This window comes from Aythya ferina (genome assembly GCF_964211825.1).
Source record: "Aythya ferina genome assembly, chromosome: 3".
Classification (NCBI taxonomy): Eukaryota; Metazoa; Chordata; class Aves; order Anseriformes; family Anatidae; genus Aythya; species Aythya ferina.
The window spans coordinates 42,159,069-42,231,157 of NC_140298.1; the positions used below are offsets into that span (position 1 = coordinate 42,159,069).

Below are 72,089 nucleotides of genomic sequence, written 5' to 3' on the forward strand. Positions count from 1 at the left end.
AGTGTGTATTTAGTACTTGTTTTTGCCAGGCAGTAGTTCTCCAAAGGCTTCCAAATCAGCTGGCTTGCACTATTTAACTCCTTACATTACCCAATTATCGTGGAGACCCCAAGATTGGGTCTCCATTAGAGGTAAGCAGCCTGGGTAGCTGCACTGAGAGGAGACCACCAGACCCTCAGAAAAGCCTGTCATTTTCCACCACTACACCCTCCACCTTTACTCTTTCTCCAGGCTCCATCATGGAACTGTGAGCTATTTAGGATGGAAGCAAAGGAAATGCTGGTTATAAATGGAACAGCATGTCTTTCTTCCTCTACATGTTCACAGTCCTAGAAACAAGCAAGATGTGAAGATGCAGTTATTGAAGCAGACGAGCAGACATCCTCATCTTTCAAGTTCTGCACATGAATATGGAGGAGGAATTAAATCATGGGCAGTGTGTAATATTTTAACCACAAACCATAAAGTGTCCAAAATATTTTCTTACAAGTTTGTGCTCAAGGAGGTTCCTAAACCACCATACATTAGAATATTTGGATTTCTTCTTCAAGAAATCCAGAATAACAGCTTGAACTTGGCAGGGCAACCTTCTTAATGTTTGCTCTCAGTCACGCTGTGGCCTGCTGCATAATGGGAATTTCATTTTAGTGGCAGGCTGTTCTGTTATCCATCACTAGGCATGATGGAGCTACACACCTCCTTAAAGGAATCCTGATCATTTTATAATCATCACTCGCAGTAATCAACTGTCTCCTTTTAGAAGTTTCTGTTATTGGTAGCAGCTTACTTTTATTTCCAATCAGCAAGATTTACAGGCATGAACAGCAAAATGAGGACAGAGCACTTACAGCTTTTGTTTCTAGCTTCATACCTGTCTGGAGGTTGAAAATGTGCCACAAAGAAAATACAGAGGCTACAGACTAATCAGACCAGGTCTTGAGATAGCACGATTGGGGTGGTAACATATACTCAGTATGACTTTCCGAGTTGACAAAAGCTGGACAGGGAAAAAAATAAAAATAAAAATAAAAATAAAAAAAAAAAAAAAAAAAAAAAAGGATACTTCATACTCCAGCACCCTAACTTTCAGATATAAATCAAAGGCAAATCCAAAACCAATTTTATTCATCACTGGTACTCCTGGAAACTAAAATGGGGATATGTTACCCATCAATTTCCAGGGAGTTTTGTCACTGGCTTCAGCAAAACCAGATTTTCTCCAAAGCTTTTTGAAAATCTACAATTTGGCAAAACAAGTGAGTCAATATGAATACCAAACTCAACCTCAGACATCTCTGATCACCTTGTTTGATGCAGAAATCTATATGCATCGCTGTTCTTGGCTGGCAAATATGTTCTCCAGTAAGTCTGCACCTAGCTGGGATTACTATTTATTATCACTATAGGATCTGGGGCATGCAGTTACAACCAAAGCCCCAACACGTGTGAGCTAATACTGCCACTGTGGGAGTGGAGGAGGGAGATGCCATGGCCAAGGTCTACCTGTTGAAGAGCTGGGGCTATGCTGCAGCACCCGTCTCCCCAGGGAGTATCCGCTGCCCACTGGGAGATGGCAGAGCCTGGACATTTTCTGAGAATAACTATAATTCAAGTTGATGGGATTTCTGAAAAAATGTTTTGCTACCTCATCCATCAAGGTCTGATTTGATTCCATTGACAAAGTAGCTGAGTTATCTTTTTTCTGTTTGTTCCTCCCCCGCCAACACAAATGCAAAATCTGTAAGTTGCAGGTGTCAGGAGATCTGAACATAATGTAGCAATAGGATGGAAAGGAAAATACATAGTTCCTCAGTTCCTGTGCATTTAATAATAATAAAAATAGCACAAGGCAGGGCAGATAATACTGCCTTACTGCAACCTCATCTGCATGTGTACATGAATATAAATATTTATACTTTTATTTGGACTTTATGATTTATTCATTGTATACATAAAGAGATAATGAACAACACATCTGCATACTATGCATCTAGGTTTCACTGAGGGGTTTCTATTGACAAAGTAAGCCCCCGAGGATGAATCTTCTGTTTTGTTTTTTTTTTTTTTGGTTTTGTTTTCTTTTTTCCTTTTTTTTTCTTTTTTCTTTCTTTTTTTTTTTTTTTTCTAAGGTAATGTATTTGGGACACCAGGAGTTTTTTAAGTTAGGCTTTTATTTCAAACAGATACACAGGTATTATGAGAGAAATAATACTATCATACAGATAAAATAATACTATCACACAGATAGACTATAGTCAAGCAAAGAATACTTTTTTTTTTTTTTAAAACATGAATTATGCACCTGCTTTATTTTTTCCTATTACTGAGAAATCCAGACAAAACAGGAATTCACTAATCACAAGTGACTGAAGCTATAGCTTTGCAGGCATGACAATGGCTCAGTACAGCTCAGTTAAATTCAGCACAACTGCTCTAAACTTTCTCACAGAATTCTGTGATGATATATAGCTGTTGGACAACACAATTTTCACATTACTTTTCAGTTTTAATTGTTTTTAATCTTTTTGTTGTTCAAGCTTGTTGGGATTTGAGGGAAAAACAGCAAACACACCTTCCCCATCCATCACCGTATGACTTTCTAAGACATGAAATTGTAAAAAAATTACCTTAATTTCTTTTCAGCAGGAATTTACAGTATCAAAACCAGGTGTAAAATCAGTTCTTCTGGAGAAATAACAACACAAAAATGCAAGCCACTGTCGTATAACCCAGGTTTGTGAAAAAAAAAAATCCATCCCATGAAAATTTTAAACTTTTCCAGAGATCTCAGCTCAGCTTTGAACTCTAGTGAATATAACATCTGGTTGTCCAATACCCTCAGCCACAAAGTTCCAGTAAGTTATTGGTTCTGATGCCTTCAGCAATGGATGTTATAATTTCCATGCACCATCTGAATATGTGTGCAGAAGCTGTAGCTCCCAAAATTATGCTTTCTCACCTTGTAACTTATACAAAATGCAGAAGAGGAAACGCTGCTACGGCTTCAACGAACGTCTTTGCCCTATCCCTTTTCTCTGTAATTTGAGAGGCAAAGAAGATACTTTCCCTATTAAATTTTGTAATTTAGCCACAGATTCTACATCAAAAAGTTGTAAATGTTCAGCATACTCTGCATGCTTATTTGGAAACATGAATATGGTGCCTAGAAACTTGTGGCCTTTGCATCTGAAGAAGCCTTTGACCCATCCTTTGTGGAAGGTTTCCATTAATTTATGCAAAAGAAGATCTCGGTATATTAAACATCATCCCATTGGTCATGTTCCAGTTTGCAGTAAAACAAGGCTGCTGCAGTCTGCTCGAGGGGCTCATGTAAAGTTGGTGGAGTAAGGAAAAAGTACCTCTGTTATCCTAACAGGTCTCTGTCAGCCCCTGTTCTTTTGTTGTGGCCCTGGATACTCAGAAAATAAAGTGTGAAAGGTGCATAGCTTAGGAGAAACATTAGAGAATTTAAAATATATTTTATATATGTTGAAATTCTTCATCAAATTTGCACAGGGCTAAAAAGTCCCCATTCATTAGAAAGAATGTATTAACCGTCTGCCTTGGCTGATGATATAAACTCAACAGCAGGTCAGGTTCAGCATTTCCCACATTACTGCAGGTGGCTGGGAAATTTTCTTCAGGATAGCCTTTGCTTGCACAGCCACAGAAGCACAGGACCCTAGAACTGCTCAGGATACCTACCCAAGTGATCACTGCTGCCTCCATTTTTTTCCCCCTAAACTCCTTCCTCCATTCCTGCTCCCAGGAGCTTCCACAGATTTGTCTGTCTGCACTGGCTCCTCTCATTATGTATATTATTTCTTCTACATAAGGCCTTTTAATCAACAGCAGACAGTTTCTGCTCTTGGAAGAACATATCGGCCCCAGAAAACATGCCCAGGAAGCCAAGGGAGAGCACAGGCCCTTGTAGGGTGTTTCTGTTCATTTCCTGGACCTTTACATCTCCTTCAGGGACAGCAATCCCACAGACTTTGGGAGGAAAAGAAAAAAAGCTCCAAGAGATTTCGCACCTCTCATCTGGCTTCTCTTCTTGCAATATTTCCCAGTTGTAATGCTAAGGTAATTTTCATGCAAGGGGGCTGGGGTGAAGGAACAGATGCTGCTCCTGCGTCCTCCCTGTTATCATCCCACTCCCAGTGATGCTCCCATAATCATTCCATTGTACCCTTGCATTTCCTATAAAGCTGAACAATGAATAATGGATGCAAAAACTAAGTGGCGTTTCAGGTTCATTAGTATGCATGTTGTTATAAATTCGTTTCAGTAGGTGCTGTGAAGCCACTCTCCTCTCTTTTGTATTTTGGTGTCGCTGCTTCAGGCTCTGCTAATGTTCATTTTGCATTCATTCATTTGTGTCTGTAGTTTTACCTGGATTGTAGGCTATTGTTCTTATTCGCAAAGCTTAGGTTTAATTTCCTGTAGGAAGCTTTTCTTTTGTCTCCAAGGCTCATTCTCCTATTATCATCTACCTGGAGAGTACTAACACACTGTCCTGCTGGTAAAATAGAATTTATTTTGTAGGGTTCTAATGAAAATTTTGCTACTTCTGTCCTCAAAAAAATAAAGATCAAGATTTTCCCAATTTCTTATTCTAGCTGTCAGTAGCCAGGGCTTCCTTTCCATTCATTTTTATTCCTGAACGCTGGATAGCCCATGAGCTCCTCAAACACAGTACTGCAAATTCTTGTTACACACGTTGTTGCACCTGTCCATCCACTGTCAGAGGCTTTTCTGGTAACATTAGATGTCTGAAAAGAATTTCTGCCAGCCGTGCAGAAAGCAAGTTGTGTAAAAGCATATTCTTACAAAGTTGAACAGACTCTACTTTCTATTCTGTTTCAAGCCCCCAGTCTCTATTACTACATCTTGCAGTTAATCTCTTTGTTTATATGACTATACATATTTTATTAATTCTCATTAGGCTGCTCAATAACAGCCCATTGCCTTTCAGCAGATTCATAGCAAATACAACTTTCACTTTATTTCCCCTATTTTTATTTCTGCTTTATGATATTCTCCCTCACACATTCAGATTTGTGCTTCCTAACAACAGCACATCATAAGGCCTTGCCTTTAGCTATTGTTAACAATGAACTGATAAAATGCAGTTAGATGCTACAAAAAGTAGAGCATATCCTAGTCTTTTTTTTCTCTCTGGCCTATCTGTATTAGACTGATGGTCGTACAGAGCTATCAGCTCAAGAAAGTACCAAATGAACTCCAGTGACAACGGAAGAAAGAGACAATAGTGAGCTATAGCTGTGCTCTCCCATGACACTTTGCACAAAAGAACAGTCACCCACAGCAGTCTCACTAAAATGGAATTTGCAGTGATAATATTCGATGTATGCACGGTGCATATAAAGTAATACCATAGTAGCTGATAGCAGTTTCTCTGTGCATGAAGAGTATCTCTTACCGAAACCATTTCATGTTTTTGAAGGTCTATCTAAAGCCTTCTTAACATTGCAAGCAGCACTGTGTATTAAGGATAAAATATTCAGACCAAGCTGCCAAAGATAGGTGTCGAAACCCAGTACAGAAATGAGCTGTCCTACATTTGGAACCAGGAACCAGTAGCCACGTTTTGAAAATGCTGGCGTCAGTGACTCTCTGAAGATGAAAAGGAGAGCCTGCAGCAGAGAAAAGGGTAAGTCCTCATTGCCTGGATCGTTATTACCTTTGTTCTCCTTTTTTCTTCCCACAGCAGTAAAAAAGTCCAGCTCTCTAGTTCTTTGGTCATATGAAACCAAAGATGAAAAGATCTACTAATGCTAGTAAAGGCCACAAGACCAGGTGAGGTCAGGGTGTACGAAGCCAGGCTTTCACCAGGAAGCTCACAATCTTGTCAACATCCAGGATGCCTGTTCTGTTCATGGTGACTGCAGATGTTTGTGCTCTGGAGTGCCCTTGATAAGAGAACTGAACAGCACATCCCTAAACAGAGTACAAGTGCCCATAGATAACTAGACAACATGGACAACTGGCAGATCTAAGAGGTACAAGAGCATGAAATTGAGACATGTCACATGAGGAGACAGAGATCTGTCATAAGCAGCTCATTTCCACTTTTTTATGGTAAGTTGCCAGCTAATGGTAAGTTGAACAGATGCTGGTCTCTGAAGTTTGAAATACAGAAAATTCAAATTTCACAAAATATCATCTGTGTGCAGTTCCACTACAGAGATTATCATGACCACAGGAACAGGCATCTTCATAAATATCATAGCCTCATGCATCATGTGTGTATGGTTATATATGGATATATACAAATACGCTTAAGAAAACCCGTACATATACACTGCAATATTACTCATATATAAATATATACTCACATATCTCTCTATATATAAACAGGCTGGTCTCTTTACATATAGATGTAGACAAGCACAAACACACATATGTGTGTAGATACCCCAACAGATACGAATATTTAATGTAGTTTTTTTTTTTTTTTTTTTTTTTAATTAGGTTTGCTCTTAGATATATAAATACCCTCTCTTGCATTTGTATTTAAGGCACTGTACTCAGACGCTTTTCTGTTTGCAAGGGACATTTCCAATGACACTTGCAGATAGCCTGCTTCCTTTCACTTTTCTAAATAAGGTTTTACTGTATATTCCATAGGGAACTTGACTCTGCACAGTAGAAGATAATCAGCTCTTGTATAAACTACATAACCTCTGTTGAACTGAGTGTTATGTGTGTTACTTAAAATCAGGGCTAGGTTTGTCCATTGGGCTGAAACTACGCCACCGTTTACCTCAGCAGAGGCAAAACTGAGTAACAGAACAGAATTTGTACCCAAAATGAACATGATCCTCTTTATAATCATAACCAAGGCCAAATAACAGACAGTGGAAACTCAGCTTTCAGGTGTCTAGCTTCAGATTGCAAAACTGGAAATGAGCATGGTAGCGCGTTCCCTTTTCTTTCTTTTCTCTCTTGGCAACTTGGTCTTTGTTCTTGCAGTCTACTTGAATCTAAGGATTTCTATTTTTTTTTTCCAGTGAAACATTTAATTTTTCTTTTTAATACAAGACCTGGCACTGAGCACCTGCTGCAATTAAAGCGCTGGTATTTGGCTCCTGTGAGGTCTATTCTATTATGAAGTCTTATCCATTGATTGTAGACTAATGAACCCATCAATTCATCACAGCACTTCTATTACCCTACTGCTGTTGTGGGATATTGTATTGCTGAGCATGGGTAAGAGGACTGACTCTCTTGCTACTGCCCCAACCATTGTTAAGGATGTAAAAAAGGTAAAGTAATCAGAATTTCAATGCAGTTCAACTTTGTGGCCCTTCTGTGGCATGTCAGTTTCTCCTATAGCAAGACTTTCTCATTTAAAGCAAATCAATTTCAGCAATACTTGCTGTTCAGAAACAGTGGGTCATGAGTGGTACTGAAGAGGGGAGGAGACTTGATATTTTCCTGGGAAACAGTGGGGGACAGACAAACTACCATTTTTTCACACATAGAAATTGTCTGGAATGGGACATCAGCAAAGTCTAGATAAAGGCAAGTTAAGTTAAATAGAAACAGCATGAAATGGCTTCAGCAACAATGTTTTTCTCCCTCTGCATCAGATGCTGTTTGTTGTTGCTGTTTTTGTTTTTCAAAGCCAAGTATCAGATCATATGTGCCAGATTTATTTATCATTCCATAGATTTATTTTTATTTTTATTTTCAGATTATCTGGCATTGTATTGATTCAGCACAAAAATGCAGAAATGCACAAAAGGAATTGGGAAGAAAATAAAAACCAGGACCAAAACAGGAACTGCCTGCAAGCTATCACTTTAAAGTTTGAGCTGTCAAGAATTAAATGTAATAATGTAAAATAAAAATAATTTCTGTCTGTCTTCACATCTTTTTTGAGAAGATAGTTTGGTGTTGAATTTGGAGGGTGAAGACTTATAAAGAAACATACTGAAAAATAAAAGAAACCAGATTGTTCTTTGTAATTGTGTCACAGAAATGACAATGCCTATATAAGAACTGTGTAAAGAAAGGGTCTGCAGATACAAACTAGAGGAATGGAGCTGGCTGAAAAAACAAGAATCCTACAGAGAAATCACTAACAGATAGCAAAGAATACAATCTTTTCAAATTGTATTCCTTGCTGAAAGCCATTTAAAATTGCCAATATTGGCAAGCAACTGAAGCCAAAAAAAAAAAAAAAAAAAAAAGTTTATAAATTCCACATATCTTTCCATCTAACACAACCCCCATTTGAATTTAACCACCAACTCATTCACTTCTTGTTTTTTCAGCCAGCTGTTACAACACATAGAGCATCCTGATTTTCCAAGCATCTCAGTTCTGGGACTAGCTTGTGTTTCTAAAGTGCATCATCTGGTTCCACAGTGCAGACATGAGATTTGGGAAACATGGGCATTTTAATGCCATATCCATCTGCTGCATGTGTCCTGACACAGGTTGTTCTGGATGTGGGAGACAGAGCATCTAGAGCAGTCAGAAAATAATGTTCTTTAAAAACAAGGCAAAGGATTAGCTCGTAAATAGTGGTGCTGCAAGTGTAATTAATTAATGTTTGCAAAATGTTCTGAGATTCCCCAGATAGAATGTGTTACAGAAGTGAAAAATATTACAAGTAATCTTCACTGATGTATTAACAATATAGAAGTTAGGAATGTGATCTTGTTATAAAAAGTCTCATAATGGATTTCTCTTGCAGCGGTTTGCTAACAGGAGCAATCAGCTGCAAAGCAAGTACAAAGCTCTGCTCCAAGCTCTGGTGCCTCAGCGCAGAACAGGGGAAGGGATGTGCATGACACAGGAGAACTCACTTCATGCTGCTAATAAGAAGCAGAGCATTGGTAACGGAAGAAGGGGCAGGATCTTCAAATGGAAACTCAGCCACAGGACCAGCAAGCGCACCAGTGTGGAATCACTGGGCTCTTTCTGCAGACCGCTTTCCTTGGAGTGACATGCTGTGAAGTGACAGCTTTGCACAGCAGAGTCCTGGGTGGCTGCAACACACCCTCTATGCTCACTGCACCTGTGAACAGGCTTTGTTGCAGACTGCATGTCATGTTTGATTACTTCATTATTGTGGTTGCCACTGGTATGAATGAATACCCACACCCAGTTTCTTCCTGAGATCTTCTGATAAGATACACTTATCAGAAGTTACTCCTTTAATGAAGGTTTGTGGGAAAGGCTGCAGGCATCCCTGAACAAAACTCGTTCACACTGAATGCAAGATGTGCAGGTTTTACACCTGAACTCTAACCTCTTTAACTGTGTCTACAGCAATTGGATATTTATTTTCCAGCAAGTCCCTTAAAGCCTTCAGAGAGATCAATAAGGCTAAGCAACTGCAGAAGCAGCACATAAGGTCAATGAACAAACTCCACTCTCCCCCAGCATGAGACAGGAAGGTATAAGTGATTTATAAACAGGAGTCAGAGGTGATTGCAGTCCTCAGGACTAATTACACAATTTCATTATCCTGTCACTTTTTCCACATTTGTCACAGATTTAACAAAATTAACTATGGATTCTCAAAAAAAAAAAAAAAAACACAAACAAACAAAAAAACAACAACAACCAAAAAAACATACCCTTACTCACTGCCATGGAGGAAAGGAATTAAAATCTTGGATTAAGATCTGCAAGCTGCAAAGTTATGGGCAATGACTGCTAAATGTGAACAGCAGGGAGCAAGTGAGAAATACTCTTCTTTGGTCCATCTCTGACATTTGTGGGAAAGCTTGTTTTGTGCTCAGCATAGCAGACCAGCCTTGCTCCTGAAGCCATCATCTAGCTCCATATCTTACTACCAGCTCAGATCATTACGTCTCTCCCTTTAGGAAATGAAACCATTGAGTGGCGTTGAATCTTGTCCAACCTCTTACCACTCTTCAACTTCAGTAGGGCTACCACTGGCTTAAAAAAGTGAAGTCACAATGGCCAGTCTGTTCCTGGGGACAAATATGTTTCCCCCTTCAGAAAACAGAATCATTTTGATTTCTTTTCTCCCTGCGCTTGTGCAAAAGGGCGTCCCTTCCATCCCTGCGAGACATTGCTCTTCCACTGTGTTCCTAGGAGCACTTAAATCCATCATCACCACCACAGCGAGACAGTCTGCTCCTGGACTGATCTCATCCGCTCCCACACAACATTTCCTCTCCACATTTTATGCAGAGAGCTTGGAAGCAGTGTGTGGCTTTAGGGCTTTGCAGCCAGTTTTTTGGGTGGAGCAGCTGATGACCTCATTGGGGCTGCACTGGCCCCGGTGGGGTATGGTGTTCCCGCTCAGAGGGAACAGCTGAGACACTTTAACCTTTATGCACATTTAGAGCCAGACGAGTGCTCAGCCGCTTTGGAAACCATGCGTAATTAAACTAATTGTTCTGTTCAAAAATAGCAAGTGCTGTAACATCTACAGAAGTAATTAGAATTGCCACACCATTACTATTAAGAAGCAATACCATATCCCTTATATAGTCATCAATCTGATAATTACCTACATTAAAAGAAATCAAATATGAGGGTATTTTTGATCCCAGATATGTAGAGTCCAGAATCAGGGCTACGAGCCCCAGAGGAGTCTTTTATAGTGGGGCTTTTGGAGGACACCAGTCTTTTGAAGGGGTGAGGTTCCCTTTCCATTCCCTGCACAAAATCTCCCTTGTTCCCTCCATATATAGATAGAAGATATACATATCCACATGTACCTATACATATGTCTCTCTGTGCGTATCTATATCCATATCTGTATCTATGTGTATATCTATGCATTACTGTGTAACCAGGGCTCTCGGGGAAGCCGCTAGGTTCCTAGGGGTAAAGAACTTGTGTTTCATTCCGTGCTCAACCTGAGCTGCTCCCCCATTATGTACAGTCAATGATAGGTCTACAGAGTCACCACTTCAACCTCCCAGTTAATTCCTCCAGGTCAGGTAATAAAAACTCTGGGCCTACAATTTTTGGAGGATTCTTAGTTCTCATTATAATTTTTGAAAAGTGACCAAGTTGTCTTACTCAAAGGACCAAAGAGCAACCCAATATTCTAAAACCTGGATGAACAGCACAAGAAAATGAGGATGGGAATAAATGTGCTCAAAATGGAGGTGGGTGGAGTGTTAATAACCAGTCAATGTTCTTCAGATGAAATCAGCAAATGCAGGTGTGCCTTAATTTTAAAATGTTATACCCAGGTGACTGATTATACTGGTCTTGGAAAGCTCTCAGGTGAGTGGGTTTACATAAAATGAAACTAATGACTGCTGTTCAAGAAAAGACTCAGAGATTAACTTGTGGCTCTGTTGTCTGAGGTGCATCATACTGGTGAATGGATGCAGAAGAGAGAGAATGCGTGGTAAGTGTTGACAAAAAAGATTTTCTTAGCATAACATTGCTGCCTACACCACATTCACATTTCCATACAAAAACAAAACAAAAAAACCTGACTTTAGGTATTGTGATTTTGGAGGCAGCAGTCTTTTTGACCAGTGAAAGGGAAATGAACTTTTTTTCTTCTTTAGAAGCAGAGATTTAACAACGTGTCAACAGATATCTTTTTGGAGCACGTACTCTGTGTTTAACAAAAAATAATTACCTATTCTTTGTCGTCATCTTGTATTATCACACATTGAAAGGTTAGCTCTGGCATGCTTTTGTGAAGCTGTTCACCTTCATGTAAACTTTATGTATCTATTGGAAATAACTGAGCTTCATTTTATGAGGACTGTGCTTTCTGATCTTTGTGTAGAAAGTTTTTCAGATGTACTTTTCCCTCAGAAAATACTGCTTCTATTGTTGTTTTTGTTGTTGTTTTTCTCTTTCTTCAGTCATCCCCTTACAGCTTTCTTGAATTGGGGTTTTCACAGTGCCTAAAAATGCAACTCCAAACTCTGCAATGCAGAAGAATAATCAAAAAATCCTCAGAATCTTCACTGCCTCTTCTGTTCTCTGCAGCCAAGACCTTGTACTGAGAACATACTTACCCATAAAGTGCAAACTTAGATTTGTATCTCCCCCCGTGCTTTTTGTTACAGTATTAATGAAGATTAACTCAGATCCTTTAAACTGAAAACAAATGTTTTCCACAGTTTGGTTATGACCATGTAAAGCTGAGTCCACCCCTTGTGGCCCCCTGTTGGATCCAGAAGTGGTGGGGAGGGTGAGGCTTGCGAAGGGACAGGCCTTGGGGAGTAGGTCATGTTGTTTTTCAGCATAGAGCTGGATGCAGCTGCAGCTTAAGAAAAACAGAACAGAAAAGCCCCAGTGGTTTGCACAAGACTTCCACCCAAGGTGCAGGAATTCTCACAAGACTGTCTGGGTTTTCTGTTGTTTGGTACTTTCTTTCTTTTTTTTTTTAACCATGGATTTCTGCCTCTTAAATTGCTCATTTTGATGTGACCTAAAATTCAGGCCGAAGATGTTTACAAAAGAAAAACAGCTTAATAATTCAAATCTAGCCAAAGCCATTAGCAACTGAAAACTGTTTCTCTGGAGTATCCTTGATACAGCCTATGTGAAATGAGTTCATCATCTTCATCCAGCCCTTAAATTCTGGCACAACTGAAATCAGTCTAATTTGGAAAACACTGAAGGCAAGAATATAGTATTGCCTACCCCAGAGAAAGGTCTTCACTGGAGAAAAGGACAGAAAAGAGTAATTCACATCATCCAGAGAAAAAGACAAAAGCTTCAAGAGCTTGCCTTGGTTAGCCTGGCAAAGTGAAAACTGAAAGGGAAAGACCAGCAAGTAAAGACCAAATAGCAAAGTAATAGGTCAGCATCTACTGCTGGTCATAAATTTAGGAGGGAAATAAGAGAGTTGCTGATGATCACCACAGCAGTAGAACAGCCATGTAGAAATGAAAGAGCTTAAGTAGTTTTAAGGCAGTGCTCGATCTATTCCTGGAGGAGAGTCTGTGATGCATCTCCAGAGCAAGCAACATTCCCAGTGCAGTAGGTATGATTAGTTGGAAGTCACTCTCATCCTTACTTTGGAAGTAGTCACAAATTAACACTTCTCATCTGCTATAAAATAGATAAAAGGCAGATCCCAGTGTTTTGCCTGCAGGATATCCTTACAGCTGGTGCTTTTTTCAACTCTGATCATGGGGCTGACTACTGGTGGAGCAGAGGGGAATGGACCACAGAAAGTGGCCAGTCTCACATAGTCTTCCAAAATAGTACCTCCTACTGCCACCATCTTAAACAGAGTGCCGGGTAAGAGGGACCTTTGCTTTCACCCTCTGCATCATTTCTTACTTTCTTTCATGTTCTCAATTGCTCTCTCACCCAATGAAGTGAATCCTGAAACTTAGTTTTGTGATCATGTCTGTAGAGCAGTATCAGGATGACTGAAGTCAGATTCTCTGGGTACCCTGCAGCTTTTCTATGCTGCTGGCCGTACTTCAGCAGAAGAACCTAGATGAGGAAATATCATGAGAACGAAGATGGTGAATCCCAAAAATGCAGTGGTACACAAAAAATGAAGACAGTGGGAAGCATGAGCCAAATCACAAGTAGACACACTTATGTGTGAGGTCAGAGGGATTATTGAGGATAATGAGGCCTCTGCAAAGGGTAAGAGATGCAAGCCTTTTTTCAACAGGGTTATTCAAGGAAGAAGGAATAGCCTAGGAATGTCTGAAGGCCCTTCCAGCTCTATTTTTTACAACTCAGTGATTTCTATGACTGTGGTTTGAAAGAGTAGCTGATGTCAGACAAGTCAGACTGCAGGGGAGCAAAGGATTTGGATACCAGTCATACTACTCCCAGGAATAGAAGGCGAAGCACAGTCATGCTCAGACACAGGGGTCTGTGGCTGCCGAGGTGTCTGTGCAGATGAGGGCAAACAGACTAAATTAGTTTTGACTGGAACAAAGAGAAGCAGTACAAGGGGTGGAAAGGGAAAAAAATGTCAAGGATAGAAATGCTGGCAGAAGACTATTAGGAACCACCATTGTCTCTGGACAAAGACATGGGGTGACTAGTCATGGCAAACCACAATGCATGGATTGGAGCACTTGAGTCCAGTGAGCACAGTAACTCACCCTGCTGTTCCCATGACCCATAAACACTGAGCTGATGAATGTGACAGACAGGAACAAGAGGGGGATGCTGCAGTCACTGCTGTGTCTCAGTTCAGGCAGAAACATGTTTACAAAGGGTGCAGCCCAGTCACGAACTCAGAAGCATGTTTGCACCCGCACTCATTTATTCATCATCATCAGCGTGTTGCAAACAATCATAGGAATGCCAGTTACTTGCCAAGGCACTGACATTTCTCACGTCTGTCACTTGAGCTGGGCACAGCAATAGCAGTACCAGATTCCAGCTGTGTGCTCCATATAGCTTAGTATTTATGAGCTTTGCGTTGTGGAAACATTTGTTGTGGCCCCATTCATCTGGGCACAGCAGCAGCATGCCAGGCCCTGGAACTGCTCACACTGGCTTGGCACTGGACTTAGTGGTGGCAAACAGAGCCTTGCTGCCTCCATCACAATGTGACACCTAAAGATGAGCACGGGCACTGAAAAGGGTTGATTGGCTTTTGTGCTAAAGGCACCCAAGAAGCGGTGGTACAATCCACGATGCAGAGTTGTCATCTAAATGCACTCATGCAGTTAATAGGAAACCCTACAACCAGCTCCTCCTGCTGTGCTTTTTGTTACTCATTTGTAGCACAGCAGCACTTTGCCAACTGCAGCAAAAGCCTAAGATTTCTCTGTGTTAGGTGACGTGCAAACACAGAGTGAAAAAGATGGCTCCTGTCCACAAATACTTAGCATCTAGCTGCCTGGTGAAGTGTCACCATCCATACATAGCCATTCACTGAGCAACCTGCCTGTCATCCCAACAGTCTGCTAGGCAACATGACCATCAGCTCTGCAGCACCCAAGTGCTTGCACAGTTAACGACAATATCCAGTCAAGCTCTTTGTCACGAGCACTGCTCTCTGCCAAGCCTGTGTGGTTCCAACTTAAAAAGTTTGCTGTATACTCATATTTCCATATAACATTGTGTATTAAAGTTGATGCTTGATTGAAGCAGCCACTACAGATATTTTGCAGAACAAGCCCTACAAGTGGTCTCTCTGTTTCCAGCTGCTAAAGACTCACTAAGAAACTTGTATTATTCAGCACCCCTCAGACAGGGTGGAAGTCTCCGTTTGGTTTGGAAGAGCTGAGTATTATGGTATCAAAACTGCTATAAGCCTTCTGATCATTCTGCATTTCTCTTTTTCTTCTCCCAAATCTCCACTTGATTCTCTGCTCTCCCTCATCATCCATATTTTCCATATTTCCTTCCTTTTCTCTGACTTCTGTCAGAAGTGCCTAAGGCAAAAAGGTAAATCCCAAGGCAGGAAGCAGGAGCCCAGGCGGTGTTTCAAGATCTCCCTGGAGGAGCCAGCCCCAATAAGAGGAGCCAGGAGCCACAGCTGGTTTCCTGCCTGCAGAGATAAACAGGCAGCCTGAGAAAAGGTGTTCCAGGGGATCTGCTAAAAGTCATGAGACGTTAATCTGGGGAAGGGGGAAGAGGAAGATGAAGCACTGAAAGGATCATGGTATGGCATCAAAGGCTTCATTAGCATAGATGCAGAGCTTAGCTCACTTTGTCACTCTGGCTATCCCCAGCATGACCTTGAGCTTCACTGGTGCAACAGCAATAGTTTAAGGAGAGAAGAAAGAGGGGCTGGGCAGGGAGGTGCCCTTCCAAGTAGGAAGTCAGGAACTGCAAGAAAAGCATGAGAGCAAGTTCCCACTGAAGGCACAAGCACACTGCAAAAGAAAAGATGCAGCAAAGCATGTATGAATATGTATTGTATGAAATAAAGAACAGGGAACAGGAAGGTACATCTAGCCAGGGCCACAGGAAAATCTACCAAGGGGTGCTTCCCCACCCATCTGCAGGCCAGGACAGCTTTGACAGTGCCTGCATTTTTTTCCTATCCTGGACAGATTCCTAATTGTGTACCAAACACACTGTACCAAAAGTAGCACTAGTAAATTAATTAGAATTAAATGCACTCAACACTGCAGTAGCAGAAAATATGGGTTCAGCAGGGGAAGGCAGCACTCTGGGGTTTGTATGGAGGACTTTGACCCTCCACCCATTCAATTCAGGGTGGCTCCTGTCACCCTTATTAACACTGAATAATGCTTTCCTGCAAGAGGTGTCCCATTGCAGCCAGCGGTGCTAAGACACAACACTTACCGCAAGCACTGCAAAAGCTGGCCAATAAGGATGATATTCTTTGTTAATGCAAACGCCAAAAAATCTCTTCTGAAGTGAGTGGTACTATACCCCTGTGGTTTTGTATAATGACGCCAGACTGCTTTTTAAAACCCTAACTTGCCCCAGAGGTGTTTTGGCCATTCATCCCTGGAATAGGGATCTGGACATTTCCTGGACAATGTAGCCCAGAGGCAGAGGCTGGCCCCCAAAGCTGCATTTGATGAAGCAGTGAAACAGCCAAATCGAACATATCCAAATCTGTGCAATAAAAATCTTCCATCTCATCTTTTTTCTCATGCTGAAAGCTATGCAATTATCCTTTTTAATAGTTCCCCATACTTTCAATAAAAATAACCATTAAAAAAATAAGCAAAGCAGAAGAAATGCTTTGGAAAACACCTTAACTGATATTCAGAAGTCAATTTTCATAGTTTAATAATAAACTTGGTATGAAGAAATTACCTCCTGTGGTCAGTCAGGGGGATTGGTATGTTTTCACATTATTTTTCCCTTTTCAAAAGACAGAATTTTGAGCTTGGATTCCATGTAGTTCTCCAGATAATTGTTGGACTGGGTAGCCATTCCAGCCAGTAAACATGCATAAAGTGTAATTGATATTTTATAATTAAAGTCCAACCTGAGAAGGAATAATAATAATTAGTGGGGAAAGCACATAATAAGATAAGGAACAACAATATAGCCAAGATATTTCCTTTAGGTAAAGGAAGCAAATCACCCTGGAGCTTTGTTAAAGCAAAATCAGTTTCTTGCTTTTTGGGAGTTTTTTTTGTTTTTTCATTTGAAGTACACTTCAGACTCCAATAGCCACTAAAGGGATGATGCATTTGTTTGAGGCAGAGTTAATAGTCTCATTTACATTGCTTTATTCCCAGATGTCCCAAATAGGAGCTGTTCATCCTCACTGCTAAGTGTTGGGCAAATACAAAACAGGAGAGAGCATCTGCTCCTATGGGCTTCCTAGACAATGTGATGTCTCCAAACACAGAGCAGCCTGCAAGTGCTAATAAGAATTTTTCAACTTCCTCCTCTATAGGTTTCACCTTTCATTCATTCACAATAACTTGCTGATATGCAGTGTGACAAAGGGAAAATATGACTGAAGAAGTCTCTCAAGAACACTTCTCAGAAATGTCCCCGCTACATTCTTCTCTTCTTTTGTTTTTAATCAAAGTCATGCAGAACGGTAACAAAGAAATTAAAAAATGGAGGAGAATGTAATATAAGAAAAAGATTTTATTAAAGGATTTTTGAAAATTTTTCTTAGTTTCGATTTTCTGGAGGCTGTTTTCTTGTACCTTGTAACTCTCTTTAGGAAACCCTACCTAACAGACTTCTTTCCATCACTTGAGGTTCAATGTCCAAATAGATTTTGTTCTTTTGATTGAGGAAATTCTATGCTTCTCCAATGCTCAGTTCCTTGGGCTAACCAACAGTCCAATGCAAATCCAATCCACTTCAGCAATTACTTCCTTTAATTTATCAAAGCTTGCCTTTTAGAAATATCAGTAATTCATTTAGAAAAGTACTTAGACATTTTTGTAACCTATCTAGTTACAGAGACTGGTTAAACATAATGAAATCATGAGCAACATTACAGTAATAATAACATTAGTATTATCTGGGAACAACGTAGGATTATGAGTCACATGCAATCTAAGGCCAGACTGAAGAAGCTGTAGTCATCCCATTGCACTGTACTATATTACTAAAATGTCTGACAGTATTTCTAATAATACAGAAATTGCTGTTCATTTCTATGTGTTTCCATTCGCCAGAGACCTGTATCATGATTCTACTAAAAACTCTTCAGCTGTCCTTCTCTGAACTGAGTATGACTTAAACATTTTTTCCATATTTTCTCTTCAAAATTTTAAGTCGTATTTCTTGCATTATCATAGTGCTTCCTCATGACATTTTTCTTCATTTCTACTGTTCCTCAGCAATGTATACTTTTCAAGGTCTGTGTTACAATTTGTATGACAAGTAGGACATGTTTCTATCATCTTCACACTGCCTGGTTTCATAACCTACAGTTTTAGGCCTTTCTATTAGTTTCTGGAGCAGTTTCTTGGTGTTCTGCCCACCAACACTGTTTTCTACATTAACTTAGGCTACAGGCCCGCTATCTCTTTTGACAAAGTCCTCAGTCACATGTACCTGCTTCTTCAAGGCGCTGCATTTTGCAGGTTCATTCTACTCTGCTTCTTCTGATTTCTGCCCACAGGTCACACTGATTTTTAATTAGTTTATAATTTAGCTAGGCACATGAGCAGTTAGAGTTTTCCTATTCAGTGTCCATACAGGCACGTATAGACAATGAGGGTGGGATTTCACAACTGCATTCACAATCAGTTGCCTGTATATGACCTAGTCTTGCAAGCTTCTCTCACATCCAGTGGCAATTAAGTCACACTCTGCACCAGGGAATGGTTCAGTTCATCCTAAACTAGCCATCTAAATATTTATTCAGTTCATTTGGTATAGACATCCAGCACCATTTTAGATACTCTGTGGTACATAGTGTGACACCCAGTGTCTCAGAAGGGTGCATGTCTCCCATGGGTCCTGTGCCACATCAACCCAACATCTTGTGTGCCAGTGGGCTGGATGTGTTTCATCAGCTGAAAGTGTCTGACACATCCTTAGTGTCTGGTCAGCTGATTCACCTTCCAGCATCACTGTCTGTAAGGGGATTTGAGACCATCAAAGGCGGGAGAGTTGTCTGTGGGAAGCCAAGACTTATTCCATAAGTTTTAATTTATTTCTCTACTTGTTTTCTTAGTACTGGAATCAGTGAACTAAGGTTTATGTTAGTTGGTAATAAATTAAAGTGATTGAAATTGTCTCATTGAAAACTATTTTTTCCCCACAACAGCTGGGTTCCTCTAAAACTTTGAGAGTTTAAACTAATTGAAGTAATTTTGATAGCTCAGAAGTTTTTTCTTACTCTTCACCTCCTTCTTTCTTATATTTTTATTTATTCTTTTTAGGAATACTAAAAAAGGCTCTTATCATACCTCACATCATTAAATACACAGAAAAATCCCAACAGCATGAAAGCGACTATTTCTAAAGGAAGTCAGCCTCCTGTAGCAGAGCCAAAGGGGCACCTTGCACACAAATGTGGTTACACAAGGGCAACAGCCAACTTCTCCAACGTTTAAAGAAGGGCCACAAACAGCTTTTGCCAAACACATGGCACCAGTCAGCAAACAATAAACCATCCAGAGGAAGCAAAGGCTTTGTGTGACCTATCTGTATTTTAGGAGTGGACATGTATTTCTGTGTGACTTTCCACGTGTTTGAGGCAGAGAGAAAGCAGAACACTTCTTGTAATATCAGGTGGAAGCAGTCTGGGTGACCTCCACCATCACAATCACAATGGTTGGCACTCTGACACCACTCACCAGGGAGGTCTATCCCCTGTTCCCCCGTATCAGCTGAGGTATCTGCTGCACCCCCATCACTTTGGTCCCCTGGGCAGTCACTGCAGACCCCTTGGCAGCCACAGTCAGTCACCTCCATCAACTGTGAAGAAACAAATAAACTATGCAAAATAGACAGACCATGCACTAACATCTCTGTGTGCAGAGAAACATTTCAGATGCTTCAAATATTCTGCACAAAACTAAAATGATGATTTACTATGAAAGTGGTTCTTAAGAATGTCTTTTTTGCCCAAGTTGAACTTTATCAAGAAAGTTTTGCAGATGTGTGCTAATTTGTATGCAACCCCATCTGCCTTCATTTAATTCTTGTTTAAAAAAAAAAAAAAAAAAATCATCTAATTAGAGAGAAGAAATAATGCTACGTGACCACTGTGCAATGAAAATAATAAGCAATTTATGGTCTAATGAAAGAATTCTAAAAATACCACTGACTGAAATAAACAAATCTAAACTGCTAAGAATATTTGGAAATAATGAAAGTTGTTTTAGATGTAAGTTCTGCACTGAAGTATTGATGAGAAAGCTGACCTTACCTGATAGTTCATTTGCAGTGAATAATTTCACTGCCTCTACTAATTGAACACTTCTACACAGTCAACAAGTTTCATTAGATAGAAAAAAAGGGAAAGTGATGGGCAAGTATGTTAATCCAAATATCAGCTAAAGAAAAATGTTAAGATCCTAAGCTGTGCTTGAAAAAATGAAAGGCATATTCAAAGTAACATGCTAGTATATGTCTAATATCAGAAAGGAGGGGAAAATGACTATGTGAATTGATGGGGACTTCAAAATTGAAGAAGCTCAGCCAAAAGTCAACATATATTTCTGATGCTAGCTGAGGGGCAAGACCTATTTTGTAAACACTGACATCAGCACACCAAAATTGCATGAAGAGAAACTGGGCTTTTACTGAGATAGTGAGGTCTATACCTTCAAAATACCTAGGCACCCAATTACCACTGAATACCACTGAGGTCACTGTAAGAAGTAACTGGCAAAAGTATAAACTCCCTAGAGCCAAATTTTAATCTGATTACAATTGAATTTTGAGAGACTGGATAATAAACTCCCTAGAGCCAAATTTTAATCTGATTACAATTGAATTTTGAGAGACTGGGTACCTAATTCCCTATAAAAATGGCCCTAAAGCTTTAATCCTACTCTCAACTACAACATTTTAAACTGACTTCAGAGTAGCTATTTTGGATTTAAATTAGTGCAAGTGCGATTAACATCAGAGCCAGAGGCAGTTCACATTCTGTGCAGGTCTCAACAGCAGAAAGACAGGGGCTGCGGCACAATGTAGCTATAAGGGAATGTAGGAAGCTTGGATTTTTCATGGATTTTCATCCTACATGTCTTAAACTACAAGGTATTTTGAATGTATGCTCCGTAACACTTGCTCACCAACATAAATAAAATATTAGTAACCACCCAGAGCATGACTTAATTTTGTACTCTGCTCTCTCTCTCTCTCTTTTTTTTTTTTTTAATGTAATAGCGACTTTAATTACTTGATAGTATGATCTAATCAATGTTTCTTTAAGTTATCTATAGAAATTACAGGCTGGCGCTTTAAAAAAAGAGGAAAGCCACTGAAAGAAGTAAACAAAGGTGAATGTGACCGTGTTTGCGTAGAAGCTATAGGACAAAGAAGTTGTAGGCGTGTAAAGAATGCCATGGTATATCGAAGGCTCACAAGGGAATTAATCAAGCAACAGAAAGTCTATAAGATGCTATTGAATCTATCTTCCCAGTTCACGGTGGGATCAATTATTTCTCTGTGCTCTCTGCTAGGTGTTCCTCTCATCTACTCTTCAAAACATCCTCCATGGCAAGCATTCCAGAGGTGCTTTCTTTTCCACAGTATATTTCCACTTGCCTATGGCATTTGTCACACAATTCCTCGGAGATTTTCTAACTGCATAATAAGGTTCACTTAAATGTTTAGTTAGCAATATACTTGATACCTTATATGCTGACTGAATCACGCATCTCTACAGAGCTAGAAAATCACAATAAACCATCCCCCGTTTTCCATTTAGATTCATCTGAAATAAGTGGCTTAATTTAGAGCTGGAAAACCACATAGATTAATGAGATTGTCTTTACTGGATTATCCGCCTCGAAAATTGTCCTTTAAGTTGTTTTCTGTTATTTTACAAGTGAGGTTCTCTCCTAAAGATAGAGGACTGCAGTCTCTCATATACATGTACCACAGCTACCTGAAGTAGGGCTCCAAACTACTCACGTGAAAGCAATGGGAACCTCCTGAGGTGATGCAGCCTGTCTGAAATTTGAAGCATCAGGGTGACTGCCATCTGTGGGCTACGAAGGAGGGCTGGCATCCCGGCAGAGCTCAGGCAGGGGGGTGCCACCAAACACACACACCCCCTGCCACTGGAAATGACTCAGGCACCCTGCCAGGCCTCTGGCACTGCCAAGGAGGATGCAGGTCTCCCAGGGGTTCTTCAGTATCATGTCTGTCTGGTCAGGGAGAGTGTCTCAGGTACCACATAATATTTCAGAAGACACCAGAAATCTATGCCAAGGTCAGCTGCTGGTAGCAAAATGCAGTGAATCATGCAGGGCATCTTTTGGCCATGTGCTGTGTTGGCTATTTTTCTTTCTTTCTAAAACTGTGACTGTCCCTTTCATTTGATGCTGACCACAGATTTAAAATGGCAATTTTCTTAGATGAAAATAACCCATCACCCTCCTGCATTGATTGGCAGCATTTTTCTCCAGAGCTTTTGCTTGGTACACGACAGAGGGTGGAGAGCTGAGGCTCAGCAGAAGAATTGAGACCCTCTGTGCTCCCTGACTCACCAATTCCAGCAGGGTTTGGGTCAGGCACTAATTTTGCTTCTCCTCCTTAATCTTCATGCCCATTACCAGGCAGGGTGACTTGATTGTTGTGTGCCTATTTAATAAATGGTTGCTGCATTTAATACGTGGCTCCCTGCTTTGCTTTTATTGTAACATGTGCTTGCAGAAGCCACGCATGTTCTGGGAAGAATCATGTACCAAATGACTACTTCCTTGAGGCAGAAAAACAATCTGAAAAGACTTTAAATTAACTGAGAAAAAGCCACTAACAAAAAAAATATTGATTGCATCTGTTTTTCTCACTTGACTCACCAACATCTATCTCTGGGTTTTATGTTTGTAGAAGTCATTGAGTTTGACAGATGTACTCCAATGTGAAATGAGAGCAAAACAGTGAGGAATCAGGCCCTTGATTTATCAGTTACTCTGTCTAAATCTCACTGTTTGGGATTTCCCCATCTTCTGCATGTCTCATTAAATGGGAATTTTGCTATCACATTGATGTTGTAGAGTAGTCTTTGCTTTCCCCCATTAATTGGTTAAGTTAGTATATTGACAATTTTCCCAGAGGCACTGGTAAAATATGCTGTATAGTGTACATCAAAAAGTTTGTATTGTATAGATAAAGAGGTCATTACTATTTTCTCTGTTACTTTTCCCATATGTTTTGTATTTTATTTCTCAATATTGTGTTCTTCCTTGTTTTCTGTAGAGATATTTTTGCTAGTAGTAATATAAGGGCAATTTGGGAAGCTATTGGAAGAATTTGGGAACATTTAGCTGAAACAGGAAAGTGTTGTCCCCAAACAACTATAGAAACAGACAAAATGTCATTTGTACACACGTTTTCTATTATATAAAATTGCACACATCATATCCTTACAATTGAAGAAAACACAGTTTGAAAAATGAGTCTGTGATGGATAACAGAGGTTTTTATCTGTGCCTCTGACTAAGTGCACTTAGCAACCCTATTGTATGATCCCAAAGCAGCTGAAAGTCTTCTGAAGTTCTTGGACATGGAAACAATGTCATTCTGATATCATTCTGTCATGCAATTATACCACTATAAGCACACTTGCTAATAACAAAACAAAAGAGAACAGATAAGCTAAGCAACAATGAAATATAATGGATATTTAGGTTTGAAAAAACAGTACTGGAAAAATGCTGCAGTTTCAGTGATAAAACTACTTCAGATTGAATCTTTCTTTCTGCTCAGTGACCTTCAGCTTCCTCTTTACTGCACCTCCTAAGGTAAGGAGCATGTCAAAGAAACATGGCGATAATTCCTATTTTCCCAATAACTTAGTTTGTCCATAATTGAGATTTATTTATTTAAGCTCATAGGTTATTTTCGGGAAAGACTTCTCAGCTAATTCTGCATAGCATTTAGCCTGCCAAGCCTGAAAGCCAGTGGTTCATGAAGGCAACCTCTGTCCAGCCCACCAGCTCTTGGAAATCTTCTGGGACACACGTCAGTCCCCACAGATGGTTTAGAGCCTATGTCTGCTACAGATTCACACCAGGTAGCTATCGCCTCTGAAACTGCTCTCTCTTACCTCCATACACCATAAAGGAAATGACCTTTTCTGCACAAGCAGAAAACTTTCTGCCTGGTTTCTTGCTTAAAACAGAAATGTTTCTTTCATTTACCTAGGAAAAAAAAAAAAAAAAAAAAAGGTGCACGTTGTGTTCATTGCATATGTGCAATAAGCCTTCTTAAGTGTATATAGTTCATCTAGCATCTCTTCAGACATCAGTCCCTTTCATCCTGCTGAGGAATGGAGGTTACAAAGTCATCTTTAAGAAGGGCATAATAATGTGAACCTGAATAATCTACTGCCTTACAACTCCAAAATCCACAATCAGGGTACTTGATATTCACTCAGAAAAGAAGCAGCCTTACGATCCCAGCTTGTTTAACTGACACCATCTGCATTTTTTAGCCTCATTCTCTTGCTGACACCAACAGGTTTTCACCTTCTGGTTCGTGAACATGTTGCCAGAATAATCTCCATCCCTGGCTGGAAATCAGCTGCCTTGTTCCTCATTTTGCCATGCCTCAGGCAAAGCTTTCCCAGGAGCTGGACTGGAAGACAGGACTCCCTTCCCCATCTCGGAGTGGGTGTGAACATCCCTGGCACTGCTGTGTCACACACCCTTTGTGTCTGGGGATCAGAGCAGAGGGTTGGCTGAAGCAGGGAGATGGATCTTCAGACTGCTCGTAAGCTCCTACCTACAACCCTGCAACTGGTTGGGCACCTTCCAGACTGAAGATCCTCACTCAGGAGAGAATTGGGAAACTTGGATCTTTATAAAATAGGGCTTTTAAAAGTCTGAGGAGAGGGAACAGTGTCAATCCCGAAACTTAAGCCTTGCACCAGCATTTTTTAGTGCTCCCATCGCAAAGGTTTACATTCCACGCACAAGAGGCAAAATATTATTTTTTCATCCAATTTGGGCACATCTGTGAACATCATATTTCACTAATAAGAACCAGGCAAAAGGAAAACTGATTATTTCACACAGTGCTGCCTCGGTGTACCATCTCTCCCTGTACCAGTTATCTGAACCTGTCTTCAGTTGTCTCACGAGCTGTTGCTGATTACATCTAATACGTTATCTTTTAAACCCAGCATGAAACTAATTACTGCCACCCATATCTCCAGGCACCTTGGCTGCAGCTCTGATTATTCCTAGCTTTATATCAAGAAACCCCACCGACCCCTTATTGTATGAGTTCTTCGTCTATAGATTTTCTCTGTGCTGTGCCTGTACTTGGGGCACCTTTTACACATGGAAATGCAGTCAAGGACAGCTGTTTGCCCTGAGCACAAGCCTCCATTTCCTGCTTTCCCAAAATGCTTTTTAATGCCAGTGACCTCAGCAGATTACCAGAAGATGAATCTCATGTCAGTAAGGAAAGGGCATTTTTTGCCTCTTTTTGGAGACTCATTTTTTCCACCACAGAGATGGCTTTGACGTCCCATTTTGGGGTACCATACCTTATTATTTGGTCAACATCCATGCATGAAACTCCCTGAGTGCAAAGTGTGCCTGTCTTTGCATTGTAACAGCAGGCTGGCCATAATTGAGGGTGCATTATCCCACCCTAACAGTCCCATGAAGGAGGGTCCTCCCACACTGTGACACCTCCCTGGCAGCATTAGGGGCTAGGGATGCGCCAGAGTTCTCTGCTTAGGTTTATAAAGTTTAGCAGGGGTTATTCTCAAAGGCTTCCTTGAAAGAGTGAAAAGATAAAATACTCGTCAAGACAGAAAGCTTCTTTTCTTTGTTGTTGTTGTTGTTGTTGTTGTTGTTGATGTTGTTGCTTTGTTTTGGTGGTTGTGTTTTTTTAAAAACTAGATTTGTGGTGGTCTTTAATACTATGAACCTCTAAGAATCATATTTCCACATTTTGGGGGTCCACCTTCAACCTACACCTTTTAAGTTCCTGTCTAATTAAATTTGCTGTTAACCACTCCTTTTTTTTTTTTTTTTTTTTTTTTTTTATATATATATATAGAAATAGAAGAGTCCAAAATAGAAGAGTCTCTAAGACATTTAAAGTCTCCTCTACGCAGCACTGTAGGGCTAACCTGTAATACAGAGTCCCGTTTGTGGCTTAGCAAGTCAGGGGGGAGATGAGCTTGTAGTGACAGACCAGAAGCCATGAGCTCCAAAGCCATGAGCTATGGGGGATAACTGAAGAACTGAGTTCAGCTAGCATAAGCAGCAGTGTTAGAGAAAGCATGCTAAGCGTCATTGACTCTGTAGAAGACTACTGCAAGTTGGGATGAAATAATGAATCTGGAAATGCAGCAGAATTAGAACAAGAAACAATGTGTTTGAGGTGGAGGCAGCCTAGAAAGAACTGCAGGAGTGGGCATAGTGACACTGTGGAAGAACTTCTTCTGCAAGAGAAGTTTTACCAACAAACAAACAAACAAACTTTATGTGGGCTTATTGTTCCTCCTTCTTTTCTCTTCTCTCCTTCATTTTATTTTCCTTTTCTTTCCCTCTCCTCCCTCCCACCTTGCAGAGGATGGCAGCTTACGGTCTGTTCCAGCCTAGTGACAGTATACAAGCCCAGTGGTGATGAAGATAAATATTACTTTAAAGAGTGGGAGGAAGTGAGAGATATTTGAGTGCAAGTTATGGATACATCTGACAGGTATTGTCACCCTGAGGGAACTAGCAAAAGACATTTAATTTTCACTTATCAACAACAGCCTTACCCTACAGGCAAACACACAAACCCATCTCAAAACCCACCATTTAATTGCTTCAAGCTACCCATGTAGTGCTGCCTTTCACCTCCAAAGTCTCTGAGGGTGCCCATGCCTTGCACATGTTTTCAGGCTCCCAAATTTTACATACAGAGGTGAAATACAATGCCAAAATGACTTAAAAAGACCTCCCTTCTGATGTCCCAATGAAGACAGGGCCCCTGGGACTTCTCTATGGAAGTAGCAGGAGGGAGATGAATTCCCCCCAAAATTTGGCATTGGGTATGATTTAAGTTACAGGTTGGTATCAACACTGTAACTTGACAACAAGCAAAGGTCCCAAATATACTGCCCTTAGGAAATTCATGTGGAAGGAGTCTGAACAATTTTCTTCTAACAAATCCCTTCTAGCTACAAAGCACATTTCTTTAAAGGGTTGTATGGTCTTCCCACCCCCTTCCCCCTTCCTTCTTTTTCATTTTATTTTCCTCCTTCCCTCTTTGCTTCCTCCCAGCTGCATCAACCTCCACTGACCTTGACTGTGGAAAGGTAACACCCAGACAGACACATTCCCCAGCCCTTGGGAAGTCTCCATCTGGAGGTCCTCAGAGCTGCCATCCCTCTGTGTGTCACAGGGACCCTGGGGTCCCCCACCCACCTCCATCCACTGCAGCCTGGGAGCATAGGACCACAGGACATGCACCACACTTCTCCTCTCACACGAAGAACAAGGGGAGGTTTGGCCAATCAGAAAGTGTTTTCTTTTTGCAAATGTTCTACTTCGTCGATGGTGATTGCCAGCTCCTTTGGGATTGTCACCAATCCCACAGCAGAAGAGGTAACAACTTGCTTCCAGCCATTCCTTGGTGTGGTTCATTTCCAGAGGATCCTGGGAAGCTTCAGGATCACCCTGACAATAGCTGCTATGACTCCTGAACCATAGGATTTGGTTATATTTATTTTGATTAAATATTTTGTAGTCTCATCCTCCTGAGTCTCAGCACAGGAAGGCTGACTTGGGGGTCTTAAAGGATTGTCAGAAACAGATTTGTTTCTTACTCTTCAGAGAAGACTTAAGCCACCTAGCTGAACTGCATTTTACACCACAATGGAAAAAAAAAAAATCAATGCGAAACTCATAAAAACATATTTAAATCTGGCTTTGATTTTTCTCTCCATTATTTCCAAGGGATGAAATCACATTTTTAGTGCTCCAGGTGGAGATGGTTCTGAGGTATATGAGCCCCAGGGATGCTCAGGAAAGAAATTTTGCTTCCTGAAGTGCAGAGTGCAAGGACACTCTAGAGTAAATGGCCAGGGCACAAGTTCAATTTGCTGATCTACTATAGGTCAAAGAGAAGCTAACTGGGTGACACCGTGCAGGATGTATCATCACCATTACTCATGTTTATTGTGCTAGTGTCTTAAGACCAACCATGGATGGATCTTTGTAGCACAAGATTAGCTGGCAGTTTCTGACCCATGGAAGTTACAGTTCAGTAGCCAGAAAGTTGGGAAAAGCATACAACACACACACATGGAAAGACTCATGCATCATATTGATCTCAAAGTGCTTAATTTTCTTTCTGTCTGTGTGTGTAGGTTAAATAAGCATGGATAAGATAAATGGAATTGCGAATGCAGGAGAGATGAGAAAGAGCAGATGAGACAAAAGGGACAAAATACACATTTTTAAAAACTGAATTTCTCTTTGACCCAGAAACTCTGCATTTCTGCGAGGTGTAGGATGCAACCCACATGTTTGCACACACATTCTGCACCCACAGCCCCATCCACCTGGGGAGGGACTGAGGAATTTGTTGCGTGAGAGATGCAGGTTGTCTGTCAGCCATGCAGGTTTAGAAGTTGTTATGCCTGTTTATGTCTTTCATCCAGCCACAGGAACACAGCTCTAGTTTGATCTCTGTTACTGGCAAGTATCCATCCGTCAGTCCCATCTGTTATGCTTAGCCTGCCTGACACATGCAGCAGATTGAGTCCTGAGGGCAGACTGACAAGGGGCTGGTGCACACTTGCATTTCCTACCAGTGACTGAAATGTATATACCGGCATTTTCTGCAGATGGAAAACGGGAGAGCACCCAAATGTCAGGGAGAGGTTTGACGTCAATACTTCTAATACTTCTAAATACTTCACAGACAAGATGGCAGCCCCATTTAGACCTTTTTATATTTCTGCTCCCAGTTCTATCTCCAAATCAGGTCTTGTACCATCATGCCTAGGAGCTGCTAGGGTATTTCCAAATTCTCTCCCGTGTCATCTAGGGATGTTCAACAAGTTTCCTCCCCTCTACTTTCTGGGTGCAAAGGATGTGATGTCAATCCACACAGGTGTTCAGCAGCTTTTGGTTTCACTGCATTTCAGATTCCCTCTGTTTGGACAAGGCAGTTTTTCATGGGCCTTCCTTCCACATCAGCTACCAGTATCATCTACAGGGTGATTTGTTTGTATAGATTTATTTCTGACCTTTAAATTGCTTAGGTAGAGGTAGTGCCTGCTCTTCCCATACTGTCTTTAAGTACTGCATAAGCAACTGTGTCTTGAAGTGCTGCAAATGACCTGAATTCACCCTGGGAGGTGAAAGCACTGCTACGACTAAGAAAGGTAACATCTAACTGCTGCAGTTGTATAAGGGAGAAATAGGGAGTAATAGAGAGCCTGAAAACACAACTGATAATAGACCAAACAAGTAGAAAGCTCACGTCTGTCATCAGTTGAGTTCTGCACAAGATACACAAAGCATTGTGTGGAGGAAATTGTGTGTGTGAATGAGGCACTATCCAAAAGTAATATCCAGTGATCTGACTCTGAATAAAGGTATGGCTAGTGACTGGAACTCCCATACACACTAAATGTATGGATATTTTTAGCCAATTAAAACAACTTAAAGTAGGTTTATGGTAGGAGATGGCAACCAAGAACACATGAGGCAATGTAGGGAAGAAAGATAAGTATATACATAAGTGAAAGACATCCTCACTTTGAGCATAGGTTTTTGGACAGTCAGACCCCACCCTATGTTACCTGGTCTCATAAATAAATGCGCAAACTATATGTGTAGCTGCTTCTCACTGATATGGAAACCTGCCTGATGAACCTGATGTGCAGCTGAATGGTGCAGTTTATGAGTCCTAGTCCTGGGCTGACACCGGGGACAACATTTGCAATAGCTGGCAGTGGCAAGGATGGAGCAGCCCCAGCACAGAGTGCCGTGCAAAGGTATTGCTGCACTGCCCTCATGTCGCTGACCCTCACACTATGGAAAAGGCTACCCAGAGCCCAGAGGCTATCAGAACCTCCAGCCAAAACCTTTCCAGAACCAGCTTCAGAGATCCATCTGCTGCCTTCCCTGTCCTCACAAGCAGACCATGACGTTCTGTTATTAAACCAGCTGCAAACTGATTTCCACACTGGAGTGTAACATACCTGCATGCAGCTTCTAGAAGGGCTGCAGCTAAATGAAACTCTCAATCCATGTGGACATTTTTCCTTCCAAAAATCAGTGTAATGCAGTTTCCTTAAAGGAGTGGGCTACATTAAGGTATCAGTCTGGTTATAAAGTAACAGGTATAAAATTGTATAAAAAACAAGCAGTTTTCCTAGTAAGAATTGGAATCAAATACCAGCTCTAAACAGCAATTACCCTCTGTGGCAGACAAGCAGGGCAATATCCCTGGGTTCCACATCAAAATTTCCACAGCTTATTGTATTCATCACTTTTCTGCAGGTCATAGCTCTTTCCACACCTTTTCACTAGTCACACAGGGAAACATATGGCTCTTACTCATAATTGCTTTGTATTTCCAAATTCATGTATGGATCCCATTGCCACACCACTTGCAAGCTGTTGTTTATTAGAGCTGTGAGACCCAGGTGTTTCTTCCCCTGTTGTGCCAGAGGAATAACCAAAGGAGAACAAGCTATGATCCATTAGAATACCAAGAAGAAGCACCCACTTTGCTTTGTCACATCTCTTTTTTACGGATCACTGGGTTTAGTAGGTTTTCAAGACCACAGATATTCTTGTTTTTGCACCAGGGGAAATATCCTCTTTGCTGAGGGAAATATGTGACAGTGCTTGTTCAGGATGATATCCATGGGGTTTAATGAGCTTTACCATGAAAGTCTGCAGTGCTCCATCAAAAATGCCAATTAAGCAGTGTAGAGAGAAAGAAGAGGGAATGGACTTGGGAAAAAGGCTGTTGAGAAAAATGCAAGATGAACTGGGTTACATCTCTACTTGCTTTTAGTAGTTCCAACATGAGTGTCACATTTTGTCCATTCTGGTCTGGATGTACTGCAGAGAAGGAAACCCAGCTCTAATGGCTGATACATATTTTCTACAGTTTCACAAGGTATTTTGCCTCAGTTGGTCTGTTTTTTGTACAATAGCTTGTCTAATGGAGTCATTCTGTTGTCCTTTCCAACAATTCTGAAGTACAGCATGTGTTGATTATCTCAGTTGAATGAATCTGAGTTCATTTATAAGTTGCTTTGTTTTGACATATTTTTTTCTTTGTTCCTCCCTTCTCTGTCTAAAGCACACAAAATTGTTTGTAGAGAGAAAAACATATAAACACTGTGATTCAATACAATAAAGAACAGCTTGTTAAAAATGTGCTTTTAGTATATGTGGAACCCAAGCTTTTCCTCTTTTTGTCATGCCTTGGTACAGAAAGTTTTTTGCTGAGGTTGTTCTGGGACTTCCATTAGAAAACATTTTCTTCTGCTTATAAAAGCCTGAAAATGTCTCCTTCTCAGTTGAAATGGTCTGTGTTTTCCTTTAAGCCAAAGGCAATATTTTAAAAAGTCTGAATCAAGCTCACACACCTATTTTTTAGTTTTATGAAAGTAATGAAACTTATCAGAAAATAATCTTTTTGCAATGATTAGTAATGGTAGGAAAAATCTCTTTATTCCTTTCTTTTCTTTTTATCCAGTTCGAAGGAAGCTGAAAGCTGTGCTGTCTTTCCACTGAAACGGAATCAGATTCCACTCCTTCAGCTGAAAATGTGCCAGTGCCAAATGTGGGCTGCCGTTAAAGCTGACTTTAACTAGTGAAGAGTTGAAGTGACTGAACACCTACTTAGTGCACGCACAGTCGTATGCATTCACTTAACATCAGCCTACATGTCTGGGGCTACTCACTGACATAAATGCATCTAATGAATGTTAATTATGTGGTAGTGTTTCATTCTGGAGATCTATTGCTGCATAAGCTTCCTTGAAAGAGTAAAACTGTCTCACTATTGAGGCTGATGTGTTTGGGCCTGCTTCTAAGGTTTTGCTTGCCCAGGCAAACAAGAGAAGCAAGAATGCTCTGAAAAAAAAATGCAAAGCCCACATGCTTTGAATAACAAATAAATAATGGCATACAGGTAGGGATGCAGTTGTAATGAGTAGCAGGATGAAGAGAAAGGTATTTGCCTTGAGCCACAGGGACAGAATGTGGGGAACAAGGGTGCTCTCCTCATGGATGGAGGTGGATGGACAGAGGTGGAAGGAATGACCAAGGGCTCAGAGACAGGGTTACATTTGCTGCAGAGGGGGCATCACTGATCTTCTCCAGGGCTAAAGATATGTTAAATTGTCAGGTCTTGGTGCAGAGGCTAGAGACTGGGATGCAGAGCACGAGGACAGGACAGGGTGGGCAGCAGATGTGGGGGGAGGGATGAATGAATACAGAAAAGAAAGGGGAATATGAGCTAAAAATATTATGAACCACTGGTACAGAGGAAGTATTTCAGGGCCTTCTGTTCTTTCTTTTTATAGCAAAAGGGAAAAGGGGACAGACTCTGGAAATAACAGGCCACATATTCCTGATGAGGGAATCCATTTCCAGCTGCAGCCTCACAAAACTGAAAGTGCTGCTGCAGGAGCTCCTGCAGGCCAGGGTTCAGAGAGGGGCTAGACTTTTGTGCAGCAGTCAAGGTGGTTCATGGGGAACTTCTGGCCCATTCAGGAGCAGGTGTTTTGGAAACTTTCATAGGAGAGCTTGATATCATGAGATTTTCATCTTAATTTGCAAACACGAGAGGCTGAGGCACTTTATAGATACGTTTTTGAAGAATGATTAAGGAGGTATTGGGGAGGCATTGGGGAGGCAAGGACAATCCCCAGACATGGACTGTATATCTCGAAACAAGACACTGGAACTCATGATAAGGAAGCGGCAGACGGACAGAGAAACAAACGTGAGGACTATAAATCTCAAAACTGGACATTGGAATTCATTATAAAGATACAACAAACGGAAGAATTAGCAACAACCAGCTCTTGCAATTAAGAAACCTGCCAATTCAGCAGATTCCTGACCAAAGGTGAAAAGTACACTGTGAGGAAGACTCGGGGTCTTCCTCCCAAAGACCCCTGCCCACGTCCCAAAGACCCCTGCCCACAATTCTTGGGAGGCTCTACGCAGGCGCAAGGTGCCAAAAGGCTAATTAGCATAAGAAGCGAAGGAAGGCGGGGATAGGTAATGCATATGTATAGGTGCTTGTAGAATATTGATAGATTGATTGTATAAATTCAAGACTGCTTTCCGCTTTAGGTATGCACGATAGGTGGAGAGATCCCCCGTGCATCCAGCGCTGCAATAAAGAATATACCACTTAAAGGAATTTCAGCTTCGATCTTTGAATCAATCTGGCACCCCAGATGGGACGACCTCTCTGCCGGACCGCAGGACTCGCTGGGGACAGGACTCCCTAGGGTACCCCCGGGATTTCCTGGAGGGACTCCTCGACTCACCGGATCACTGCGGAGGCAGACAAGGACCCCATCATTGTAAGTGAGTATATTCTTTATTCTGGTTTGGTTTTCTGGTAGACCGGTCATCTGGGACTGTCCAGTAAGTCGGAAGGTGACTTCTGCAGGACAGTATTTGGTATATACTTTGTGGTTAGTACCACAAGTATATCTGGGGACCTTGGGGTCCATCTGTATCTGGAACTGTCTGTAAGTCAGAAGGTGATCTTCTGCGAGGCAGTGTTTGGTATATACTTTGTGGTAAGCACCATAAGTATATTTGGGGACCTTAAGGAAAGAGCTCGCTTTAAGGTCCATCTGGAATTGTGTTGTCTATTTCGGTTTTCTGACTCATGGAGTATGGTATTTAACTTTGGTTATTGTTACTGTGATTTTGGCTATATTTCTGGTGGTAATAGTAGGTTCGTGGCATTGTTATAAGAGAGATATCGTTACGGTGTTACACAGTTCGGTTTTCTGACTTATCGCATGTGGAATTTGACTCTGACTATTGTTATTGTGATTTTAGCAATATTGCTGGTAATAGTAGTTTTGTGACATCTCTACTGAAAGATATTGCGTGCCCGTATTTTTGTGAGTGATACGTTTTGTGATACGCTTTTGTAAGTAACATGTGTATTCTGAAAGTGTAAACTGGAAAATGGGGGGGCAAACAAGCAGTGAAATTTTAAAGAAAAGTGTGTTAGGATGTGTTTTAAGTCACTGGAAGGATATTGGAGGATCTGCCGGTGGAAGTGTGAACAGGAAAACATTGATAAAATATCGTAATCAGTGGTGGCCGCTTTATAAGCTGGAATGTGGAGAAAAGTGGCCCCTAAATGGAACTTTAAACTATAATATTTTGCTACAGTTAATGTTGTTTTTTGAGAAGCAGAACAGGATGAAATGTTGTATACTGATGTTTTAGCATCTTGGTGGGAAAAGGTACGGAATTAAGTTGGCCCCTGACTGAGCCTTTGATGTTGGCATTAGAGAAGTACAGGCTGGAGAAAGATAAAGGAAGTGTTAAAAGGGTTGTTGAAAGTGTTAAAGGTGTTTGAAGTTGAATGAGCAGGGAAAGAGGATGTAGGAATGTTAATAGTTCTGCCTCTGCCCGAGGCAGAGATCTTAAAATCACGGGTGTTAGCCCTTTAAGGCAAAGGGACCATGATGGGTCCGAGAGAGTTGTCACAGAAACAGAAAAGCAGTTAACTCTTAAAACAACCTGAGTTCATGTGCGAGCTCAGATTGCCGATGGGACCGCTCAGGGAACTGTGGACAATTGCATTCCCCTGACCGACCCCCGCTAAGACCCAAATCATCCTGAAAATTATGAACGGTTAAATAAATACTAAAACCTGGATGAATTGGGAATTGAGAATATGCTTCCAACAAGGTCTAAAAGAAACCCCTATGGAATTTTTAGACCAACTCTGAAATGTAATGAAAATAAATAAATAAATAAATAAAACAAAATGGTTTGGACCTGGCTTCGGAGGACAAATTGACTAGCCTTTTCCTAGGGTAATTGACCCCTGATTTCAACAGGAATAATGGGGACCTGGGGAATCTACCCTAGCGGATCCTCCACTGGTTATAATGAAGCTAGGGGAGGAATGGAAGTGAAATTTCTTATTGATATGGGGCAACGTATTCAGTTATAAATCAAGCATTAATGCCTTCACAGAATTATTATGTTAGGGTAAAAGGTGTGTTGTGGTTTAACCCGGCCGGCAGCTAAACACCACGCAGCTCTTCGCTCACCCTCCCCCTCCCTCTCTGGGACGGGGGAGAGAAATGGAAAGTGAAGCCCGTGAGTTGAGATAAAGACGGTTTAATAAGACAAAATAATAATAATAATAATAATAATAATAATACAATGATGATAATAGTACCACTACTAATAATGTGTACAAACAAGTGATGCACAATGCAATTGCTCACCACCCGCTGACCGATGCCCAGCCTAACCCCGAGCAGTCCGGCCCCCTCCCCCCGGCTAGCCACCCCTATATATTGTTTAGCCTGACGTCAGATGCTATGGAATACCCCTCTGGCTGGTTTGAGTCACCTGTCCTGGGTCTGTCCCCTCCCAGCTCTTACTGCACCCCCAGCCTGCCTGTTGGCAGGACAGGGCAAAAGGCTGAGATGTCCTTGGCTTGGTATAAGCACTGCTCTGCAACAATTAAAACATCGGGGTGTTATCAGCACTCTTCTCATCCTAAGCCAAAACACAGCGTTGTACCAGCTACTAGGAAGAAAATTAACTCTGTTCTAACTGAAACCAGGACAAGGTGTAACCGAAAAGGCTTGTTTTTGTGAACCTTTGAAGTACAAGTTAGGGAAACAATGGGGCATACACAGAGTTTTATATATGCCTAGCTCCTCATGGGCACTCTTAGGTAGAGATTTATTAGAGCAAGTAGGAGCAGAAATTGTCTTTGAAAAAGGGAAAATGGAATTAAGTATAGGAGAAGAACAACTAACAAATGTGTTAAGCTTGGCACTAATACAAACTGACCCTAAAAGTGAAATACCTTTAGAGATCACAGATCAAGTATGTCCAGGAGTTTGGGCTACTGAAACCCCTGAAAGAGGTAAAACTGTGACCTTAATAATTATTAAATTAAAGCCAGGAGAGAAACCCATTAAGGTTAAGTAATATCCTTTGAGGATAGAAGATAGGAAAGGAATTAAAGAGATAATTAATAAATTTTTACAGTATGGATTATTGATTGAATGCGAATCAGAATACAATACACCCATATTGCCAATTAAAAAGGCAGATGAAAAAGCTATAGGCTAGTTCAGGATTTGAGGGCCATAAATAAAATCACTGAGGATATACATCCAGTAGTGGCAAACCCTTATACTTTGCTGACTAAATTAAAGAATAGTCAAGTCTGGTTTACCGTACTGGATTTAAAAGACGCCTTCTTCTGCCTAGGCTTAGCCACAGAAAGCCAAAACCTATTCGCCTTTGAATGGGAAAATCCCGATTCAGGCAGAAAGACGCAGCTTACGTAGACATTACTACCTCAAGGATTCAAGAATAGCCCCACTATTTTTGGAAACCAATTAGCAAGGAAACTCGAAACATGGATGCCTCCGGACACTGAAGGTGCTTTGTTACAATATGTACATGATCTCTTAATATCTACTGAGACTAAAGGGAGTTGTATTCAATGGACTATAAGTCGTCTTAATTTTCTGGGTTTAAACAGATATCAAGTCTCTTGACAGAAAGTCTAGCTGGCTCAATAAAGTGTGACCTGTCTGGGATTTGAAATTTCGGAAGGACAACGAGAACTAGGAACTGAACATAAGGAAGTCATTTGCCAGACTCCAGAACCTCAAATGGTAAAGGAGCTACAAACCTTTTTAGGAATGACAGGTTGGTGTCGCCTTTGGATTTATAATTATGGACTGTTGGTAAAGCCTCTATGTGAATTGATAAAGATTAACCAGTCAAACTGGTTTTAGTCTGGACTGGAGAAGCACAAAAAGTGTTTAAACAACTTAAACAAGAATTGATGATTTTGAAATATCAAGCAATATTGGTAGAACAGGACGACGTGGAAATTGTGATAACTAATATTGTGAATCTAGCCTCTTTTCTTAGTGATGCTCCGGCACAACCTGTGATTCACGATTGTTTAGAAACTATAGAGACTGTGTATTCCAGCCGACCAGACCTTAAGGAGGAGCCCATGGAAGATGCGGAAGAAACTTGGTTCACGGATGGGAGCAGTTTTGTTATGCAAAGACAACGTAAAGCTGGATATGCTATAACAACTACTCAGCAGGTAATCGAGTCTAAGCCTTTACCCCCTGAAACATCAGCTCAAAAGGCGGAGATAGTTGCTCTCACGAGAGCATTGGAACTGGCAGCAGGAAAAAGGGTAAATATTTGGACAGATTCTAAATATACATTCGGCGTGGTACATGCTCATGGAGCAATTTGGAAAGAACATGGATTGCTGACCGCTCAGTGAAAACACAAAGTATGCTGAAGAAATTTTAAAATTGTTAGAGGCTGTAAAACAACCAGAAAAGGTAGCTATCATGCATTGTCAGGGACACCAAAAGGGGAACACCGATTTTGAAATTGGAAATCGATTGGCAGAGGCTAAGCAGGCAGCTGAAATAACTGAGGTGAAGGCATTGTCTTTGATACCAGACGGTAAAATCCAAACTATATCCAAATTATACAAAAGAAGACTTAAAATTAATTGAAGATTTGAAAGGTAAAATGAAATCAGATGGATGAGTATATTTAAAAGATAACCACATAGTAATACCCTCTAGTTTTACATGGCCCATAGTTCTTACAGAACACAATAAAACGCATTGGGGAGCTGGCACACTGCATAAGAGCCTGAGTCAGACATTAGTGGGACGATATGATAAAACAAGTAACTCAACAATGTAGCATTTGCTTACACAATAACCCCAATACCAAGAATAGAATAAAATTTGGAATAATCGGTAAAGGAAATTATTCGGGGCAACAGTGGCAAATTGATTTTTCAGAACTCCCTAGAAAAGGGGGATATCATTATTACTGGTTCTGACTGACACGTTTTCAGGAAGGCTTGAAGCCTTTCCCTGTCGAACAAACAAAGCAAGAGAAGTGGTTAAAGTCTTGTTAAATGAAATAATACCATGCTTTGGGATTCTAGTAGCAATGTCTTCTGATAGAGTTTCACATTTTTGTGCACAAGTGGTAGAACAGATAAGTAAGATTCTAAAGATAGATTGGCAACTGCATACTCCTTATAGACCACAGGCAAGTGGACAGGTAGAAAAAATGAACCATTTAATTAAACAATAAATAGCTAAAATTGGATAAGAAGCTAATTTGTCATGGCCTCAATCCCTCCCTTTAGCATTACTTGGAATTAGAGTTAAACCTAGAATAAAAGGGAATTTGAGTCCCTTCAAAATCTTATATGGAAGGCCATAGCAATTTCTATTTAGTGGAGAGGACCTAATGCAGTTAGGATCAGAATATTTATATGCTTATATAACTGAACTTCAGAAACAATTAAATAAAGTACATAAATTTGTTTTAGGGACCAGGGCTAGAGGGTTGGATCAACCAATCCACCCCTTTAAGCTCGGGGATTATATATATATAAAGACTTTTTCAGGACAACCCCTACAGGAAAAATGGAAGGAAAGTGGATGGAACCATACCAAGTATTACTGACAACACACACCGCCATTAAGATTAAGAAGCAAGCAGCTTGGATCCACAATTCAAGGGTGAAGAAGGTCCCAGCGAGGATATAGACCACCACTCCAATTGGACCAACAAAATTACGGTTTTCCAGATCCTAATGATTGCAGGGGTGCGGTTCTCAGATTCGGGGTGGGCAACTTGGGATGAGAACTTACACCTGACCTTAATACAAACAATTTCTCAAGTAACTAATAAGACGAACTGTTGGGTATGCACCCATCTGCCACAGCATGGGAATAAGGGTGTATCGTTAATCGGGATTCCGTTGCCTGCAAACTTATCTTGGACTAATTTGTGGGAAAACACATCTTGGGGTTGAAAATATTAAGAAGTTTTGGAACTAGAAGTGAATAGCTTTGTGCTGTTGGAATCTTACTATGTATGTGTACAAAGGTGTAACCCACCTAGGGGTATGGGGAAATAGGATTGTATAAATACGGATACTACTTATGTGGGAAATCAGACATCTTGTAATCGAACAATTGATATTGGTACGACTAGCGGCTGGGCAAATTCAACCAGCTGGATGGTTCCAGAAGGAAAAGGGTGGTATTGGCTATGCAATGATACAGCCTGTAAGGTCTTGCCTGAGAATTGGAAGGGAACTTGCACTCTTGGAGCGGTAGTCCCCAATATGACAGTACATGATGTAGTGCCTCGAGGTTACTTGAGAAATCATATCTGGAGAATCAGATGAAAAATTAACAATACAATGGTAGAGAGACACACCCCTTTTCATAGTTTTGTGTGATGGTTTATCACATGGTTAGGAGTGAGTGAATTGGAAAAGGCAATAGTTAATATTTCTGCAATTATAGAGAAGTTAGAAAACAAAATTCTGGATGCTATAAAGGCTCAACAAGAAGAGATATCTAGTTTATCACAGGTAGTATTACAAAAGCGGATGACCCTAGACTTATTACTGGCCACTCAAGGGGGAGTCCGTACAGTAATAAACACAAGTTGTTGTATGTATGTAGATCAGAGTGGAAGGATCTCTACCGACCTGGAAGAAATATGGAAGCAGACAAGGATCCTACATGATATCAGTAAAGATGATCTTTCGTGGAGTTTTAGTGAAATATGGAATAAGTTAACCTCCTGGTTGCCCAATTTTCAATGGTTGAAACAAGTGTTCATTGCTCTAATCGCATTAGTAGTATTAGGAATATTTGTGTGCATGTTGTTTAGATGCCTGCTTTGTTGTGTTACTGTAAATAATGAAAGTATCTGATGCAAAAGAATTTGCATGGGAAAAGAAAAGGGGGGATTGATTAAGGAGGTATTGGGGAGGCATTGGGGAGGCAAGGACAATCCCCAGACATGGACTGTATATCTCGAAACAAGACACTGGAACTCATGATAAGGAAGCGGCAGACGGACAGAGAAACAAACGTAAGGACTATAAATCTCAAAACTGGACATTGGAATTCATTATAAAGATACAACAAATGGAAGAATTAGCAACAACCAGCTCTTGCAATTAAGAAACCTGCCAATTCAGCAGATTCCTGACCAAAGGTGAAAAGTACACTGTGAGGAAGACTCGGGGTCTTCCTCCCAAAGACCCCTGCCCACGTCCCAAAGACCCCTGCCCACAATTCTTGGGAGGCTCTACGCAGGTGCAAGGTGCCAAAAGGCTAATTAGCATAAGAAGCGAGGGAAGGCGGGGATAGGTAATGCATATGTATAGGTGCTTGTAGAATATTGATAGATTGATTGTATAAATTCAAGACTGCTTTCCGCTTTAGGTATGCACGATAGGTGGAGAGATCCCCCGTGCATCCAGCGCTGCAATAAAGAATATACCACTTAAAGGAATTTCGGCTTCGATCTTTGAATCAAGAACAAATTTTTGGATGCTTATGTGTATATAGAACCCTCCAGCCAGGGCTTTTCTGGTCTCTGGCAGAGCCATTAGGAAGAAGAAAAGTTTTTACCACTGTAGATACTCAAAGAAAGCAAACACGATCAGGTTCATCAAGCTGCTCCCTCAGCACGGCATGAACTTTAGCTTCAGAGTTTCTGAGAAGAGAATTGATCAAATAGCCTCTTGAAGACAGAAACCCTTAGGTAATTAGGAAGATGTCATTATTCAGGAACCTTTGCTTTTTAGTACCCTTTCCTGAACAGTTGGGTTTGGGTAATTATAGTCCCTTGGGGATAGGTTTCTGTGAGTGACAGCTCCCAGCCAGACATAGGCCCCATGCTCCCAGCTGCACAGAGAAGTGAAACTGCACACAGAAGCAGGTTTTGTTTGAATTCACAGCAGCAGGACTTGTGTGTGTGTGTGTGTGGTTTATTTTTTAGTTTTATTTATTTATTTATTTATTTCAGGTTTATCAATCCCAGCTATAAGAGAGAGGTTGTATGCACATTTCCCTTGCATCAGCACCAACACCACTCTGGAAGCCTATAAGCAATTAATGTATTGAGATGTTTTTAACTCCTTGCTTGCTCCTCACCAAGCCAAGTGCAAAATCCATTCACCTCTATGTACCATGAGTACAGAACATGAACAAAAGGATAGTATTTTACTGACCTGTTTAAATAAAATAATAAAATAAAATAAAATAAAATAAAATAAAATAAAATAAAATAAAATAAAATAAAATAAAATAAAATAAAATAAAATAAAGCATTTGCCATTATCAGTGGATGTATGCAATTACGTAAGACTCCTATATATGAGAAAACTTAAAACCTTTTAGCAGTTACATCTTTCTTTGCACAGCATGTACATTTAGAAAACAAAAGTACTAGTGGATGCCACTGCTCTCCAGTTTGCTACAAAGAATTTTTCTTTGGAGCAGAATGAGCTACATTCCTTGTTCTGAATAGCCCAAGGTATTTCAGTATTTTTAGAATTTTGCACATCCTTTTTCAGTAACAGAGCTAGGAATTTCAACATATTTTCTGTTCAGTTATTAGGTGTTCTTCTTTTTCTTATTAATTCAATCTGAATTCTGCATTGTCTAGATTCCAAATATCTTTCTGATGTAAGATATTACCCGTTGGGTTACTGGTGAATACACCTAACCTCAACACCAGATTAGGTAAGGAGTTTGATTGGATTAGCAGCTGTTCATTAGACTTGCTTTTCTCATTTTTAATTAACATCTGTGCTTTCTTATTTAAGATTTTATAATACCAAACAAAGCACAGGGTAATTTCTTACCATAAAAAAAAAAAAAAAAAAAAAAAAAAAAAAAAAAAAAGTTTTAGATGCATAGATTACAATTAATTGTGAGCTACCTCTGGAGCTATTTTGAGAGTTTAGGTTTTAGGATAAACTATGTGATTAAACAGTCATCAAAGTGGGAACCAAGGACTCAGATTTATGAAAACAAAGGCCAGAAATGCCTCAGAAATGAAGTCTCTGGAGATGTAGAAATTTACTCATGGAGGTGCCTTGCAGGCTCTCATTATGTATGGACATGGACCAGGATGCATAAGGCAGAGGTAACTGATCAAATGAGCTTAAACCCTGGGAAAAAAATGAGCCATGTGAGTAATCTGTATTAGCTCTGGCAAAGAAACTGTCTGCAAAGACAGTCTCATGTTGTATAAATGCACCCTGAAGATATGCCCTGTGACAGCATGGGAATAGGAAAGGTGAGGCTGAACATTTGAACGGAGTGAGGAATTTGATCCAGAGACAAGCATTTAGGGTGAAATACTCTTTCAGTAATAAGAGTGAAAGTCTGCAGTCCAACCACAGGGCCATGTGCAAGTTGCTATCTCTCTGATCTCCCTCCTTCGCTCATGCAGCCTTCCTGTCCCTGCATTGCAGAACAAAAACTCTTACCACCCAAGGCAATTTTGTCAGATTAGCAGCAACCAGTACAGAGCTGTCCGTCTGAGCTCACCCTCACTGTTACATACATTGTACTGCCTAGTCAAACACTTTGGTGCTCCCTGCAGCACCTCCTGACCATGTAACATAGAAATGGCTTTCTCATCACAGAAGGCTGCCAGTGGGCCTGGGGGCTTCCATATGGTCACAGCTTAGCTTCCTACCATTCTATTTTCTGTGCACCCTTTTATCCCTTAATTTGTGTGACACCACATGAAAGCCCAGAAGTTCCCATACTTTCTCTCCTTCCTGAAGATGTTCCCACTATATTTAAGTTCTTGCAAGCACAACACAGGGATGCATGTTTACATTTGCTCCACTTGAATGGTAAAAGCATGTACAAGGGATGCTGGTTTGAGTCCAGGACAACAAAGGAGCAGAAATGGATGCTGCAGCAAACGATCACTAGCCCGCAGGCTCACAAACATGTGGCAGTTATTTGAACCTGATGGTTTCCTACTTTTCAAGTCCATCAAAGACTGGGATCATATTGTGATGCAGGGCTGGCCACAGTAATTTTGTATGCATACAGTGATGTGTATGATGATGGTTACTGTGGTGCTCAGAGGGCATAATTGTGGCCATCAGAAGCACCAGAATTGGAAAAAAAGATGAGGAAAGCAGCAAGCAAAGCAAGCAGAAAGCACTGTGTGGGTGGAGGGTAGGTTACACATATAGCCCTCATGGGCAGTAGTCCTTGAAACAGAGCAGTAAGTACCTGTGCAGATGCTACATTCTCCATCTGTTTACAACATCTGTATCTTCTTTAAGAGCTTTATGATATCCTCTGATGCCATAACTTCAGTAAGATTATGAGACTGCATTGCCTTTACTTACCTGTTTTCCTCTCCATCTCTTTTTACTCTTTTATTATTATTTTCCTCTAAAAAAACAACCTTTCTGGTGAGAAAACATAAAAGACCTGCAAGGTTTGGAGAAGTAGCACACAAAGGGAACTGTGAACACTCTAGCGGTGGTGCTCTGCTGCAATAATCAAAGCTGTGCTGAGGCCAGGGTTTGTAGGAAAGACTGCTGCAGGAGGCTGTTCCCACTGCTGTAGGGCAGCTGAATGAGGCAAGACTGCCAAAAACTGGGTAATGGGTAGCCAGAAGAAGGACTTGCATAACAGGAATGCTGGTATGTGCCTGCCACAGGCCGTCAAGGTCCTGAGGTACATGTGGAGACGTGAGATTCCTAGATCACTGTATGGCTTGGCTATTAACAGGAACAGGACCCACAGAAGTGGCCACAGGCCAGTGCAGAATGATATCCTCCTGTGGTGGAGGAACTGTTGGCTACATAGAAATGAGAAGAGGGAACCTACCAGAGCACTTCTTGGAGACTGGCCCAGAAAATTAAAGGGAACTAGATTATCCTTAAAGGTCACTGGCTGCGCATTCACCATAGCTGCCAAATAATGATTTAGATCCCAGGGCTGGCCTGCAAACAGCCGATTTTGCTCACAGAACAATTGAAGGCTCTGAGCCTGGCTTTCTCATGGCTGTGTAAGACTTAGATATCTGCCTGTTGTCTGTTCTAGACAACAAATGAGGCTCACACATGGCTTCTATGCAATGGCCTCAACATCAGTCCAAGAAAACTTCATACTTTGCTCTGTGCAAGAAAGACCCTGAGGCCTGCCATGCAGAGAAGAAAGATTTTCTTTCCTTTTTTCTTTCTGTGACAAGTGGCTAATGATAAGATCCCTGCTTGCAAAGATGTGAAGCTCCTATTTTCTGGTCACATTGCCAGGCATCTCTTGACATTTCTTTTGGAGGGTGGCTCTTCACTAGAGCTGGTGTTGGCTTGGCTCAGAAATACTTCTCAGTCTGCTCATGCTCCTTTCCGTTCTTCCTCTTTGAGTATGATGGGTTTGCACCACTCTTTCCCCAGAGGCTGGGGACTACCAGCACCTCCCTTCCAGCCAAGTAGAATCACGAGGTTTCCAAACATGCTGCTCTTGATGGGATGCCACAGCCTGGCTGTTCACAAGCTTGAACAAGCAGAGAGAAACATATTTCCAAAATGAAGAGTGACTTGAAGCAGCATTCTGGGTTTCAGTCAGCTCAACCTTGCCCACTGACACTCACAGCCACAACTGGAACAGACTCTGAAGCACATCATGGAATAAGAGCAAAGATGTGCTCTTTTTGGCTTTGTGTCACCAGTTAGATGGTGTGGGGAAGCTTGTACCATTGAGGAAGGCAGCAGTGTTTAGCCAAACAAGCCTTGAGTGTTAGTGGCCCACAGCCACTTTATGTGTAAAATGAGGTTTCTTTTGGCAAGACTTCTTAGTGCAGGGGAGGCTGCAGAGGAAGCAAACAGTGAGGTAAGAGGGATGGGAGAGAAAAAGAAAAAGAGGGCAGGAGAGAAACAAATAAACCAAAACCTTAGGTAATCATCCAGGCTACACACGGAGGGGGCTGGAGAGAGAGGTGGTCCCAGAAGTAGTCTCACCAGGTCTGACTGGTGTCTTAGCTGCAATCTGAACCCACAGCTTGATTATATCTTCCCTAAGAGAAAAAGATGAGCTCCACCTCCATACCTGCATTTTTCTCTAGGCAAGGAGAAAAGAAGGATTCATTATTTGGCTGTAAGGCTGAGTTTCTCAGCTTCTCTGATTGCCAAGTGGGAGGCAATGGAGACAAGTGCTCAAGACTGCTCCTGTTCCAGGGAATGCTGAGATGACCCATACCTATATGATGCATAAGTTTTGAGGAAGCCCAGTGGATCTCCCTAATGAGTAATTTTGTTCATTTGTTTGTACAGATACTAACTAGCAAACACCTTAAAACCTCAGTGTGGGATCTCTGGTTGCTGCTCTGTGTCATTAAAGAGGATTGCACATAGATCTGGTTGTTTGCTTCTGGTTTTCTTTAACCTTCCCTTTAGCTGGTTACACACCTGCAACAAACAACCAGCACCAGACCAGTGAAAGTGGAGTTCCTAAAAATGTTGTACGCTTTTTGGGAAATGCATTGTCCCACAGGAGTTTGAGGTCCCACTCCAGAACCCAAACAAATGCTGAAATGCAGGAATCCCCTTCTGAACAATTATTCCAATCATACCTGATTACTATGGGCTGTGTGTCTGCAGTGTAGACCACCTAAAAATACATGTTATCCATCCCACTACGCTGACAGACAGCACAAGAGGTACACTCAGAGCACTCACATATACTGAGCAATAGAGCACGTGCAGCCTCCTGGCTTGGTCCCTGGTCTCTCTCTGTAGCAGAGGTCATTCAGGTTGCTCTTAACAAGTTCACTGAGCTCATTTCTCTGCAGGACCACATTTTAATCTGGGTCATTCAGAAGGATGAGCGCACCACATGAAGAACAGAAGTCTTTAACACTTAGAGGCATGAAGAACAATGGGCAGGACCAATACCTCTCCATCCAAAGTAGGCAAGCTTGTTTCACCTGTAAGAAGATAGACCAGAAATTTATCCCATAACACTGATTCTTCCCTAAGCTATTGAATTTTTGTGTCTACATACTCTAGTGAATGGTGGGTTAACAATCTTATAAAATCAATAAATACAGTGATTTAAACTGACATGAAGACATGGGTTGTGTTGAAGGGATTTTGAAGGAAAAATATCTACATACTGAAAAAATATTGGGTAAGAAAAACAAAGATTTTAGTGTTACTGACTGGACTCTGACTGTTGTTGCTGTATTTTCAACAGATGATGGGAACTGTGAAATTAATTTAAAAGAGAGTATTTTCCCTGTTTGGATTAAAGCCACACTATCTCTGTCAACTTCCTTCATCAGCCTTTTGAGAAGCAAGGAGTTTCTTGTTAATCAGACCCTAGAGGAGTGAGTTTCCAAGAACCACATATGCAATTATCTTGAGCATGCTACACTGCATATCCTAGCCCCCAGCCAACTCATTGGCATATATAAATGCCATTTTATGCCCCCTTCCTCCCCCTCACCTAAAAACAGGCCTGGACAGGCAGAAACAGGAGAGGAAGGGTGCTGCTACAATGATCTCTTGCAGCCCATCCATATGGTGTGGGTGCTGGTGGTAGAGGAGGTGAACACACATCACTGGGGCTGGCCTGCAAGCTACAGGGCTCACAGAGGGAACTTGTTTTTGCAGATGGTGGGCTGTGGCACAGCACCAGCAACTCCTGGCAGCACTCCAAGGAGCAGTGAGGTGGCTGGCAAAAGCCCCTGGGGGGTTCCCGTGGGGCCTGGTGCTCTTCCAGGGCAGCAGTGCTGCTGTAAGCCACAAGGCACAGGGATCCCGTGACAGAGGAGTGGCCAGCCATGTACTGGAGGCAATTTCCAGTAGCTGTGAGCAATATACAGGCACGCCTGTGCCTGCTAATATGCCAGCAGTGCTTGCTGGTGGCTCCTCCATTGCCAGCCCTACTTTCACCTCCTTGAATCATTTTCCCATCTCCTACCATTGCCAGCTGATGGGAAATCCGCTGGAGCCAAACCCCAATTCTATGGAGGGTCCTGGTGTCCCGTGATGACTGTGGGAGCAGCTGCACCTCCTGCCTCATAAATGTTGCCCTTTTCCTCTTCAAGAATAGATGTTTTCCCCAAAAGCCTCATCTTACTCTCTTTGCTACTAGTTATTCCCTGTTTGGAGGAAGAGATGGCACAGGAATACAAGTGCACCTGAAAGTCTAGAGTGTTATGGACTAGGGTCAAAGCATACAAGAAATGTCCTCATTGCTTTCCATCATGTCCTGAAATCTCCACTAATATTTTTAGGAAGCATTTAGTACTTCTCATTTGAGTATTTTAACGTAGTATAAAGACCTTAATTACATTTTAATTAGAAAAAAAAAAATAAAATGAATTAAGCTCTATGGGAACCATCTTTCTCTGCCTTGTTTTTCCTATCTCCTTGAGTTTCTACAACATAAAATAGCCTCCCTTGCTAACCTTCAGATTCCACAGACCAGTTTCCCTCCACCCTTCAGATATTAGGTAGGATTCTGAATTATAAGTTTAAAACCTAAAATACTCTCTTGAGCACAAAGTTGTCATTCTGGTTTTTGCTATATGAAATTGTAATTAAATGTGGTTATGCATAAACAGTTCCTGTGTTGCTGTTAGGCAGCACTTCAGCATAAAAGTTTTACTCTTCTTTTTTTTTTTTTTCAATTTTCAACTCTACACTAACACCTAAATTGATGAAAAGCCTGATTTGATTCAGATAAGATAGACTTGAGTTGAGATCAATATTATTAACACTATTGTGTATCTTCAAGACTTAAAGAAGGTTTCATTTATCTTAGGATCAGTCTGAAGAATAATTTCATTATCATTGTTTCTTTTGATCTTGCTGCTTCTCTGCCTGGGTCCTATTATAACTCCTCTGGTCTAGGCTACAGGAAAGTACAAAATCCCTTCACCTTTTGCAATACTGTCAGTCACTCACCATTACTACTTCTCTGTGCAGACTCCCACAGTTCTGGTCTTTAATATAAGGGTGCCTTATTAGATACTGTGCACATAGGGCTCTGTACACATTGTCAGGAATAGGGATATATCTGACCACTGACTTGATAAAACCCCAGAAGAGAACAGTGCATAATGTTTAAATAAAACTGTGCTGCAGCGGAGCGGTTCCAGCAAGGCATGGCTGTCTTCTGGCCTTGCATCTGTATGTGCTTGTATACATTGCCAGCTCCAGCTACCGAAGTGAGTAGTGATAAGATTTATTCTGAGACAGTACATTACCTTGAATAGCATCACAGTCCTGGGTACCAGTGACAAATGAATAATGGAAGTATTTCTTCTGCCAATAGCTTGTATATTTGTCTATTGCAGCTTCTGCCAACAAGTTTCTGAACTAGTTAGTGTTTGTGTATCTAGGGCATGAATTTACATAGAGTGTGAATAGATATTATTTACTGTGGGTTGTTTTGCAGATGCAATGCATTTTTATACTTTTATATCTTAAACTGTATTTCTCAGAAACTAGCAAGTAAGCAAGCAGTTTTTATATGTTTTTTAAACTAATGAATGCAAAGTGGAAAAGCATAAGATCAGTCCTATATCTCCACAGTAAGCCTTCTTTTCAGTTTAGAACTTAATATCCTTATGCAAGTAAGTGGTCTGCCCCTTTTGTATGCAAACTGGCTACATTGTACACAAGAAGGAAGTAACTGCTGTTTCAGGGTGAGGGTGTGCATGTTACATTTACAGTTTTGTAGATAAATTTTAATATTGAACTTTCATCACTCAGTCTATGCACCGAATGAAGATTAAAACCTAAATGACTGTTTAATTAAATACCACACATTGACATTCTGGGGTGCTGTAGGAGTCCAATTTTCCCCACACACAATACTGACCAGTATGAGAGCAATGTGTGCAGTATCTGCACCCTCTGCCACAAAAGCTGGCTGTGGTTGCATGAAAGAGGCTGGGACTACATGCCACCCTGAGAACTGGATCATAACGCTGAGGCAGAAGGGAAAGGACTGACTGAACCTTGGCCTCCTTCCCACTCCTTTCTGAAGAGATTTCTGCCTTGGAGGAAAGAAGGGACAAGTGGTCCTTACTTATGCTGATGGACCTTGGCATGTCCAAAGAACAGGTTTAGAAAGCTACTGTGCACCCATGCACCATCCTGTGCAGTCTGCGCTAGAACTGCTGGCACTTCAGTCCTCATTAATTGAGACAGACAGAGACAGGACTTTTAGAAATGAGTCTGACATATCACACTCCCTCGGCGATGGCCAGTGCCAAGTTACATTGACTTCTGCTGTTTCCTTCCCAGTCTGGATCTCACCCCAAGGTTATCTCAAGGTTGGAAGGGACCACGCTCCTCACTTCTCCTAGCCTGAAGAGCTGATCTCTGCTCGTGTTTGTTTGTGAAATGATTTTCTCCCTGGTTATAGCTGTCCCCTTGGCAGAATGCCACATTTATTTTCATAGAAAATTATTTGAAAAAAAAAAAAAAAAACATCATGTAGTTTGGGCTTTTGCATTTATTGCTAGCTATTTGTTTGTGTTATACATCCCTTGATGACTTCACCTCTGATTTCCAGACCTGCAATGCTTCCTATCTTCTTCCCCTGGACCATCACCTTCTAGTTTATGGTCCATTTCAATCACTCTCTGTCCCTTTACAAGACATTCACCCTGAGTCACCATCATTATCGCTCCGACCAAGTCCCCAAAACCAACCAGAAGTCCCTTTACAGGAGGCCATGGGTAACCCAACAGGGGTGGAGGAGGCAAGTGGCTGTCACTGAGCAGAAATCTTACCCTGCATGGTCAGGCAGTTCTGGATCTGGTGAGGAAAAGCTACATGAAATTTCATGTTAAAATCCAAGTCTCACCAAGGCTGTCTGTAGCACAAAAGCCTTGCCTCCTCTCAAAAGCTTTTATTACACACTTCTTGGCAATTGGGAGAGTTGCTAATCGGGCGATCATAAGACTTTACTTGCCCAGGTCTGCAGAGCTTTCCAGGATGCTGAGCAGCTCTATTGTCTCACTCACTTCCCTGAGAATTTTTACACATAAAACAGCACACTATTTAAAAGAAAAATATTGATGAAAAAGAAAGAAATCAGTGCATCAGTGGAACTGACTATACCTCACACTGATTTCAAAATCAAATTTTATAGGACGGCAGATTTGTGCAAGTCTCTTGTTCCAATTATACTTTCAGTTACAGCAAGCAATGTCGGCTGAAAGGAAATGTGATAATAGTTCTGCAAATGCTGAATCACAGTGGACACCTTATAACTAGCCTATCTCATTCCAACATATATAAATTGGCTATTGTCATTTTCCCTGTAGTGATAGGTGACATAATACACTAATGTCAAGACGGAATGGTAAGAAAGACCAACTCAAAAGAACACAGTCTTAGTATGTGTTAGGTTTGAAGAGGGATTTATAAAGCTGCCACAGCCAATTCATTCACGGTCTTCATTCAATTATTGTGCGCAGAGAAAAGAATGTCACAGAGCAGAGCAGTGCTTCAGCCTCCACAGCCATGCCTGATGGCAGAGAATAGCCCAGTCCCCAGGCCAACATTATGTATTAGTCACCCAACGCTTTATATATTTGAGCTATGGATCTATGCTCCATTTTTAACAGCAAAGGAAAGGAACAGGAGCTGAAAATGAACAATGATGCATGTGCTTCAATCTGCCTGGCGCCAAAGGCCTCAGCCCAACTGGAGACTGTCAAAAAAAACACCAGTGTATTTGCTGCCTAAGTGAGCTCAATTAGCAGTGCCACCCACTGCAAAAGAGAGATGTTGTATGTCTGTCTCAGACCTTCAACACAGCTATCATCACAGGATTTCCATTTGCAGATAGAGAAGTAAGGCACAGAGCAATTAAGTGTTGAGAACTTGTCTGATCTGAGGCAAGCCTCAGCTCCAAATTTTGTGCTGGCCAGAAAAGGAGCACAGCTGATATCCAGACTGCCTTCCTTAGGTCTCCGACTTAAACTTTGACCCCCTTCACTAGCAATGGAGAAGAGTTATGTTTAATGGCTCTCCTTGCCCTGTGTGAAAGGCCAGGCAAAGTGTTTTACCTCCTGTAAGAGACTGTTTCTTTCAGAAAATTTCTGCTGTGCATAGTGGTGTGACCTGTCCTGGCCCTGAGCCTGGTGAAGGACGAGATGGCTGCACCGTCAGCCCTGGAGAGGCTGGTGCACCCAGGCACAGGGCAGCCAAGGGCTGCTGCAGCCTATCAAGCTGTGTCCCCCTCCTCATGGGTCATCATACCACATGAGGCCTCCTAAGTTCCATTTTAAACCAGCTCAGTGAGGTCTTCCTATTTTTAAAAGCCAACCACAGAACTCACTGCTCTCGTTTCACAGAAACTTTCTCGTTTCCCAACCAGATATATTCCTGTCCCACCTTGACCAGCAGGCAATGGCCAGGCTCACATTCTTCTCCTGCCAGGTGCCTCCTCCTACCCTGCCAGATGCAGAGCACTGGGCTGGGTGGACCTGAGAGTGTTCTTCTGGTATTTCCCATGCATGGGAAATGACATGTCATCCCAGCATCTGAATGTGTCATCCCAGCATCTGAACAGCTCCTACACACAGCTGACATCTCCACCACAGGGTGGTACTGTGGGGGTGTTTCTTCAAAAGCAGAGATGCTTTGGCACAGGGAAGATGGCAAAGCTCATGTTGGATGCCTCAGTACTGCTAGAAGAGCACAGACCTCAGAAACTGAGCAATGTCACCAAGCTGTCCAGGAAAACTCTTTTCCTTCAAGTGAAATATTAGGATGGGTGGGTGCTGGTAATGTTGCTGTGATGCCCTACAACAGGAGTGCTTACAGACTTCTGGTGTCCCTTTGACAGGGCTCAGGGGGTGCTCCTGCCCTGCCCAGCACTAGGTCCTGTGAGGCAGCAGGGAAGGTAGCATGGATACCCTGGGGGTTAGGACAGGCTTTGCCATGTTCTGGAGAGGACAAGGGAAAGCTCTTTGTGCCCTTATCTTCTTTGCACATTCATTCAGCGACCTGGCTACAAAGCTGTGGATCTGTGTATCTATCTGTTAACACATCTGGAAAGAAGAAAAAGATACATTAAATTCCCATTAAACTGACAGAAAAACAGCAGAGGGTCTGCCTCTACTGAGCCTGCAACAGAACTGGAAGCTGTCCTCTCCTCTGTGCAAGTGGTAAAGCAATGGGCAGGATCCTGATGACCTCTCCCCATGGATTTACCCGTGGGGAGTTAACTTCAAGGCAACTGAGATCTGCACAAGATCCAGGGTGTTTTGAAAGGCTTAAAGTAGGCCACAGCTTGGCCAAAAATTCTAAATTAAAAATCTGCTTCCAAGGTTTTGGCCAGCAGCTCCAGCCGTCACAGCGGCAGGCTGGAAAGCCGGGCGCACAGCTGTGCATGGCTTCCTGCATCCAGGGCCGGAACTTTTTAATTGGGGAAGCATGGGGAAAGCTGAAGGGACGGAAACCCTCTCAGAAAGAGGGATATAGCTGGAAGGGTTTGGGGATTACATTTGTGGAAACAGGGCTGTGGGCTGTTGAGCCCCCCAGCCCTCTCACTGATGGAGGGAAGCATCCCAAGGAAACAGCCCTGGCGTAGCAGACACTGGGCCATCATTTTACTTGCTGCAGCATTGTCCCCTTTAAAACATATATAAATAGAATAGAGGATGTATAAATCCTGTCTGAGCACTGACCCTTCATCATTTACTCCCTCCTTCCCAGTGTTGTGCCCATAGCTGATCTTGCCATCAGCACCGATTACTAAGTTCTGCCCTGTTCCTGGAGCAGTGAGTTTGGCACGTTTGTTGTTCCCATCCTCTCCAAAACTTGAATTCACTCTTCCAGGCAAATATTTCAGGCTTCAATATAATACTGGCTGACTTCAGCTAGGAAAATTGATGGAAAAAAATGTTATGATAAAGGAGTAAAGTACACAGAGGGACCAATTTTTGAGCACCTGTTTTTGTTTTGCTTTTTGCTCTGAAGTCAGCTGCTGTGTTTCAGACGTTTCAAAGGTGCTATGTGCTAGATACCTTGTCTAATCTTTTCCAGCCATGCCCATTCAATCTAATAAAAGACAGCCTGCAGGGGAAAGTCTGAGAGTTACAGAGAGTGGTGAGGCACCCAGCTCCCACCACTCCAAAATATCCCTGCACTGTGGCAAGGTGGCTCTGATAAAAAAGCTCAGGGGGAAGACACGAGCCTAAAACAGAGGTGCTTATTTATGACGGCAGATCTAAACAAACAGCTTGTCTTACCCATGTCCTTGTGGTTACAGCAACACTCTCACTGATATATTTCAGTCATGTTATCCACTTGTCATTATTCTGTTGGAAAAGAAAGAGAGGACTCACATTTCCACTGCATGGCTGCAGTCTGTACAAGCAGAAATAGCTGCAGTATCAGTGGAAATTTCCAAGGGCAAAACACAAGGTGCTTCCTTTTTTCATTCATAACAAATGTCTGTCTGTCAGCTTCCAGGTACACAGATCTGTGTTTAGAAAAAGAAAAAAAAAAAAAAAGACAGTTTTTAACTCTTGTATGTTTTCCTTCAATGTTCTCAAAAATAAATAAATAAATAAATAAATAAAATAAAATAAAAAGGCAAAAGGAACCACAAAAATCTTCAGTGGGACTAGACAACCTTCATGGCGTACTCTTGGGAGAGCAGCTCTTTAAAAGTGTAGAACTGTTACAACTAATCTGCTTGTACAAGAAGAATCCCTGAAAAGCAATAGAAGTCTGTAAAATGAGCATTAGTGCTGAAAAGTAGATCAGTTCAAAATCTGTGATGTGTTTGCTGGAGAATTTCATCCATGTCAGTCCAAATACACAGGGACACATGCATGCACTCACACACACACTTCTAAATGCTTTTGTTGCAACAACATTTTTATGACTGAGTATTTTTCACGAAATATCCTGGACTGCTCCACCAAAGAGCTCTTTTTTTAGTCAAAGGAAATTGCAGAGATCCTCAACAGAATGAAATGTGTTTGTAACAATCCCTCGTTATTAACTCCTGATGGTGCATCTGTTTCATCCTATCCAATAAAGGCTTTCGCAGATTTTGATTCTTTCCTTTCTTGTAGCAGACTAACGTTTCTTGCTGCACACTCTGAACACGCACCCTTTTGTTTCCATTTCCTCCCACGTGCTGTTGTTGTCCTGGACTCTGCCATCCAGGGATTGTTCTTGTTCCCTGCCACTTTGGTGAAGATTGGACAACCTGCTTTCTTTGTTGTTTTGTTTTGTTTTCCTTAACTTTGCCCTTGACTTAGTTTGTGCCCTTAAAAGTGTATTTAATTTTTCACTTTGTACAAACAGCACGCTTTCATAAAACCTGCAAAGGCCAGTGGGGTTTTCAGCAGTCACACCTCAGAGCTCGACATGTTTGTGACTGCGCTTCCCTCTTCTCTGGAACAAAACACTTCTTTTCAGCCTTCCACCACTTGACACCATCTATTTCTTTTGCTTCTTTCACGTTATTATTTTTTCATTATCTTTAGGAAATCCTCAGGAGAAAGATCATAAAAATCACTATTAGTTGTACAGCACCTTTGAAAGCCTGCTTGTTAGCATCGCACCCCAGAAAACTAGATGTTGGAGATAAACTGAGAGATAAATTCTCCCCATATTATACTCTGTCCACATATGTGTAAACTCAAGCTGCAATCATTGAATATCCAGAATATGCACAGGGTGGATTCTCAAGCGATCTTGGTGATAAAGTCCACGTTTAAAAGGACCATTAATCCCATCCCTGAAAATCCTTGAACATTTAAAGGCTCCTCACTCATAAACATTTCTTCCTCCAGGAGGGCAAACTCCCTGCGGAAAACACATATGATCTTTCTTTCTGCTTGCTGCATTACTGTTAAAGGTTATGACCCTGCTAATTACTCTGAAAGGAAAACATGGCCACACAGTTTGCATAAGGGCAGATCTTGCTGATACAGAAAGGTTCATACTTACTCTATCCCTCTTTGATTTTGTGAAAGAGTCATTCAGATGTGGCAGAGGTGTCTAAGCCTTACCTGTGGCTAAGCACAAATATTCTTCCTGAACTATCCTACTTTGCCACCAGGGTTATAACCAAATGTTTGAACTAGTCTGGGCCTCTTAACCAGACCCAGTATAGTTTTCCTTTCCCCCACCTGGGCTACTGTCCAGACATCCCACACAGACTCTTGGCATAGACGCAAGCCTGCTGAGCTATCAACTTTCAACATAATCATGAATCATTACTGTAATTGAAAGGATGATTCGTACTGTGAGCTACAGTAAAGGCCTTTGCTACCAGAAAGTAGATGAGCTCATATTTACCTAGTTCACTGACAGCTACATCACTTGAAAGATGCTCAGTATCTCCACTGAAGAAGGTTATGTGCAAATCAAAGGAGCCGTTTACAAAGCATTTACAACTGTTCCAAGAGGCTGATATAAATCCTACATCTCTTGCCTAGACAGAGCTGTGCTGGAGATGATTTAGTCTGGTCTGATAGAAGTGGCTGTCAAGATCACAGCCAAATTGGCTGTTAAAAATGCTTTTGGCAAACTCCATTCCCTGACACTGATCTCCAGTCTCCCAGAGGCAGTGCTGCTGGAAAACTGTGTCTTCCTAGCCCACCCACTAAATGTCCAGACTGAAATCCTCTAGGCCAACTGCACCAAAAGTGTGGGAGCCTCATGGCACAGCCTCATCTCACTGTGCCATGGTCCCTTACTTGCTCCCAGAACAGCTCCTCTGGGTGCTGCTGGCATCCTTTGAATCGAGGCAAGCAGTGGGAACACCCCTTCAGCTAACAGGAAAAACACAGCCATAACTGCATATTTATATGTTAAAAAAAAAAAAAAAAAAAAAAAAAAAGTTTTGCAGTATTACCAATGCCGATATCAAGTAATGTGTCATCTTATGACCTCTTTTCTATGGCCCTTTTTTTACATTTGTTTGATGACATGTTTTATCTCCTAAATGCCATCTTACCTCAGGAAATTATTCCTCAGCAATTCTTCTAAGAACCATCAGTGCCATTCACAGATGACCTTCCTTCCAGAGGTCAGTAAAAAGCCTCATGTACAGACAATGACTGTTTCATCTCCAGTCCAGAAACTCCTGGTCTTAGTGCCTCCTGTCTTTCTGCAGCACTCAAAGCCAGCTGTCTGTGTTCAGATGGAAAGGGGACCAAGGATGGGATGCTTCTGATGGTGCAGTCTCAGCCCCACAGATCACCCACGTTTGGTAACACTTGCGGTTGCTGCCCAAACACATCTGCTTTTCAAGTACATTCCATTCAGCTTTCTGAAGATTAAAATGTCTACACTGAGGTTTCAGCTTACCCTAGCAAACTCCCCCTGCAAAGAGAGGCTGCAGTTCTGTGTCTGTGCATGTCAGTCTTTGCCTCTCCTGTGTAAATGCATCCCGCTGGCCATGACCCCAAGGTTCAGCTGCAGCAGCACCAGGCAATCTTTTCTGGGCAGTTCCACAAAGAAGCTGTGCTTAAGTATTCCTGCTGGCAGCTGATGAATTTGGGGGTGTCGTGTGCTGAAAACGGTTGTGTTTTACAAAGAGCACAAAGAAGCCTTAAGGAATATCCTCACAGGAATTTTTGCTGATGCAGTTTGTTTTGTTGCTTCCTAATTGGAAGGAGGCCTTGTTATCAGCATTTGTGCCCAATTGCACAGATTGTTTACCTGCTGTGAGGGAGCCACATCTCTCTGTATTTTAGTCAGAGCTGCTAATACCATTATTTTCTGAGGACACAGCCAATAAAAATATCACAGCTGCCCGAGGTTAACATGGTGGTACCTCCCTTCAGCTTTCTCCTCAAGCTATAAGAAGCTTTGTGGTTATTCAGAGAAAATCTCCCAGTTCTTGAGAGTTTAAACTTTAGCTTAAGTGGATATAAAGGAGAACAGATTTACACTGCTAAGGGATATTTCAAGAAAGATGACAGTTTCAAGAGCAGGGCCACAGCCTTGCTTCCCTAGCCCTTCTGAGAACCTGTCCATAAATCCCAGGTAACTATATCTGAAAAGCAGCTGCAAGGGGCTTGGGAAACACCCACCAATACAAACCAGTAGAATCAGATAATTAGGACTGACAAGAACAGGATTCTGTTTCTGGATGTTCCCTGACATCTTCAGCAGGGTACAGCAAGGTGAGGAGCCCTCTGGCCTGAGGTGGCATGCAGCATGGTCAAAAAAAGGAGTCCCTGCCCTGCATGACACATGGGTCTCAGACCACTCTGTGGTAAGGATCCAGTGCCAGTCAATAACTGCATTTATTAAGAAAGTCCTTTTATAGGGATGAAAGAAGCTATTTTTTTGGTATGGAAAGACAATTAAGAATGAAACTGATACTCGTAGAAACTGAAACTGTAAGAGAAATTGGAAAATCTCTTTTTTAAAGAGTAATCTTCAGAAATCTTTGCTTAATTTCATGTCAATGAAATCATTAGTCTTTTTTTTTTTTTTTTATGGACTATTCTCAATAAACTGATAACATTTTCCCTGAAGCCAAGATAAATACGTGCCTGTATTTATATATTCAGTGCTTCTCCATAAAACAGTGAATATGTGTTTACCAACCCATTACATTACACTTGCACAGTGAGGGGATTTTTTTATTCCTTTATCAGGCTGATTGCATCCTTTCTGGTTTAACTGAGTACGTGTGTTTTCTACATCTGTGATGGCAGAGCCCCAGAACGGGATGTGAAACAGGGAAGTGATGGGAATTCACCGAAGAGCACTGCTTATTCATGTGCTTCTGTCTGAAACAGGTGGATCTGGAGGGAGCATTCTGAGCTGAAGTCAATGCTGACCTCAGCTGAAATAATTTGCCCTCTCTCTCTTCCTCCGATACAGAGTCAAGAGGGAGTTGTCTGGCTGCTGCGCACGATTGTACACATCTGTCAACAGCATCGGAGATCCAAATGCAAAATGTAGCACTCGGGAACACTGTGTGGGTTTCTGACACTCCCTGAAGGACACGAGGACCATAAACCAGTGAATGGATTACAATGAGGCATAAATAGAGCATTTTTATCTGTGACAGATGTAATCCTGCTCCAGCACTTCCTATGTTATTTAAAGGAAAGCCATATATATTTCCCTCAGACCAGCTTTCTGAATTTCAAGTGAGAAACTAAGTCATAAGTGTTTTTCCACACAGAAAACCTGGGAACCCCATTTGGAATTGATTTGGCAGCATTGTTTTGCAGGGGGGGCTCTCGCAGCATGCCACTTCCCCACCTGCACAAGACCACAGAAATAATTCCAACCGTGAAATGAAAAGAGACGAGGGCTTTTGGACAGCTTGACATCCCAAGCAGGAAAAGGCCCACTTTGCTGCCCCAGCTTGCCATTTGAAACATGCTGCCCCGCGAGCCAGAGAGGTTGTAAGAGTTATGAGGAGTAATGTCCCAAAGCCAAGAAGCAGGTGTGAGACATGCTTCTTGCTTGCGCAGACATATGCTACAAAATGTTGCAACCTTTCCTGCATAATATCTTAATGTATAGTCATTAGGCAGGACAGAGTGGAGAGCGCACGTATGGAAAATGTCTCTTCTTTGGAGACAGGAGCACGTACTCCCTTTGATGCTCATATGTGTAAGGAGATAGTGAGATGCCAGCTACAAACTGCTGATCGCAACCTGATAAGGAGACAATCTTAAAGATGGCAGGAATTTCACCACATTTTAGCCTAGTAAAATTTTTATATGAATTGTTCACAGAAATGGCACAGCTGGAGACTGGATGACTGTATCTGAATTTCAGCAAACTGGTAAGTCCTACCGGGGAAATGAATCAAAAGATGAAGACTGAGAGTTAAGGCTGTACTACGTTCACATAGCATGGGCATACAGCATTGAGCTGGCTCAAACCTTTAGACATCTTCTGATGTGCTCACAGCTTTTGAGTCAGGAAGGAAAACGTGCATTTCAAGCAGCTGAGCAAGGGGATGTAGCTGAGGAGAATAGTCATATCAATAAATGGATTTTCTCAAGGCTGCGTTCTGGCATCTTTGCAGAAATGCTTGATTAGATTAGTTTTCCTTAAAAGTAGATCTTGATGAATTCCAGTGAACTCTAAGATGATGGCTCTTTAGCCAGCCAAGTGACACTCACAAATGCTGACTTGCCATGCGAAACAAATCTGCAGGGTGGCTGGGGTGTCAGGAACTGTTGCATTGTCTCACTAGGCAAAAACTGATACAACTCATGCAGAACAAAAAATTCTGCCACTGGAAGGACTAATTAAAAGAACTATAATGTAAAGAGCTAATTATCTGAAGAATTATGAAATATTCAGACATTAACAGAGATTAAGAGTGATGTGTCTGTTAGCACTGAGATGAAATTAGGAAATTTTAAATTTTGGCAGAACTTAGAAAAAAATAATCCAGGCAGAGAGGTCTGGAAATAACTTCATGGGAAAGGGGAAAGCTCCATTTCTTGCGACATTAAAAGATCAGCCAAAAACTAGGAAATGAGGTGCAGAAAATGGACATAGAGTGTTGTGGAGATGAACTAGATGAACTGCATGGAACAACAGGCAATTTTTCACCTCTCTCTTTTCATCTTTAGCTACAGAGACATATCATACTGGTGTAACAATGCAGAGATTCTGTAGACTTGATCTTTTGACACAGGCACATAAATACACCTCGCCAAATTCCTCTTTTTCTCTTGCCCATTGTAGCTTAGATTTTTACAGAGATCACACCACACACTGCTGTTCTGTTCCCAGCTGGGGAGATGATCGGTGACTTCCAGGTTAAATAAATTCAGCAGGGTCCAACTGCAAAAATAACATGCTGACGCAAATCCGTGTGCATGTATTCGGCTGCTGTTGAGTCCGTGCTCAGGCTCAGTCCCATTGTTTGCTCTGCCCTTTCTGGATGCTCTGTGTGCAAGTAGAGACAGAGACACAGGCACTGTAGCCTTGCTGCCTCAGACTCCTATATTTCTCCCCCCACTTTCTTAGCCTCTCACAGCCACTGCTCACCTACTGGACAGGTAAAATCCTGGGCATTCCCCCAGTGGTAGCTCATGGAGCTGATCAGGAAGCCGATGGAGACAGATGTGTATAGTCTCTTCCCTTTGCATATTCCAGAGTAAGAGGACAACTTGCAAAACAGGGAGTTTTCCTCATGCTACTTTTCAGAGGGTATCTGTAGCATGAGACACCCCGGTGACTTGTAGGACAAGAAATTTGCTGAAAAAAATTGAGAATGACACCAAAAAACAGAGAAATACAAGGGTATTCTTATTCGTTCAAAGTTGGCTCCCAAGCAGACTGTAAAGGAAGGTAAGTGACACATACTGGTCGCCAAGAACAACATCTTCCTATCCCCTGTCACCCAGCCTTTTACTGGAACGAGTTGCCCAAAGAAGCTGTGGGTGCCCCATCCCTGAAAGTGTTCCAGGCCAGGCTGGACGGGGCTTGGAGTAACCTGTTCTGGTGGGAGGTGTCCCTGCCCATGGCAGGGGGTTGGAAGCAGGTGGTCTTTAAAGTCCCTTCCAACCCAAACCACTCTGATTTTACGATCCAGAGCATAGCACGCTTGCATATCTGCCCTTATAAAGTGAGCCCATACCTCATTTTCTCTACTGTGAGTATCAACCCACTGAACTCAGCCCATAGCTCTCCATTGTTTATAGCTGGTGCATCTCTTCAGTCCCTTCCAGGTTGGAAAGGCTCCCTGGACTTGCCACAGTTTGTCAGTGGTACGGAGTATTTGATTTGTTCCAAGCGTGAGGGCATACTCGGTACAGCCAAGACAAGCTGCAAAATTCTTCTGCTTCTCCCATGACCTGTCATCACCTACCTTCTAGCCAAGACGTGGTTTGGAAGAATCAGGATAAACAGCATGTGGAGCAAATTATATCTGGAAAGAGGAGTAGTGTTGCACTCTTCATTGTCCCTTGTGCAGGGATGTTCTTGCTGTTTGCCACTGGCAGTTAGTGGAGAGGTGACAAGGACTTGTCTTATATTGATATTACTCCGTGCTCTTTAATTTTATCTTGCAACTGTACCTGTTAGTAAGCAAGTGAGGATTTTAGCATGCATGGCATGAAATCAGGTTTTGCAGGTGGAATAAAAATTCACCTCTGAGAAGGAAAACCCCAAGCCCATGCCAGATGCTGTTTAGTTTGTTTTCTGTTTGTTGCAACACAGTTATATGCAACCTAGAGGAACACAGCAGGCATCAAATTGTGTTCAGTTGCATGGATGGAAACTGTATGACCTAAACTCATATATGTAAGTAAATTATTTACCTCTGTTACAAATGATACTGACAAGCTTCTAAAATCAAGTCTCTTTTCCTCTGATTGAGGATGTTTCTTTCTTTTATTTGATGGGTGTTGGGTGGTATTTTTAGCTTGGACAGTAAAGACAAAGTTGTTTTGTTTCCTGTTTATTGAACATTTCGTTGTTTTTTTTTCTAGTTCCTGTATGCCACAGAAAAGAGCTGGCTTTGATTTCAAACACTGTAGAGCAACATTTCAGTTCAGAATTACAGCAACAGAATTTTAATTGAAATAGTTTTGTTAAATGTTATACATTAAGATCAGAGCCTAGTGTATTAAATCTATTTTAAAGAACACTTAAACTGCTCAGCAGTGGCAGTAAGACAGGAAAGAGGAAAAGAATATGTATTAACTGTGTGTGATTCCTCCTGCCCTCCCTGTAGGGAAACGCAGTCATGAAGTTTCCCATCACCCTCCCAGTATCGGACAGCACTTGGTTTTCCCCTCCATGATGGGTGGAAAGGATGGGATGGAGGGCAGGGGGCATGAAGAGAAGTGCCCAGCTCCACACAGCACAATCATGAGGACAAGGCTGGTGGGAAGCTGGTGTAGCCCTGGCCCCACACCCAAAGGTCTGTGTGTGGGGATGGGGGGAAGCATGATGGGTGTGTGAGGAAGGAAGGGGCTGGGGACAGGGCTCCTCTCCACCACCCCACTGGTGTGGCACCTCCTGCTTCTCATTTTCTATATGGTTCTTTGGGGCCAAATCCTGATGTATCCACACAGCACCCAGTGATGTGAATGTCTGCTGTGTTTTTCCACAGAGCTGGGATGGGAGTTTGGCCCCTTGAGCTACTGATTCTCCAGGCCACACTTTTGCGCTGTCCTCACCATGTGCAGGGGAAGTCCATAAAGTCACTCAGGAAAGGTGAAGTTGCTCAGCTAAGATGAAGCTCTGGGGTTTCTCAACATCCAGCTTCTTCCTTGCCCAGTTAGGATTGCGGCAGGCCGAGTGACTTGCTCAGCCATGCAATAGCTCAGCAGTATGTCTGCAGCCATTCCTTAACCTCCCTCTACCTCCAGGACCATATGATCAACTAATATTGCATCCCTGGGGAGAACTTGCTCTGTGCAGCTTTGGCCTTTTAACCTTTTAATGCTCTTCCAGTTTAAGCTGTTTGTGGCAAGACCCAGACTTAAATTGCTGAATGCAGATGTCACAAATTGCTTTTCAATATGCTCTGGTGATGCCTGGAGCTGCTGACAAGACCTGAAAGAGCTGGATTTTAAAAGAAGGATTTTGTTTAGACAAGCTTTAAAGTGCCTTCGCCTTAGTTCAGCATCTGGTCCCACATGAGTGATGAACTGACTAGTACAAGGGGAAAACCAAAGTGCTTTTCCCTCAGAATGGGCTCAGCCTACAAAGCTCTCTGCCAAAAGATGAAAGTAAATACTATAAAGAACTGGAGAATTCTGAAGAAGGTGGAAAGCCTCCTTCCATGGCCATTTTTGAAGAGAATTTAAGAGGAAACGTTGAGCAGCGCAGTTTGTAAGTGCCTTCCACAGGAATACTGATGTATCTCTGTGTGGAGGGACAAGACCTCCCATTTGCTATGACAAATCCTGCATCCCGGGGGACCACTGACTCCTTAACCAGGACAAAAGCAGCTTCCCAAATGTCACCTGGAAGAATGCACTGTTCCCTCAGAGCTGCCTTCACCAGAACTAGCGAACCAAAATCACATTTAGGAATAAATAGTGTCTTTTGGTGCTCGCCTTTGGAGTGGTGGAGAACTGAATGGAAAAGTCCTCCTTCCAGCTCTGTGACACATTCCTCACAAGCACTGCCACAAAAATTCCCCATCAAATCCTCTGAGCTTTAATGCAATAAAGACATGCAAAAATTGCTTTGGGCAACCACATACTTATTTGTTTATAATTTTCTTTATAAGTGTGTTCATCTGAGAGTTAATGTCCACAGCTGGAAATTCAGGTTGTATTCTTCTTTCAACTACTGGAATATCAAAATCTTATTTCACAAATAATAGTTCTTTCTTCTTCTTCCCCCACCTTATTCTCCATTCACCCTAATCTCTGAAGATGCCTCAGGTTTCTGGTCCACAGTTAATGACCAGAAGTTTTTACTGTGCTAATTACATGTATATTTGGCAGTTAATTTTGATGTTGATATTTGATCAATCTGCTAAGCCTGATTCTCTTAGTGTAGATGTCTAATTATATGCCAGTTTTTGCTTAAAGTGCACTAATATTAGTAAAAATCTTATTGATTCCCTCACTGTCCATCCCAGACCAGCCCAGACTGGGAACACTTACATGTAGGTGGCAGTGCTGGGTGGGAAGGTATAAGTTTTTCTCTCTGGCTGCTGCCAGATCATCAAGACTCTGGCTGTGCCACCAGATCCCAGTTTGTCTTAAGCACGATGGAGATGTGGGGAAGGAGAGTGCAGCCACCTGCCTGTCACATCCCGGTGCCTCTACAGCCTCTGCCGAGTTGTCCCTGATGAACCACCAGATCTCTACCACGATCGGACACAGATCTGCACCTACTTCCTCACTGCTCACAGGCTGTGTGTTTATTTATCTTTTAAATCCAAAATCCCTATGATAAACACTGGGTAGCACACAATACCATGTTTACCCTCACTTCTCTTGTGAGCAGATTTCTTAATTGTCTCTCGTGATGACTGCGTATTGCACTAGTGCTCCCAGTCCCTGGGAGACCTCACGCTTGCCTGGCTTTCCTGCAGGGGTTTTCTCAGAGCAGATGGTTTTGCTCTCAGAGGCTGAATTTTCCCTAGCAGGAGGAACAGTTACGGCCCAGCAGCTGAGCAGTCCCCAAGGCAGGTGCGGGACCATGGCTAGAAAGAGCCTTCTGGTGGGATTGGGGATGGGTCATAGTCAGGGCCGTGCCTGCTGGCAGGGTGAAGGCCCACCAGACAGAAAGAGAGCCCGTGAGGCTGGACACCACCCCTTCCTGCAATAAAACATCTGAACCTCCAGCTTGTTTTAAGCAATTTTTTGCAATAACAAAAAAACTTGATGAGCTCTCACTCTGCCTTCCTATCTTTCACAAGAGCACAAGCTAATCAGGCAATTTTATGTATGACGATGAACAACCCTTCCCTGCGATGATTTCTCCGCTTCTGGTGCACTTGTCTTTATTATACCAGACAGCACTTCAAGAGACGATTATCCCCACTCTGCAAATGAGGAAGATGAGATACAGAAAAGGTGCATGACCAGATCAAGACCCAGTAGCATTCACTGAAATAGGTATGGAAGGCCTTAAAATCCAGGCAATTTTGTAAGGTTGCTTGTTCTTCTCTCATGGCATCAACATTAATTCATTTCCTGGCACACTGCGCGGGACAGGGGTACTCATTACTGGTGGGGTTCACCTTCCGTCCTTAATTATTCCTTACAAGCCAAGCACTAACAGAGATCTGCCAGTCTCGAGAAGGCAGTGTGCAAATAATTATCTAACCTATTACCATCGGCTATGGTCATTTGGGCATATACACGTTTGTACATCTGACATTAACTCTGCATATGGAAACCTCTTTGCGAACACAAAGCAGCTGCTTTTGAAGTGTTGTATTTTAAGGCAGTTTTTTAAAAAAAGCAAATGTCAAAGGAATGCCCGCTCAAGCCCCTAAAAAAATTCAAGCACACATATTTTGACTAATCTCTTGCCAAAGTTTGTTTTTAATTGACATTTTTTACATTTAATTACCGTATATAAGTGCAGAAATGCAAGTCAAGCCACAAAAATTCCCCTATTTTACTTCACACTCACAATAAGATACAGTAAAATTGTCAAATGCATGTATTTTTTAACAAATTTGGAAACCCTCCATCCTGTGAAGGGACAGTTTCATTTTTGCATCAAGGCCGCTCTGCAATAAAGCCATTTCTCTGAAGAATTACTATTCTTAGACTAGGGAAGAACTTAGCGAGACGCTATTTTTCAAAAATAGTAACAATGTGTGCTTAGTAAAGCAGTGGGGGTAACCATGAGGGCTTCCAGCAGGAAGATCTGACTTACACGCAGCAAAGCATCTCCACCACCATTTCAGAACCAAATGGGTTCAACCTCTGAGCTCCACGGACTCTAAACTTGAAATGTCTTCAGGTGCTGATCCTTAGGGTACTCCCGTGATCCACTTCAGGAGTGCCAAACACACCTCTTCCTCGCTGGTACCCTGGGGATTAGGGATGCTTTCTGAAGGCTGGGCTGGCAACATCTCAAAAATCAGTTGCCAGCTAATGAGTTGCCACCTCTGATGAATTGATCGTGAATTTTTTAAGCCCTTTCAATTATGAAGCCATTGCCCACCTGATCCAGTCACCGCCCACAGTGTGCCTTTCCACCAACTTTAATGGCCTTTGGGAGACCATTCTGGGCCTTAATACAAACCTGCCCTCAGGGATGTACATGCACATCCAGCCTGTGAGCACATTAGGGGTTTAACACTTCGATGGCCTGAAGGCAAAACTCACTACTGCAGACTCTGTCACATCCTCTGTGGTAAAGCGCATATGGAGCAGAGGGCAGTATGATGCCAACCAGGGTGAAACCAATCTCCTGGGAAACAAGGCTGAGAATTGTGAGACAAGGGTGTGAAAGAAACACTCATATACAGCAACCTAAATCCACTCAAGTCAACAGCCAACAAAGATGCTGTGAAGTGGCTTTTCTTTGTCTCCTCCACATCCCCCCACCCTTTCTGTTCGGCAGGCAGAGGGAAAGCCTCACACAAAGGTGGGCTTTAACCTGGCTGCAATGCCTGCAATACACCCACAGCATCCCACCACAAGGAGGAAAACCACCACTGTCGGAGGCACCACAGCTGTAACAGGGATGGAGAGTACCATGAGCAGATGGGAAGGTGGCGTGCCTCCAAGCAGTGGCTTGGCCTCCCGCCTGAGACATGGGTACAAAAATAGACATCTCTTCCTCGGGGCCTCACTAGCAATGGACCAAAACATGCTCCAAACACCAGTGCATTTGTTATTTTTCCCCCACAGCTTTCAATGTTTGTTTATTGTCATGTTATGTTGCATAAGAAAAAGCATAGTCCTCTGGCAACAGGACAGAAACATCCTGGATAACAAATAAGGAAGTTTGTCCATTCCATTCTCCCCGTCTTTTCTGGACAGATGAGTGTTTCTAAATTGTCTCCCTCTCCCCACACTTGCAGGAGATGGGACCAATGCAGCTTTGATGAAGTCTGGGGGGAGAGAGAATTTCCCCTCTTGCTCTGCAGCAGCCCGGCTGAGGTTGGTGAGAGGTTGTTTGGAGCCACAGGGTCTGGTGGAGTTTGCAGCTGTTCCTTCCCTTCCTTCCCTTGCATGTAACGCAACGCGTGAACAGCAAGCAGATCCACCCCAGGGTGCGAGCCCTTGAAAGACCTGCTTGAAGCCCTGCTCCCTTGGCTGTGATTTGAAGTGACATCTTGATGTTGCCAGCTCTTATGCTTTATCTATAGCCTTGTGATAGCTGAAGATTTAATGAGAGCATAGCTGTGGAAACAAATGGTTACCTGAATATTAGTGGGTCTTTTCTTCCTTTCCTTCTTTCCTTCTTTCCTTCTTTCTCTCCTTCTTTCTTTCTTTCTTTCTTTTTTTCTTTCTTTCTTTCTTTCTTTCTTTCTTTCTTTCTTTCTTTCTTTCTTTCTTTCTTTCTTTCTTTCTTTCTTTCTTTCTTTCTTTCTTTCTTTCTTTTTCTTTCTTTTTCTTTTTCTTTCTCTCTTTCTTTCTCTCTCTCCTTCCTTCCTTCCTTCCTTCCTTCCTTCCTTCCTTCCTTCCTTCCTTCCTTCCTTCCTTCCTTCCTTCCTTCCTTCCTTCCTTCCTTCTCAAACATATTTCTGATTTTCAAAGTGGGAAAAAAAAATCAGTTCAAAAAGAACGCAGCCTTCTGTTTTGTTTTGTAGTTTTGAAGACAATCTGATTGTCTGGGGAGAGCAAAGGCTGGGTGCTGAGATGGTTTTAGGGACAAGAGAAGTACAGCTACAGTGAAAGACCCTTCAGGTTTCTGGGGGGAGTTTCATGGATTTTTGAGAAACAAGCACGTTTCTCATTAACTGCCTTTGCACGCTGATGTTGTTTATGCTACAGCTATGTTTGTTGATGTGTTGGCTATCTTGTCTGGCCAACTGCTTAATCACAGCCTATCAAACGTGGGTTTGTAGAGATGTAGGACCTGATGGATACCATTGTTCCAGTTTTTTTTGTTTGTTTGTTTGTTTTTTTACAATGTTTGCCTTTGTTTATAGTGTGAAGGAAGGGACACTGAAGGAATCTGGAAAGGCTGAGATTTCAAAGAATTTGCAGATTACTCATGCAGTGCACTCACCACAAATCTGGCCGAAGCCACTGGGTTCCCCATCCTAGCTCCTGCAGCAGCTCATCTGGAGAGGTGTGCCACAGACAGAGGTTTGTGCTGCTGCACTGCCTGACATCTGTGTTGCATCAGAAGGGCTGAAGGAAAACAAGCACAGCACAGACAGGTAGTCCAGACTATCAGCTCTGTTTGATCCAGGACTTTGTCATTAGATCAAAACCAGCTTGCTTATAATTGATATTTTTTCCTCTAATCCTTTTTAGGGTCTGGCTGGAGGAATTCACTCACTGCCCGGCATACAACATCCATTTCTTTGAGATCTACGTAAAAGGAGACATCGCTGAATAGATAAAGATATAGAGAATATATAGAGAAATCAGAGCTCATTGCAATTGCTTTAGTATATATACATATATATACATTACATATATATATTCAGGCTTTTTGAAAAAAGATTTTTAAAAACTAGGAAAATAAATTTAACTCTGCAGGGGATCAGAAATCTCAAGGTAGAAGCTAAGGCAGAAGCTGAAGTCAGGCTTAGCTTTGACAAAACATTCTGTAACAGCTCCCAGAGAAGCCAGAGGACAAGAGATGGATACCCCATCTCCACCCACCACCTTGTACCCATATTGTGTGGCTTAAAAATGTCAGTTAGAGAAAGATAAACACAATTTATGAATGGGGTACATATGATCCTAACTCCTATTAGTATACATACAGGGAATGAACTTATCTCTCTCAATATGAAATCCTGAGTTTGCATGGCCAAAGCAAAAGCACTGCTCCTCTCATGGATAGGCAGTAACAGTCCACAGGCACCTCTGTTAGGCACTGGGACATCTCTCTGTGCAGGCTGGCACATCCACAGCGCAGGACCTTCAAAGCTGGATCCCAAAAGTGGGGTAAGCTGTTAGGTGCTCCCCTGGTCAGCGGCAACATGAGCACTTCTGCTTCGGCATGGCCTGGCCACTCAGAGCCAAAAAGCTCCCAGCAGCTGTACAGACTGTGCCTGCTGTATGAGGTGGGCTTGGGGAAGGCCCTTTCCACACAGCAGAAGTTGTTCAGAGGCCAAACACCATTTCTAAGTCAGTTTTCTGCTTATAGGCAGGTCACCCAGATTCCACCTCAACACGCCCTCCTCCCAGGAAGCCGGGAGGCTCATTTTACAGAGATTAATGAGTGCTTTTACAATTTGCTGAACTTGTCTAAGTGTGTCCTCGAGCTGGCCAAGTCCTTTTACCTTGCTGGGACTGAGGCAGGTTACTTCCTCCACCTGTGCTTGCTGAGGGCATCTGAGAGGTGTCTGACAGTACCACCGCCGGGCTGCGTTTGTCATTCCCTAATGCAGCTGACACTGTGATACATTTTCTGTCAGGTGAAATTTAGAGGCACATTTTCCTGCTTGGTAGGAACAGTGAGTCACGAACAGCTCCTGAGGAGAAATGACCAAACTGTGCAAAGTGCTTTTTTCAGGGTTTTTTAAGCTGCAGTTTGATCTATCTGCTAATTACATCTGCAGTCTCACAGATACTCGCCCAAAATACAAAGCATGAAAACATAGTCTTCCTAGAAACACAGCTGCCCTTGCTGCCTGACTTTTCTAGAAATTTCCCTCTTCTTTAAATAGGCAAAAGCAAAATCAGCCATGCAACTCCCTCTTCATGCCCCCTGTTCTGCTACTAATTTAAGAGTTTTTCGGTCTACATCTTGATGGTTGGCAGTGGCCAGTACTTCTGCTCCAAACCTGGAGTCAAGAAGCAATGACCTTGTCTCCACTTGCGTTTGCTTGTTTGTCCCACAGTGTTTCCAGTGGTGTTGGCACTGATGATGGAGATATGAGTGTTGCGGTCCTGGGTTGGACAGACTGAGTTTTACTCTTAGCAGCACAGCAGAGAGGTAGAGGAGAGGACACACTGCCCTGGGGCCCTGGCTGTGGCATAGTGCAGGGACTCCTGTATGGGTTTTCATCGGAGACCAGCTCTTTCCCTGTTACACAAGTGAGCTATCAATGCTCAGCTGGTTTCTGGCAGGCTTCCCTGGAGAGGGGCCACCTCCAGCGAGATCCAGAGTGACAGAGCCTACCAGGCAGCTGGGAGAGAGCGACTGGGACTGGTTATCTCTGGTCATTTGCTTTAGGGGTAGCCGTCATTCTCAGCTGGTGGCCACGGTTATTGCCACAGATGTTTGAAACCAGGGTTAATAGTGCTGATGGTATCTTAAACTTGAAAGTTACCATAGTTGGAGTGGAATGTTTCTGTCAAAATGTTGGTTTTGCCGGTTCAGTTTCATCTCCCAGCAAGCAGTGTAGCCCAGCTGCATTAATCACTCCTTTCCCCCACTTGCACTCTCTCTCTCTATGTACTTGTATGGCTCTCATCACACTTGTATCTGAGTGCCTCTCCCCCTAAGGAATTTAAGAGTAAAAATAACTCTCTATCTCCTTTCCCAGGCAGTAGAGCTGTCTCCAGTTTATAGTTTCCTAAAAGAGTGTTACATGCACTTTATCCCAAAAAGGGCTCTTACTTTTCCTTGGTAGGAGTATGTGATGGGAAAGTCACTTCAAACAGCAATTTGAGGTAAACAGAACAGGGAGAAATTGCTAGCTGTTCCTCTGTGACTGTGCTTATTTCAGCATTGCCCGTGCCTGTGCTGCACAGCCCTTGCCACTGGTGGCTTGTGGTGGGAGTGAGGGACAAGAGGCAGGAGGTAGATGGGGTAGGCAACGGAGGCACAAAGCCCCTCTGAATGAAAGTCCGTAGTCCCAGCCAGCTGCCCAGCCTCCCCAAGGGGTTTTGTAGCCATGATGGAAAAGGCAGCCTCAAGGGACAAAGCAGAGCAGCTCTAGGAACGTTTCCTCCCTGAAGGGAAAATGCTGCTCTGCAGAAGTCAACCGCTGCTCTGTGCTTAACAAATTCCCAGAGGATCAGCGCAGTGACAGAGGGGGAAGCAATGGGAAAAACCTTTGTCCTGGGTGCTGTCCTAGGAAGCCAAGAAATCACAGCACCTGGGTCTGGCCCTAGAAATAGAACAGGAATGTGATTTCTCATGTGTGTGTGTGTGTCTGTAAATGTAAATTATATCAGATAAGTTGCAAAGGAAATGGTAATTTACCTGCAGTAGTGGGCTTATTTAATTCAAGTGCAGAATGTTTTTGGGATGCAGTAGTTAATGCTGTAGGCCATTATGAGGATGTAAAATGCCCTGTATGTTCTAATTATTATTACTATTATTATTATTGAAGCTGAATTGAATAATGTAGTAAACATGCAGCAGAATAATTAAAAAGAAGCTTAATTTCTTCCAGTTGTTTTGGGGGGAATGAGCACAAAATAAATAAATAAATAAATAATAATAAAAAAAAAAATGCTTCCCATAACGAATTAGCAAAGCATGAGCTGCATTTGCTGTAGGGAGATAAGTGTTTATTTCCTTTTAAACAGGTTAAAATAAATAAATAAATAAATAAATAAATAAATAAATTGTAATAAATAAATAAAAATGCTTCTTCCAGATAACCCCATTAGATACTTTCAATTAAATTAAGCAACTTGATTCTTTTTGCAGATGCTTTATTGCTTGGTAGGGATGCTAACAGTTTATATTAAAAGAATTGCCAATCCTAATTACCTGAAGAATGCAGTGAAACTGTAAAGGAAGATATTTGGCTATAAAACACACCTGATAAGATCTGGCAGGGAGATCAGGAGGCATTCCTGGCTACACTTCCAGTGTAAGGGAGAGTGCTTTGATGAATGTACACCACTGCCATGTTTTTACAGCCATTTCTGCCCCACCACTCTGGCTTCCCAGGGAGTAATGCAGGCCTCAATGCTGATCATGTGTATGAGCCCACGTATCCCAAAATGGCAAGCTTCCATTGCCATCAGCAGCATACACGGGAGGAAAAACATGAGAAAAGCGCCATCTATGTAAACATTATCCTGTACTAACAATGGCACATTCTTTGGAGAATGATGCAAAGATCTGTAGGTGGGGTATATAAAATGGTGTTTTCAGAGTGGCTGAAGAGGTGAGCTTCTACCTTGCATTTTCAAATACTCCACTGACTTCAGCAAGTGGTGAGAAGTTAACATAACAACTAACAAATGCTTTTGATTATCCATACACAAGAAGGGCCAAAGGACCTTAGAATACATATTTAAAGCAGGCCTAAAGTAAAACATAGCTGGGCTGTTGCATACTGTTTTATCTATAGTAGAAATCGTATTTTAAAAAATATGTGCCTTTGTATACACTCATACTTGTTAAAAGAAGCCTTACAGCACATGGAAGAAGAATTTCCCTTAGACTTCTCTGGTATGTAAATGCCTGGCAAGTGGCAATAT

The 72,089-nt window shown here is 42.0% G+C and overlaps 2 long non-coding RNA genes across 4 annotated transcripts; both read left to right on the forward strand.

The window, feature by feature from the left end:
* Positions 1–10,961: 10,961 nt before the first annotated feature.
* Positions 10,962–32,057, forward strand: LOC311435281. Its single transcript, XR_014692024.1, has 2 exons — positions 10,962–11,377; positions 31,747–32,057. It is a non-coding gene; the product is annotated as an uncharacterized lncRNA (long non-coding RNA).
* A 29,027-nt stretch (positions 32,058–61,084) lies between these two features.
* Positions 61,085–71,656, forward strand: LOC311434923. 3 transcript variants are annotated; one of them, XR_014691830.1, is made up of 5 exons: positions 61,085–61,386; positions 64,568–64,670; positions 66,599–66,677; positions 67,673–67,906; positions 68,004–71,656. It is a non-coding gene; the product is annotated as an uncharacterized lncRNA (long non-coding RNA). The 3 variants fall into 3 exon arrangements; XR_014691831.1 differs by lacking the exon at positions 66,599–66,677; XR_014691832.1 differs by lacking the exon at positions 64,568–64,670.
* The last annotated feature ends 433 nt before the right edge of the window (positions 71,657–72,089 follow it).